The sequence below is a fragment of the Mercenaria mercenaria genome, chromosome 11 (genome assembly GCF_021730395.1).
Source record: "Mercenaria mercenaria strain notata chromosome 11, MADL_Memer_1, whole genome shotgun sequence".
NCBI classification, from domain to species: Eukaryota; Metazoa; Mollusca; class Bivalvia; order Venerida; family Veneridae; genus Mercenaria; species Mercenaria mercenaria.
In genome coordinates, this window is record NC_069371.1 from 28,612,690 (window position 1) to 28,676,121 (window position 63,432).

At 35.3% G+C, this 63,432-nt stretch overlaps 1 protein-coding gene across 1 annotated transcript; it reads right to left on the reverse strand.

Moving 5' to 3' along the window:
* Window positions 1-6,870: 6,870 nt before the first annotated feature.
* On the reverse strand, window positions 6,871-49,046 carry LOC123532376 (probable hydrolase PNKD). The gene is made up of 9 exons (XM_053517040.1): window positions 48,938-49,046; window positions 42,449-42,567; window positions 41,710-41,822; window positions 41,329-41,387; window positions 39,166-39,258; window positions 35,294-35,457; window positions 34,087-34,173; window positions 15,100-15,215; window positions 6,871-12,670 (listed from the first exon to the last, which is right to left on the reverse strand). Exons 1-9 carry the CDS (start codon window positions 48,970-48,972, stop codon window positions 12,476-12,478), a joined length of 981 nt encoding a protein of 326 aa, XP_053373015.1. The 5' UTR covers window positions 48,973-49,046; the 3' UTR covers window positions 6,871-12,475.
* Between the last annotated feature and the right edge of the window lie 14,386 nt (window positions 49,047-63,432).

A 63,432-nucleotide genomic window follows, 5' to 3' on the forward strand; every position in this document is an offset into this window, starting at 1 on the left:
TTTTTTTTGTCTGTTCGTTCCTTTCTTCGGAAAGCCAAAACAAAGATTTTTTTACCATTTCTTTTTTCCGTTTTTCTTTCTTTTTTTGTTAGGGTGGGGGTGGGGGAACTCAGCTCATCGCTAATCAAAATAGTACGCCAAAACTGTAAAGAAAATAAAAACAACAATACTTGATGCTGAAACAAAAACATCAAAATTGGCTGAAAAATGACAAAATTTATGACAGTTTTTGTGCTCCAATGCTGGTTTTCATACCTTGCTTTGAAGTAAGCATCAATGATTGTTACTAATGGTAATGATTGGTAATTGAATATTGTTATTTTAGGAGAAAATAATCCCAGTGCGATATAAAATGACGTGATTTTCTCAACTGGAAGCGACCTGGCCCCATTCCCCAAAACAGCGAGAAAAAATACTGCAAACTTCTTAAAATAGCTATTAATATTACAAAGTTCGGGTTCAGAAGATTTGTCTTACACAATAACTGAAGGAACAACATTGTTACTGATTTTTTTTGTACTTTAATACATGTTAGGTGGTCGAAATTACACATACTACTGACTACAAATAGTATTCAAGATGACTGCGCCCCTCGCGATGCCTGCGGCACCATCGAGATGCCTGCGGCACTGGACTGAAAAATCGGCAGAACGAGGGCATATGCCTTTTCCTTGATATGCATTTTATCTCAATCGATCAGATATCATGTCTTTTTATAATATACTACAGAAATACATCATTCCTTTTTTCTGCAGGATGTGAAATGACTCGGAATATTCACTGCTTTTGTAATTTTCTCGTTACTGTATCCGATGAAAAACACGCGCAAAATAACAATATTACATATTTCTTCAAAAACTGGGCATGGATTTGTCGGCAAGACATAACTACATCCCGCTGCATTCCCCGATTTCTAAAAAGTGTTTACTGTAACAAGACAATAACCAAAAACATTCAATTTTACTCACCGTGCTCGTTATTTTTGTAAACATCCTGCGCAATGCCTGCGCCGTCGGAAGCGCGATGCCTTCATTTCAGTGCGGCACATTTTGTGCCGCAGGCAACGTTTCATACCCGTGATATTTATGCAATCTCGCCAGGCATATATATGTTTTTGACAACACAGAAAATGACGTCACTCGACCTTCAGCTATTTCCGGAAGTAAAGAAAATGAAAGTAGAAATGCTAAACTTGAAAACGAAAGCCGTATTTTGATTCGTAGATAGTCAGGGGTCACGCGCAGGGGTCACCCCGTCTAAATGTATGCGCGTGGACATTTTTTTTTTTGCTATTGGGGAGTCAATTTTCAGCACTTTCTAACGAATTGAAATTACCTGGGCTTTAGTATGGCATGTCAGCTTTTCATCTACGAAAAGATATTTGAGCTAGGGATAAACACAAATCCCACAGGGGTCCGTAACGGACCAAGGGTACATTGATAATTTTGGAACTTCATCAAATCGCTCAAAAGGTCGTTTTTGATGTTGTCTGAGAGTGTCAGTATATGCCTCGGATGTAAGATAAAACCGTATTTGAGAGCTGCAGACCTAGACATTTCAGAAATATTTTCAAAATAAATTTCGTGTAATAAATGTTGATTCTATGGAAGCGTGGCGTGAAAGGGCCATCAGACGCTAAATACGTTTTATTACGTTAAGGCTGCGGAAAGGATATACCCTTGCTCCGTTACGGACCCCTGTTGGATTTTTGTTTGAGTGCAAATATAAAGTCCATGCGCGTACATTTAGACGGGGTATCCCCTGCGCGTGAACCCTGATTATAGACCAATACAAATGCGACTTTAGCCTGTGTACTTTCTTTTTATTTGCTTCCGGAAAAAGCTGAAGGTTATCTGACGTCATTTTCAGTGTTGTCAAAAACATACGTATGCCTGGCGAGATTGTATAAAAAATGTGCCGACCGTCCTAAGGATATGATGTTATGCAAATGTCACAACAATAAGATCTTTACTTACGGACGGCGATCATTCATTTCCATCTTTCAAGCTTTAATAAAGACCTTCTACTTGCTTAAGTTAAACTAAATCAACACAAAAATAAAGGAAATAAATTACAAGTTTCTTAAAGATAGGACAATTACAAATGTGAAAGATTCCCGTTTCATTTTTATGCACTTTTTTACATTTACGGTATCGTAAGTCAGACTCAACGTTCGAGGTTGATAAGGTATGCTTTGAGTTATTGAAATAGCGTTACCTTAGTGTTACCTTAACAATATCGTAAATAACCTCGTAAATTCAGCGATATCGTAAGTTTCGAGTTAGCCACCCCAGCTCTCCAAACTTCGTATAGTCGAGCTAAAAAGTAAAGGGAACTTACTGGGAATAAGGTAAGTGTATACCCGGGAATAAGGTAATGTTTGTCCGTTCTGATTGGTCAGTCATGTAAACAAACCCAAGAAGTGATTATTTTTTCAAAATTGAAATTTTTCATTGCATTTACAGTATTTTATTATATATTTTGACAAAATTTGCTGCATTTTATGTGTATTCTTGCATAAAAACTACTTTTTTCACTGGATCCGACCATGTATTAACGGGAGAAAAATCGTGTGCAAACAAGGCAATTCACGTGCTGTTAATACATGATTTTTTTCGGCGATAGCTGAATAACATGGATTTTGACCTAGATTCTGTTGTAATCGGGACACGGAACAGGTGCGCGCTGAGAAGATAAACCATTTATTAAGTCTTAAATGACATTGATTATCAGAAGGCACATATTAAATGGAACATATTTAGTAGTTTTGTTACCCTAAACTAAAATGATATATTCTAATTTAAAGTTTTTAGTAATTTATCACCGCTAGAGAAATCGAAAGTAAACTTCTTCCCCCGTTGCGTACCTCGCTTATGGATGAATGAGTGGTGGCTGGTTGTAACTGTAGAGTCAGTGTACCCGGTGTCGGACTGTACGCGGTTTCGCACACACGGCAAATTCATGCTCTTCGTGAAAATAAAGCAGAAAATTGAACAATTCTTTATTATTTCACGAAACTGAGTTATTCCCTACATAATTTGACACCAGGGGTCTTTCCCCACTGGAGCCTCGCTCTGGCAAGTGCAGACAAAAACAATAACAACACCAATGGAGGCCAGTAGGTCAGCTGAAAAATTTTAAATTTCAGGAAAATAATGACTATGCAAACAACAACAATGTGCAAATTAAATTTAAAAATCACTATTCCATCATATATTATGTAAGTATTTACCTATTACTTTACCCAAATAAAAAAAATTCAACATTTATTGAAGGTATCCCAATCTGCAAATGTGTGAAATTTGCTTCAAGTTTTTTTTAAAACTGAGAACTTAATCAAGTAATTAGAGTTATGGGGTTCACTAGTGATTTAAAAGCTAGGGTTTTATTTTCATGTCAACTGCTTTAGCCTATTCCAGTCCAACTAATTGTACGCTGGTCGACATATGTGCTGGTGGGTTACTTATGGGGGATTCTGACCCAACACGAAATTATTTCAGAATCAACCCAGTACGTCAAATCATTTTGACCTTCTATCACTGAAAGGATACCTCTTGATCATTGAAATTTGCTGCTTAGTTGGAATATTTGCAAATGAATAATGTGTTCGTATATGCATATCCAAATATTTTCTGTCTGTACATTCAGTTTAATTCTGAATTTTTCATGCGCCAAACATTATTACCTCTACGCCGTTTGTCTTTTTAAAGACATTTCTTGTTATTTTTGATGCTTTCCCAGGGACGTACATGTATTTCTCCGCAGATTGACATCTGGTATCTGCGTCTAGTTTCTTCCATAATAACCTCTTCGGTCTCGGTCACAAACAATCCCGCGGGCTTCTGCAGACGTTAATACACAAAAAAAAACGTGTATTATCCCTACATTGAAAAAATGTTTTATCAGACGAATTTCTCTTGCCAATCCAACGATGTAAACAGGTGGTCATCTCATTCACACAAAAATTACTTAATATTATAAATAAAGTATCACTATTCATATGTTTTTCGTCTAATATTTTGGTGGAACTAAGATAGTTCTTGAAAAAAATGCAATTAGATATACATGTTTCGATTTATGGAAGGTCGTACACATCATAATGTTATAATGGAAGTCTATGGAAAAACAATTGGTGTTCTCTAACCTATACATATGTAATATAAATTTTGTCAGACAGACTGATGGACAGACAGTAAATAAACAAACTTTATGGCAAATCTATGTTTCAACACCCTTCATAATTGGAAACTTATAACACTGACCTGACAATATAGTTTCTATAGAATAGGTTTATGGCAGTGTATATTTACTGTTACGCTTTAACCTTTACCCTACTATTTTTTCAAATGGATTGGTCCATCATTCACTTGTTTCACTGAAAATTTACGGACTGAATAGCAAAAAGCGCAGACCATGCGCGGATGTGCAAAGGTGATCTTGGTCTGCACTGGTCTTAAAGGCAGAATCACTTGCTGCCAGCAGGCTAAAGGTTGACAGACAGACTCTATAAAAGACATGTCAACAAGGAAGACTGGATGTTCAAATTGCATTTGAGAAATATATATTATTCATGGTTCATACAGGACTTGGCAAAAAAATTTCAAGGACTTTATATCGATTTTCAAGGACTATTTTAATCGCTTTAAATCTTAAATTACAAAACCATTTAGGCTCTTCATAAGGCATTATGATAGAAGAAAAGTTACAGAACAGTTTTATTTTCCATAAGCTACAATAGCATATCTTAACCTTTATGAGCTATATTTGCCTGTATACATACTTAGTACATGTTTCTTATAAGTCTTTCAAGCTCTCAAGACTAGTTTTCAATTTGTCCTCAAGGGACTTCACTTCTTGTTTTCGCGTGTGAAAGTAGTTCCGACATCAATGAGTTTATCACATACACTTATGCTTGTTTGACTTAAACTCCTTTAACCACGATGAATAATCATCATGTGTAAGCCATTTATTGGTGAAACTACGTTTATTTTTTGGGCCACTCATTGTTGTTGGTTACATTCTACCAATTCAATTCCTTATTTATTTCATATTAATAACAAAACATTCAGACCTCATTTTCAGCACTGTAGAGCATTTCAATGATATGAAAACCATATATGGTCATTTAGTATAACATGTCTTCTTATCAAAAATAGAAAAATATTGACATGTTATGTTGAATATAAGAAAAATAATCTGTTTTGAGAAACATCACCCTCTAAAAATGCCCCCATGAAAACAGCCGTTTAGCAGTTACGCGTAGGTAGACATTTTTCGCAAAGAATAAAACTTATTCCAAGAAATTTACAATGAAAATGGTCTAGATCTATTCTCAATACTATAAGCAATTAACATATGCCAAAAATTTAACTGTCACCTCCTCATGTCACTCATCACACCAGATTTCATCCATAGCACGGAACTACATTTTGGACTACTTCACATGTAACACTGAGTAGTCACTTCCGGTTTGGTGTAATCCGTCCTTAAAGAAACATTTTTCATACTCAAAATGTGTTATTTTCACTTACATTGTACCAGTAACCTAAATGCATGAAAAAAATACCAGTTTCAGTTTGATACAATCAATTTTCAAGGTTTTATGGCTTTTTCAGTAACGTATGCTAGCGCGCCAAATTTCCTGGAAAAAAGCTGTCGCGACATCATTTTTGACCACTTTTCCTTGCTTGAGCTTATTTTTGCCATATTTTATCAAGTTTTACCATAAACTGCACTCAAATCACACACTGTTACTGTAAAATATACCCAAACTCACCCCTGACACCTAAAACATACCAATATTTAGTCAATAAATATGCATTTTTTGAAAAAATACACCCAAAACAGTGATTTTGAAATATTTTTAGTTTTTCTTCTTTTTCTCTGCTAAATTGCACTGAAATTGTCATCGTCTATCATAATCTGGCCAAACTAGCCTGTTTACAGCCTTATCTAAACAAGTTTAAATTTTTACCCCTGCACAACTTATAGGTTACATTCTACCAATTCAATTCCTTATTTATTTCATATTAATAACAAAACATTCAGACCTCATTTTCAGCACTGTAGAGCATTTCAATGATATGAAAACCATATATGGTCATTTAGTATAACATGTCTTCTTATCAAAAATAGAAAAATATTGACATGTTATGTTGAATATAAGAAAAATAATCTGTTTTGAGAAACATCACCCTCTAAAAATGCCCCCATGAAAACAGCCGTTTAGCAGTTACGCGTAGGTAGACATTTTTCGCAAAGAATAAAACTTATTCCAAGAAATTTACAATGAAAATGGTCTAGATCTATTCTCAATACTATAAGCAATAAACATAAGCCAAAAATTTAACTGTCACCTCCTCATGTCACTCATTATACCAGATTTCATCCATAGCATGGAACTACATTTTGGACTACTTAACATGTAACACTGAGAAGTCACTTCCGGTCTGGTGTAATCCGTCCTTATGTTGTTGATAAGTCACGCTACAATGACCTTGCGCATAATATTTTAACATTGTGAAAATCGCTATTCCGTATCTAACTTCTGTACCAAAACGGTGTTCAACTAGCGTTCCCTCCGTGGGTGTGCATGTATTTTTATTTTACACCGTTTTTTCGCTCGTTTTAACTTATTTATTATTTATTTTTTGTATTTTTCCCCTACAATACGATTGCACCCCCGTTTTTAGCAAAATTTAAGGACTTTTCTACCTTTTTTTTTCAAAATTCAAGTACTTTTTCAGGGGATTTTTGGAAGAAAAAAATCAAGGACTTTTCAAGGACTTAGGATCAAATTCAAGGACTTTCAAGGACCTGTGCGAACCATGTTATTGCACTGTATCACAACAAATATAAACAGAAATCACATTTAAGACATAATATCATTATTTATTTTCTTTAAAATACGCGTACAATGTAGCTGAAAGCATCATACTTAACCATTAATTACATATGGTATAGCATTTAATACAAACCTAATTCTTAAACAGGCTCAGAATGCTTTTCATAAGACCATATTATAACATTGTTGGTATTTTCATCAAACTCAAAAAATATGATCACAAACAACACTAAAACTTACTCTGGATCCTCAAATACTGAAAGCTTGAAACTCTAAGACTTTAAGGGACTTGCTTCATACTTTTTCAAAAAAAAGAAAGAGCAAAAGGGTCGTTATCGTCCCAAGTGACTCGCCTGTCCTTGGCTGTTTGACCTTGAATATATGAATGACACAATGAATCATGAATGTTAACAATTGTGTTTAGTATAAAAAGCAAGAAAGAAGTCAAGTTTCTCCATTTGAATAATCTGACAGGTAGTAAAGACTACATTTAATGAAGAGCCCCAGAATGGTTCAAGGGAAAAAATCATTTAAAGATATTTCTGTTTTTAGCTCTAAGAGCCCCTTAAAGGAGCCAAATGCATTTGTAATGCATGATCTAACATGACCAAATCATCTGTTGATGGCCAGAAGGTGCTATCAGCCTTCCTATATATGCTGATAGCACCTTCTACCTTCTGGTCATCAACAGACGAAATTTGATTTGTAATCTTTGATACTAATCTAGAATCAAAAGTGTTAATTAAGAAATGATATATTTCGAAGAGTGATTCTGTTTTAAATGAAAGACTGGTTTGTCATTCAGATGCATATTATTATATCACTCTGGCTGTGGCCTTGTGATATAATTCCTTCACATCTAATCTCAAAACAATGACTTAATTCAAAGGTAAAGTGACTGACATTTTTACATATTTTGCAGAACACCCAACTGTTTTCATAAATAAATCCTTCTTAATGAACTTGATGAATCACCTTGTCATTACATTGTATTTCTATCATTATGAAATGAAACAAGTGTTCACTTTCGAACTATTTTGGAATGTCTCGTTACACAATTCCCTACAAGATAAATTAGCTTTATAATACAGTTTGAAACTGTTGTAATAAAACATCCATTTTAATATTTCATTAACCTTTAAAGTGCAAATATAACAACAATAACAAAGATGTGCAATACTTAAGAGACTGTGTATATTTCTTGATAAAATCAAAGAAGTATAAAATACACAGAATGGCAACTGGCTGTAATCTCGCATGATCTCGTGTCAGAGCGTGAATCGGCAGTATCTTAGTAAAAACAAACATCGGCGAGCATAGAGTTACAATTTGTACCTTTAAAACTACATTTAAAATACATGTTAGCTTCTAAAACAACATTAGTTTAATGTGAAATAGTCTTAAGACACAAAGTACACGTTTCTTACCATTTTTTTTTTTAAAAAGCGTGGTCATACGGTGATAATTATTTTACCGATGATTAATTGCTTTTGAATACAAAATGGCGCGTGGAGAACGCTTCACTTCCGGTAAACGAGATCTCATTCAGTTGTCACGGGATGCTGGCGAGATTTGCTCTGTGTGCCTTTCAAGTTGGCGATCTATTTATTTTTATAGCTCTTTGATAAAATCTAATAATTTATAAAAAATACTGTAGAGTCTACCCGCATTAAACAGCACTTTGCCGTAAGCACCTGCAATCAGCAAACTTCCCAAATTGACATTTTATTGCAATTTCAACGTTTCTTAAGCAATAACGTCTTTGGAACTGCCAGACTGTGTTATACTGTCACCCGGCTGACTGCTTAACACAGGTCTGATCTGTTGTCAGTTATATAATCACAAAGTAAAGTCAGCAATTATTTTAAGGACACAAATCTAAAGGGTTTGATATAGAATTTCTGCATTATCAATGAAATAAGTCATAATGTTACCGGTCTTCTTTCACAATGTATGACAATTACATTGTATCCTGGATATCATGTCTGTTTGTCAGAATTACTGATTATTACATAAATACATTATTGATAGTTATGACGGTTTGTTGGAGACCATATACAAGATATCTGCCACCATCCAATATGCATTTTTGATTTGGTTTGGGTTTAACACCACTTTTCAACAGTATTACAGGCCGTAAACCTAACCAGTGTTTCTTGATTCTGTACCAGTACAAACCTGTTCTTGGCAAGTAACTGCCAACTTCCCCACATGCATAAAAGGTGGAGGACAAATGATTTCAGACACAATGTCTTTTATCAAATCCTCCTGGAGAACATATAACTCGCCCAGGGATCAAACTCATGGAACTCTCAATCCCGTGATACGTAGATCTGCGCTCTCCCTATTCAGCTAAGCGGATGCTCACATTTTTGATAGAGTTTATATCCTGTATTAAGTCACCAACAAACCATCTCAAGTTTTACCTTGCCAACTATTTTTTAATTCCGTATTTCCTGAATTTGGACATATCTAATACAGCTACAAAATCCAAACTGGTAAATAAAACAGAACAACATCTAAGTACAGGCATACACATGATGTATATCATCAAAATGCATGCACTTAAAAGCTAATTTGATTAAAAAAAAACATTCAGTTGATTATAACATTCTGGAATGAGCATATAAACATATCTAAATTGTGTTGAAAATTGTTCACTATTGTAGAAATACTTGACAACATAATTTAAAAGTAGGCACATTAGTGTTCTCTATGTTAGAGATTTTAACATATACACTTTCTTACCGGCAGAAAGTCACAAGTTAAATATAACAGCAATATCTAATAAGAGCTGTTTCAGGAGACATCACGCTCCACTATTTCGATGCTGGATATTGAAACTGGGCACATCCGAGGAAGCTTGAGCTGTCACTGGAGTGTTTAATTACTCCAATGTGGATGAAGATATTGGACAACAACTGACGTCTGTGCCAAATGTATTTAGTAATAACAGAGTCAGAAAAAGGTATCAAAACATTAAATAAGTATAAAAATTTCTGCAACTGTGTCATATCATGTGGCTAATAATGTGGAGCAACTATTTGAATCAAATAAGTTAGATAGAGCAGAATTGCATCAAAAATTGAACCTGAAATTCTTGTAAAAAGCGGGCATAACTCATAGCATTTTGGTGCCAGCATCATGAACGTTGTGTCATATGATGTGGGTGACCGTGTGGAACAACTGTTTTAAGTGTGAATAAAATCCATCTGGTAACAACAGAGATATAGTGAAAAAGCATCAAAATTAAGGTATTAGGCCCCTAATAGTAATCTTTAAAAAATGGCATTTGCTTTGTATATTCTTACAGTTGACAGTGATTTACACTGTGTTGCAAATTTTTAAAAACTTTTACCGTGCCGTTTTTTATAAATTTTGTATAACTTACGGTATTTCCTCAAGCTCAAGTAGAGATGAATTTCAAAATGATGGCCTTTATCTAAAACGTTTGCAGAGAATTCATTATACCATTATTTTTTATGAAAGAAACATCAAACTATTGGTAAACAATTATAAAACTTAAAATAAAACTGTCAATATAATTTTTTCTAGGGTGCCTCCAGTTAACGGATTTAATGAGACAGAATTCTAACTCCAACCACTGAAAAACTAAGGTCGAATCCTGCGGGTCTATTTTGAAGTTTGCCTACTTCATTCAAAAATAACCTTGAGGCAGAAGTAAAACCTACCTACATTTCTTCCACAATATGAAATCTAAAGAATGAAGGCAAAATAGAGAACTTTTACCGCATGTAACTCAGTATTTTTAAAGATGTCTAACTCTACCCCTTCTGTTTGAGAGGTAAATTTACTTTGAACAGCAAGAAATTGCTTATCAAATGATTTTTTTCCCACTTTTGTACAACAAATCAATAACAAGTCTTGAAAGAAGTAAAAACTTGCTAAAAAAAAAAGGAAAATAATAAAAAAAAAAAGTTGGTCCCAGTGGGGCTTGAACCTACGCCCCCCTGAGAATTGCAATCTAAGTAGGTTTATGGCAGGAATTGAATACTCTTCAAAAAGGAGGTACTCTATTATGTGCCTAATACCTTAAACTGAAATTCTAAGTAAACAGGGGACATAAGTCACTAAATATTTGTGCCAGAGCAATGAACCTTTTGTCATATGATGAATTCAGCAATGTGGAAGAACTATTTTAAGTTTGAATCAAGTCCCTTCTGTAATAACAGAGATATAGAGAAAATGCATCAAAATTAGCCAAAGTAAAAAGGGAGCATAATTCATGAAAAATTGGTGCAAGAGTTAACGACCTTGTGTCATATGATGTGGGTGATAATGTGGAAAAACTGTTGCAAGTTTGAATCGAATCCATTTAGTTATAACTGAGATAGAGTGAAAGTGCACCAAAACTTTAACCTGAAATGCTAAGTATTGTGTGTGTGTGTGTTCGGGTTTAACGTCTTTTTCAACATTTTTTCAGTCATGCTGAGAGCTAAGCGAGGAAGCTACTAGTACCATTTTTTACGTCTTTGGTATGACGTGGCCGGGGATTGAACCCATGACCTCCCGCACTCGAAGCGGACGCTCTACCACTAGGCTACCGAGGCGGTAAAAAGGGGGGATAATTCATAAAATTTTGGTGAGAGTTATGGTCCTTGTGCCAGATGATGTAGGTGATGTAGGTGAAGTTGTAAATAATTACTAATTACAAAGACAAAAGAGAAAAATTAGAAAGTGCACCAAAACTTTTACTAAGGTGTAGATACGGAAGAACGCTGACACCAGGGCAAGCAGGATAGCTCATCATACAGTGAAGCTTAAACGACATAAATGAACATATATATGAAACAACAACAAAGATGTTTTAAGAACATGTGGATTTTCATGCATGTCAGTTTTGTCATTATAAATGTACTTTACAGTATTTTCTTGAGATTTCTTAACTCATGTTCATTACCTATGCAAGGCAGTATTTTGAATATTTGGATGAAGGTAGTTCTGCATATTCAAATAATTTTTTTTTCAACAATGTATAGAAACTGGAATTAAAATACAAACTTTCAAGTAGACACTATATATTTTAGAAATATGTGTATTTACTTGCATCAAAGTGAACAATTTGAAAAAGAGTTATTTAAAGATGTAGGATCAAATTTTTTTTACAGTTAAGATTTTTAATACTGAACTCTATGAGCTTGAAGAACGTAAGTTTCTAAAACAAATAAGAGCAGTGAAAGCACAGATCACTGCACTCCTTTTTATTTTAATGGTCATTTTCTTCACCCACTATTCAAGCATTTCTGAAATTACAGTTTGTATCAAACTATACATATCAATTTATTTTCTTCTGCTGAATCTTTATTTATGTATTCAGGTAGATATCTGCTGAATCTTTATTAATTTATTCAGGTAGATATCTGCTGAATATTTATTAATGTATTCAGGTAGATATCTGCTTAATCTTTATTAATGTATTCAGGTAGATATCAACTTACTGTCTTCTGCTGAATTTTTAGACACATCATTGTTTGGTTTGTAGATTTTGTAAATCATAACAGGATCTTAGCAAAAAAACAACATGACAAGTTTGTGCAGTTAAAAATCTAAGCAGAGCAATGAATACCACTGGATTGTTAAAAAGTGATAAAACACTGACAATGTGCAAATCTACTGAATGTATTTAAAGGCATCTTTCTGTTCACGCAGTTCTGCGAGCACCTGTGCCCGCATTTCATCATCAGGTGGAACTAACACAGTTGTATCATCTGTCCTATCAAGTGTAGTCACTTTTTTCATTATCGAGTCTTTATCAGTCCGTAAAAATGGATTATACGTTAATTCCTCAGCTATAGTGGATGGACACTGAAACAAAGCAATATAAAGGTCTAATTTTCTGGGTAAATGTAGCATCAATACATTTAGGAAATAATGTATAGAAAAACCGTGTTTTAACGTTATAAATGCACGAAAATAGGTTATACTTCTGGGGAATAATTTCACAAGGGCGTAGCCCGAGCAAATTATTCTTGGGATGTATAACTGATTTGTGTGCATTAATTTAAGTAAAACAAGATTTTGCTGTACATTATTTCGATTCTAATATGCTCTAAATATAAAACAGTAGATAAAATATAGTAGCGCTCATTCTTGGTCGCAACAAATATATTGACATCATCGCACTTTAACGTGACGTCATTTTAGCATAAGCGTGTTTTAACAGAAACAAGTATATCAGAATTTTATAGTCTCAACTTTAATATCTGTAAACTCTGTTGCATTTAAGCCAGTACTGTTTTGGCTTACTGTATTTCAAATTATCTTCATTTTGTCTATTTCTTTTGTTTAAATCTACTTTTTTCCACCAAAACAAGTTGCTAACAGAAAGCTCTCAAGTAGTGTTTGGCAAAATACAAACACTTTTTCAAATTTCAAGTCCTTTTCACGGTTTTTCAGGGTGTTTGTCATTTTTCGCCATGTTTTCAAGGATAAGCATCCAATTCAAAAACTTTTCAAGTCTGTGTGAACCCTGTAGTACTATTCGCAACATTATCAAAGTTATAGCAATCAAATATCTCAGAAAATGTCTTCCAAAATGCTTTAAACAAAATATAACATTTGCTTAAAAATGCATAGGTTTGAAAATTTTTCAAATGTGATAGCATTTACACAGCTGTTTAATGTAGTATTGACTTCTTACACAAAACAAGAGGGGCCATGATGGCCCTATAACGCTCACCAGAGTTGATCTGGCCTATTGGCCTAGTTTTTGACCCAAAATGACCCAGTTTCGAATTTAACCTAAAGATCATCAAGACAAACATTCTGACCAAGTTTCATATAGACTGAGTCACAACAGTTGTCTTTAGAGTGTTCACAAACTTTTCTTTTGATTTGACTGGGTGACCTGGTTTTTGACCCCACATGACCCAGACTCGAATCTGACCTAGAAATCATCAAGACAATCATTCTGACAAAGTTTCATAAGTATAGGATCACAACTGTGGCCTTTAGAGTGTTCACAAGCTTTTCCTTTGATCTGGTCTACTGACCTAGTTTTTGACCCCACATGACACAGTTTCGAAACTGACCTAGAGATCATCAAGACAAACATTCTGACAAAGTTTCATAAATATAGGGTCACATCTGTGGCCTCTAGAGTGTTCACAATCTTTTCCTTTGATCTGGCCTACTGACCTAGTTTTTGACCCCATATGACCCAGTTTCAAATTTGGCCTAGAAATCATCAAGATAAACATTCTGGCCAAGAGATTGGGTCACAACTGTGACCTATAGAGTTTTCACATGCTTTTCCTTTGATTTGACCGTGTGACCTAGTTTCTGACCCCACATGACCCAGATTCGAACATGACCTACAGATTATCAAGACAAACATTCTGATTAATTCTCAGGAGTTTCAACTTAAATTGTGGTACCTATAGTGTTGACAAGATTTTCCTTCGATCTAGCCTAGTGACCTAGTTTTTGACCCCACATGACCCAGTTTCAAACTTGACCCAGAAATCATCAAGACAAACATTCTGACCAAGATTCATAAAGATTGAGTCAAAATTGTGGTCTCTAAAGTGTTCACAAGCTTTTCCTTTGATTTTAACGGGTGACCTAATTTTTGACCCCAAATAACCCAGTTTCAAACTTGACCTAGAAATCATCAAGACAATCATTCTGACCAAGTTTCATAAATATTGAGTCACAACTGTGGCCTCTTAGAGTGTTCACAAGTCTTTCCTTTGATCTGGCCTACTGACCTTGTTTTTGACCCAACATGACCCAGTTTCAAACCTGACCAAGAGATCATCGAGACAAACATTCTGACTGTCAATCCAGAGGTTCGGGGTTCGAATCCCGGTCCAGGTACTGGAAATTTCTGAGATGCTCTTGAGTGTCTCCCACCTAACTAGAGGTCTGTACTGGTTCTTCCCAGGAAAGACGGCTTCGCGTGTATTGGTGCTATACACCGGGCTATACACTGGGCACGTTAAAGAACCAGACTGTCTATTCGAAAAGAGCTAGGCTAAGTTAGCCGGACACGTCTGTATCTGAAAAGTTCTCTCTGTCTGTTCTGGGGGCTTTATCTCACTCTGTTCCTCTGGTCTGATCGCTCTGTGTCTGTACTAGTAGATGATGATTTCGCGCCCTATGTGGCTGCAGTTGCTGTAAAGCCCCTTTGAACGTGTTTATCATGAAAAGGGCGCTATATAAATCTGGTATAATAATAATAAATAATAGCTCACTTTGAGCACTTTGTGCTCTGGTGAGCTAAATATACTTACAGTTGTTAATCTCCTTTCTCTCTTTGCCTTCGCCCATTCATATCTAGCCTGGGCATCTGCATTTTCTGGCTCTATATGGCATGCAAATTCTAAATTGTTCACTGCATATTCATGACCTGTTTTAAGGAAAGGATAAAATCATATATGGATGATATTTGTTTGTTTCAGTGTAACATTGAAATATCTTTCACGAGTGAACACCAGATGCAATATTTTTGCAAAAGGAATATCCAGAAGTGAAACTGGTAAGAGAAAGGTATTTTGTTCTTACATGTAAAACAAACAAATTTTCTTTTTATTCCATGTTTGAAAATACCAGATATATTTCACTGAAAAACATGTAATAAAAATATGTGTCTGAATATAAACTGAAACCTCAAATTAAATACGTTTTGAATATCAGCTGGTCAAATAGCACAATCTGTAATGTTATAATACAATCAACTCTTCAGTACATGAGATTTCCTGCAGGATTAAAAAAAGTTCAGTATTTCTTCACATGAAAATTATTTTACATCAGTTTCTATAAAAATTTATATATCAACACTGAAAATATGCCCCTTGAAATACTTGATATTTTAATGAAGTCCAAAAAAGGGTCAAACTAATAAAAACAAGTGACCAAGTATTGCAGTCCCCTATCAGTGGAAAACTTTGTTAGTGTTTGTCCATTGTGGTTGTTGGCAACAGTGTTAGGACTAAAAATTCTTCAAGGCATTTAGGAGCTAAGAAACAAAAGCTATTTTACTTAAATTTCAATAGTGACCTTGACCTACAATCATAGATCATGTATGCGACACAATGTCTCATCATTGGAAACATTTATCCACCAATAAATGATATGGAGCGTAAACAATTTTACTTGACCTTCAATGGTGACCTTGACCTGTGACCAACAACTATGGGTCATGTACACGACACATAGTCTAATCATGGGGAACATTTCTGTGTAGTAATAAAAAATCCTTCTATAAGCAGTTAAAAGTTATGGAGTGGAAAAATATTCTTACTTGACCTTTAATCAACAAGGCAGTCTGAAAGACAGCTAAATCCCCCACCACTGTTATGGATAGTGAATGGGTAAACCTTTGACCTTGAGCTGTGATCTTGACCTTTAACTGACATGTTTGACTGATGAATTCTGCACATCGTCTTGATGAGGTGATAATTTGACCCAAGTTTCATGAACATCCTTCAAGGAGTTAAGGAGATACAGAGCTCAAACCTTTGATCTTGAGTTGTGACTTTGACCTTGAGTTCACATGGCTGACTCATGAGTTCCTGATAAGGTGATCATTTGACCCAAGTTTGATGAAAATCCTTCAAGGGGTTTAGGAGATACAGAGTGGACACAAAATGGAAGGCTCAAACCTTTGACCCTAAGTTGTGACCTTGACCTTGAGCCGGCATGGCTGACTCATGGGTTCTGCACATCGTCTTGGATAGGTGATCATTTGACCCATGTTTCATATGAATCCTTCAAGGGGATTAGGAGATACAGAGTGGACACAAAATGGAAGGCTTAAACCTTTGAACCCGAGTTGTAACCTTGACCTTAAGTCAACATAGAAGACTCATGAGTTCTGCACATCGCCTAGATGAGGTGATCATTTGACCCAAGTTTGATGAAAATCCTTCAAGAGGTTTAGGAGATACAGAGCGGACTCAAAATGGAAGGCTAAAACCTTTGACCTTGAATTGTGACCTTGACCTTGAGTTGACATGGCTGACTCATGAGGTCTGCACATCGTCTTGATGTGGTGATCATTTGATCCAAGTTTCATGAAAATCCTTCAAGGGGTTTAGGAGATATGGAGCAGACACGAAAGTGTTACGGACGGACGGACGGAAGGAGACCATTCCTATATAACCCCCCACCTGCATAGATAATGTGTTAATACACTGTTTTATAACGGAGAACATTTGTGTGTAGCACTAAGATAGTCCACCAATGCCTGTAAATGGTATGGAGCGGAATCAATTTTTACTTGACCTTCAATAGTGGCCTTGGCCTATGACCTACAAGATAAGACATGTACGTGCATAATCTACATATTACCCTCTATTCACATATCAAGTTTTATGAACCTAGCTTAAATCATTTTTTAGTAATTGCATGATCCGGATTTGCGGGCAGACGGATGGATGGAGGGCACTCCTATAGTCCCCTTTGGTGTTCCACTGGTAGGGGACTAATAAACAGATATAGTAATGGGGCCAATAAGGTCTACCATGCATCCCCCACTAGACTTTTTTTTCATAGGTACCAAATTGTTCGGCAGGACCAACTTTTTCAAAATAAACAAGAGATCACAGAGTGATCTTGGCGCCCACCAATGTGCCATTTTTGAGTGTTCCAAATTTCAAGTCTTAATGAATAGCTCAAGGTCAAATTTCATTTCCGTACACATCACTGTGCATGTGGTCCAAATTCGAAAGCTGTAGCTGGAGAAATGTGAAAGTAGGTCACTAGATCAATTTCAAGGACAAAGTTCTTTGTACACAAAACTATGCATGTGCATCAAGTCTGCAGGCTGTAGTTTGAGAAATCTGAAAGTAGGTCACTAGGTCAATCTTAAGGTCAAAGTTTATTTCGGTACACAAAACTATGCAAGTGGTCCAAATTTGAAGGCTGTAGCTTGAGAAATGTGAAAGTTGGTCACTAGGCCAAAATCAAGGTCAAATTACACTTCAGAACACAAATCTATGCATGTGGTCCAAATTTAAAGCCTGTACCTTCAAAAATGTGAAAGTAGGTCACTAGGTCAATGTCAAGGTCAAAGTTTGTTTCGGTACACAATCCTATGCATGTGGTCTAAATTTGAAGCCTGTAGCTACAGAAATGTGAAAGTAGGTCACTAGGTCAATCTTAAGGGCAAAGTTCATTTCGGTACACAAAACTAAGCAAGTTGTCCAAATTTGAAGGCTGTAGCTCGAGAAATGTGAAAGTAGGTCACTAGGTCAAATTCAAGGTCAAATTTTATTTCGGAACATAGAACTATGCATGTGGTCCAAATTTGAAGCCTGTACCTTCAAAAATGTGAAAGTAGGTCACTAGGTCAATGTAAAGGTCAAGGTTTGTTTCGGTACACAAAACTATGCCTAAGGTCCAAATTTGAAGGCTGTAGCTTGAGAAATGTGAAAGTAGGTCACTAGGTCAAAATCAAGGTCAAATTTCATTTCAGAACAGGAATCTATGAATGCGGTCCGAATTTGAAGCCTGTACCTTCAAAAATGTGAAAGTAGGTCACTAGGTCAATGTCAAGGTCAAAGGTTTTTTCAGTGCACAAAACTATGCATGTGGTCCAAATTTGAAGGCTGTAGCTACAGAAATGTGAAAGTAGGTCACTAGGTCAAAATCAAGGTCAACTCATGTCAAGGTTCATCTTGCCACTCAAAACCATACATGTGGTCCAAATCTGAATGTTGTAGGTTATTGACAAGAAGATTTTAAAAGCTTTTCCCTTTACAAGTCTATATGAACCATGTAACCCCCAGGGCGGGGCCATATTTGACCCTAGGGGGATAATTTCAACACACTTGGTAGAGAACCACTAGATGATGCTACATTACAAATGCCAAAGCCCTAGTCTTTGTGGTTTGGACAAGAAGATTTTCAAAGTTTTCCCTATATAAGTCTATGTAAACCATGTGACCCCCGGGGCGGGGCCATATTTGACCCTAGGGTGATAATTTGAAAAATCTTAGTAGAAAACCACTAAATGATGTCACATACAAAATATCAAAGCCCTAGGTCCTGTGGTTTTGAACAAGAGGTTTTTCAAAGTTTTTCCCTATAAACGTCCATATAAACCATGTGACCCCCGGGGCGGGACCATATTAGACCCAAGGGAAATACTTTGAATCATCTTGGTAGAGGACCACTAGATGATGCTTCATACCAAATATCAAAGCCCTAGGCTCTGTGGTTTTGGACAAGAAGATTTTCAAAGTTTTTCCTTATATAAATCTATGTAAATTATAGAAATAAACAAAGGGCTATAACTCATTCAAAAATTGTTGAACCAGTCTGATTTTCAGCGGGACACAACTAGGGTACCAATACATCATTCTGACAAAGTTTGGTCAAAATCTCCCTGGTAGTTTCTGAGGAGATGCGATAACGAGAAATTGTTAACGGAAGGACGGACGGACGGAATGACGGACGGACGGACGGAAGGACGACGGACCACGGACGCAGAGTGATTTGAATAGCCCACCATCTGATGATGGTGGGCTAAAAATGTTCCCATGAAAAAACTCTTTTGAACTATATATGATTTCACTGTTTCCATGGCAACAGTTCATTTTTGAAAAGGTCAACCATATAGATGATAAACAGTCATATCTTGGTCAGTTTAGGTGATAAAATAATAAAAATGGTGTCAAAATGGAGCTAAAACATGGCCTTTAAATAGCAGCATTTTTATGTTAAATAACTAATTTGCATATTCATCAATATTAATGAGAATGTTACAAAATGAGAAAATTTTGTTAAAAAATAACATTCTCGAAGTTTCAAATCAATTTAAACGTACCAAACAGCTTTGGTCTGGTCTTAAAGTCTCTTGGTGAGTTTTAATGTATTATTTTGTAACTCTTATGGTATTTTTTTTACTAAAAACTGGATGTGCTCAGCTAATTTGCATAAAATAAACCAGTGTCACAAACAAAGAATAAAATTCTGAGACCACTAAAACTGAATAAAATAATATAATTAGTTGTTATCAATGAAATAACAATTTTTATGTGGTCTGTAATGTTCGCAGACATAGCGTTAACATTTTATTGAAGGAAGAAAAAAATGTTACATACATTACATTATGTTACGTTACCATTTCAACAACCTTGTTGTATTGCATCAATTATTTAAAAAATATTCCAGAAACATAATTAATATTACTTATTTTGTACTATAATAATAAATCTGCTTCTTTATTTGTCAGACAGTGTGATTTTTTTTCCGTAACGCACTTTAAAATACGTTACCACTACCACTGCTTTTTAAACAAGGAGCTACGTTCAATAAACGCTTGATGCCCCCAGTGGCATCCTTGTCGACAGATTTTGCAAAGTCCAAAAGGAGGTCAAGGTCGAACTGAGGTCAGGTGATGTTTGAAGATGAGGAATGGTCACAGTTTACATCTGTATTAGTATCAATTCATTCTTGTAAGGGGTATTGATGCTAGACGAAATGGTCCCATTTGGTTAACCAACAGATGGCCCACATAAAGCAAGCTAAGTCCACAATGAGGTCAAGGTCAAACTGAGGTCAGGTGATGTCTGAAGGTGAGGAATGGTCACAGGTTATATCTGCATTAGTACCAAGTTATTGTAGAAAGGGGTACAGATGCTAGATGAAACGGTCCCATTTGGTTAACCTCGTACGGACGGACGGACGAACCGACAGGACAATCATTATATGCCTCCCGCATGCATCAGTAGATGCTGGGGGCATAAAAATATATTTAAGAAGAAACTGAAGCCCAAATTGTCACATATTGATTTATCTTAATTGTAAGTGGTAAGTTTTAAGAAGGTTTTCTTGTGTTATTTCAGAAATTTCCTAAAATATATATTGCAAAATGGATCACTATAATTTTAGATGGAATTTCAATACAAGAGGGCCATAATGGCCCTATATCGCTCACCTGTAATCATTACACTTAAGGACAAGAAGGTCAAAAAATCATAATCAAGATCAATCAAAAGAATTATGAGAAAATATAGTTGAAATTTTCTTAAAGATACTTCAAATAAAATTATTTTCAAATCAGGCCAGAATGTTGAACATGCCCGAAGGATTACATCAGAGAAGGATAGGAGCAAAATTTTGACTGATGAAGCCCAAATGACAGGAACAACAAAGGGAAGATATTAAAAATAAATCTAAGTCCTCAGAAAAAATATCTAAGTCCAACATGTCCAAAGGACAGGAACAACAAAAGGAAGAAATTTAACCAAAAAGAAAAAAAAACTTACAAGGTACAGATATGTCAAAATACACCTAAAAATTGGAGGTACCATCCATGTTATATCTTATAAATCTTTTGAAGATTACTAAAATTTCTTTACTGGCATGTCTGAATCATGAAACGATCATGAAAGGATATCAAATCATGTGAACCTGACATCCATTTCTTGTAATAGTGGTAAAACTTTTGTTGGTATTAATGTATCTACATTTAAGCAAGATGAACATTTACAGTGAAATAAAGGTCTACAGTAGAAACTAGAAAATGCTTTTGTAAAAAAGCGCATGTCTCCCCCAATGCAAAGTCCTATAGGCAAGAAGTCAATAGGAGACAAAATAAATAGGGGTCATCTACTCTGCATGTCCAATCATCCTATTAAGTTTCAACATTGTAGGTCAAGTGGTTCTCAAGTTATTTCCAAAAAATGATTTTACATGAACAGGCCACTGTGACCTTAACCTTTAATAGACTGACCCCAAAATCAATAGGGGTAATCTGCTCTGCATGTTCAATCATCCTATGAAGTTTTAACATTCTGGGTCAAGTGGTTCTCAAGTTATTGATCGGAACTGGTTATCAATGTTCAGGCCCCTGTAACCTTGACTTTTAACGGAGTGACCCCAAAAACAATAGGGGTCATTTACTCTGCATGAACAATCATCCTATTAAGTTTCAACATTCTGGGTCGAGAGGTTCTCAAGTTATTGATTGGAAATGGTTTTCCATGTTCAGGCCCCTGTGGCCTTGACCTTTAACAGAGTGACCCTTAAATCGTCAGGGGTCATCTACTTTGCATGACCAATCATCCTATGAAGTTTCATCATTCTGGGTCAAGTGGTTCTCAAGTTACTGACCGGAAATGGTTTTCAATGTTCAGGCCCCTGTGACCTTGACCTTTCACAGAGTGACCCCAAAATCGTTAGGGGTCATCTATTCTGCATGACCAATCATCCTATGAAGTTTCAACATTCTGGGTCAAGTGGTTCTCAAGTTACTGACCGGAAATGGTTTTCAATGTTCAGGCCCCTGTGACCTTGACCTTTAATGGAGTGACCCCAAAATCGATAGGGGTCATCTACTTTGCATGTGCAATCATCCTATGAAGTTTCAAGATTCTGGGTCAAGTGGTTCTCTAGTTATCGATCAGAAAAGGTTTTCCATGTTCAGGCCCCTGTGACCTTGACCTTTGACGGAGTGACCCCAAAATCAATAGGGGTCATCTACTCTTTATGACCAATCATCCTATGAAGTTTCAACATTCTGGGTCAAGTGGTTCTCTAGTTATTGATCGGAAATGGTTTTCCATGTTCAGGCCCCTGTGACCTTGACCTTTGACTGAGTGACCCCAAAATCAATAGGGGTCATCTACTCTTCATGACCAATCGTCCTATGAAGTTTCAACATTCTGTGTGAAGTGGTTCTCTAGTTATTGATCGGAAATGGTTTTCAATGTTCAGGCCCCTGTGACCTTGACCTTTGACGGAGTGACCCCAAAAACAATAGGGGTCGTCTACTCCAGCAGTCCTACAATCCTATGAAGTTTGAAGGTTCTAGGTCAAATGGTTCTCTAGTTATTGATCGGAAATGGTTTTCAATGTTCAGGCCCCTGTGACCTTGACCTTTGACAGAGTGACCCCAAAAACAATAGGGGTCTTCTACTCCAGCAGCCCTACAATCCTATGAAGTTTGAAGGTTCTAGGTCAAATGGTTCTCCAGTTATTGCTTGGAAATGAAGTGTGACGTACGGACGGACGGACAGGGCAAAAACAATATGTCTCCTGGGGGAGACATAATTATTAAATGAATTACAGTTGTGAAATATTTACTAAGCTGTAGGACTAGGAGTACCAAAATCTGCATTAAGCAAATATAAAATATTTATTTTGACCGTATCCCAGAGTTTCAGACATGTATATGCAACAGAAGTGTTTTATCACTCACTGCACTTGCTAATAAATTTCATTAAAGAGTGGAACGTCTTAACTGAACGACTGAAACGTCGAGGTCTGATAATTCTTCAAACATGTCCTCGTAAGTAGGAGACCGAAAAAGATGCAATCTAAACAAGAGCACCGCCTTGCGGGTGCTGACGCTCATCTGATTTTTTTTGTATAATAGAAATATTGTCCTACCCATGATTTTCTAAGTCTAAAAAGGGCCATCATTCTTGCAAAAAGCAGGATAGAGTTATGTTTCTTGATGTACAGTGTCCACTTATGATGGTGAAAAACTGTTGCAAGTTTTAAAGCAATAGCTTTGATAGTTTATGAGAAAAGTTGACTTGAACATAATATTCAACCAAGAAAATGATTTTTCTAAGTCCAAAAGGGGCAATAATTATTGCAAAAAGCAGGATGGAGTTATGTTGCTTGCTGTACAGGGTCAGCTTATGATGGTGAACAAGTGTTACAAGTTTCAAAGCAATAGCTTTGATAGTTTAAGAGAAAAAGTTTATCTAAACATAAAATTTAAACCCAAGAAATTGATATTTTCTAAGTCCAAAAGGGGCCATAAATTTGCAAAAAGCAGGATGGAGTTATGTTTCTTGCGGGAAACAGGGTCACCCTATGTTTGGTGACCAAGTGTTGCAAGTTTTAAAGCAATAGCTTTGATAGTTTAGGAATTAAAGCTGACCTAAACATAAAACTTAACCAAGAAAATGATTTTCTAAGTCCAAAAGGGGCAATAATTCTTGCAAAAAGCAAGATGGAGTTATGTTTCTTGATGTACGGGGTCTGCTTATGATGGTGAACAAGTATTCCAAGTTTCAAAGCAATGCTTTGATAGTTTAGGAGAAAAATTGACCTAAACATAAACTTAACCAAGAATTCTGATATTTTCTAAGTACAAAGGGGCCATAAATCTTGCAAAAAGCAAGATGGAGTTATGTTTCTTGCTATACAGGGTCAGCTTATGATGGTGAACAAGTTTCCAAGTTTCAAAGCAATAGCTTTGATAGTTTAGGAGAAAAGCTGACCTAAACATAAAACTTAACCAGGCAACGCCGACGCAGACGCCGACGCCGACGCCGACGCCGACAACCGCTCAAGTGATGACAATAACTCATCATTTTTTTTCAAAAAATCAGATGAGCTAATAACTTGCGCAAATGATTTGTAACAGTTTTTATGAAGGGGAGGAGTTGGAGGTACGTGGTGTTTAAGACCAAAAAAAATCAACCTTGCTATGGTCCTGTATTTTCTTCTGAAATACAAATCTACAACAAGAACTGCGGCAATACCACGAAACCAGGTTTTCAACACTTTTCATAAGAATAAAAAAGTATACTGCATCACAGTGCACCACTTTGAAGCACAACCCTAACCCTTACCCTAAACCCTAACCCTAACTCTTACACCAGTTTGGCGCCGCCGCCCGCCCGCCCACCCGACCAACAACATACCCCAATCTAATAACTCAGGTTTTCGTTGAAAACCTGGTTAACAAAGAGCTGTCACAGGAGACAGCGTGCTGGGACTATTTCGATGCTGGATAGTGAAATGGGCATATTGAGGAAACTAGAGCTATCACTGGAGTGTTTATGACCCCAAATTGTGGATGAGATATTGCACAATAGCCTGAGTCTATGTCAAAAATATCAACTTAAAGTAATAAGAGAGGTAAAGATAAAATGTATCAAAACACTATATAAGTATATCCTAAGCAAAAAGGGGCATAATTCATTAAATATTGGTGCCAGAGTTATGCAGCTTGTGTAATACAGTGTGGGTGATGATGTTGAACAAATGTTTTAAGTTTGAATCAAATTCATTCAGTTATAACAAAGACAGAGTGAAAGTGCATCAAAACTTTAACCTAAAATTCTAAGAAAAAAAGGGGGAATAATTAATAAAGATTGGTGCCAGAGTTATGCATGATAAGGGTAATGATGTTGAACAATTGTTTAAGTTTGAATCAGATCCATTCAGTAATAACAGAGATAGAGTGAAAGTGCACCAAAACTTTAACTGAAATTCTAAGTAAAAAGGGGAATAATTCATGAAAAATTGTGCCAGAGTTATGATCTTGTGTCATATGATGTGGGTGATGATGTTGAACAACTATTTTAAGTTTGAATCAAATCCATTCAGTAATAACAGAGGTAGAGTGAAAGTGCACCAAAACTTTAACTGAAATTCTAAGTAAAAAGGGGAATAATTCATGAAAAATTGTGCCAGAGTTATGCATCTTGTGTCATATGATGTGGGTGATGATGTTGAAAAACTATTTTAAGTTTGAATCAAATCCATTCAGTAATAACAGAGGTAGAGTGAAAGTGCACCAAAACTTTAACCTGAAATTCTAAGTAAAAAGGGGGAATAATTCATGAAAAAATGGTGCCAGAGTTATGCACCTTGTGTCATATGATGTGGGTGATGATGCCGAACAACTATTTTAAGTTTGAATCAAATCCATTCAGTAATAACAGAGGTAGAGTGAAGTGCACCAAAACTTTAACCTGAAATTTAAGTAAAAAGGGGGAATAATTAATGAAAAAATGGTGCAGAGTTATGCACCTTGTGTCATATGATGTGGGTGATGATGCTGAACAACTATTTTAAGTTTGAATCAAATCCATTCAGTAATAACAGAGGTAGAGTGAAAGTGCACCAAAACTTTAACCTGAAATTCTAGGTAAAAAGGGGGAATAATTCATGAAAAATGGTGCCAGAGTTATGCCCCTTGTGTCATATGATGTGGGTGATGATGTTGAACAACTATTTTAAGTTTGAATAAAAATCCATTCAGTAATAACAGAGATAGAGTGAAAGTGCATCAAAACTTTAACTGAAAATCTAAGTGAAAAGGGGGGATAATTCATGAAATATTGGTACCAGAGTTATTGGCCCTTATGTCAGATGATGTGGATGATGATGAGGAATAAGTATTTCAAGTTTGAATCAAATCCATCAAGTAATTACAGAGATAAGTTGAAAAAAGAGAAAGTGCACCAAAACTTTAACCAAGGTGGGGACGCGGAAAGACGCCGACGCCGACGCCGGGGCGAGTAGGATAGCTCTCCTTATACTTCGTATAGTCGAGCTAAAAATACAGTTTACTAATATATGCACAAACATTGGCACTAGCCTCATACCCTGGCCTGATCTGTTTTATTGCTTCTTTCGATATTTGATAGAATTAAGCCCAGCTGTAGCTGAGAAAAATCGAGATTGAGCTTTAATGTAATTTTAGGTCGTAAGTTATATCAGTTTTTAACTAACGATTGGCAACTTTTACAACATCTTGGTTTTAACACTGTAATTACATGTACATGTGAGAGGCAGACATAGTGTAGTATCGTACAATCTTGAACAATACATTGTATGTAATGTAGCAATGGTAAGTGTATAAGCGTGTAATTAGACTTCACACCGCTGACTGAAAGAGGTTAAAATTTTAAATCGAAAAATTGTTTCGCTACTCTTCCATTAAATCATTTCATTTACAGTATGAGGCTGCTGTCTGTTTCTATTATTCGAACGGAGTTATCCTTTTTATTCCTATTTTATTTCACAAATTCAATGACACTGCAACTTATGCCCATATTACCAAGTAATGAGATCCAAACAACTAAAAAGGCACAAAAACTTACTTTGCAGCATTCACTATGCTTCATACATTTTAAGACCATATTTTCCACAGTATTGTATATATATTGTTTCATTTAGCGTGTTTAGATTACGATGCTAGTGTAACTTAATGAGTAACTTTTTTGACTGCAAAACTTGATTTAGTATTATATTTGGTAAATCGTTTGAAGATAATTAAAATTTCTTTTCTTTACTTGCGTGTCTGAATCATGAATCATGAAATGATATCTTAATATGTCAACCTGACATAGCCTTCAGTGCTATACTTAGATTTTTAATTTTAAGTACAGTCAAACTTGCTTGAGAGACCACAACACTCAATGACTCAGATAATAATCCTTCCTTGTATTCATCCATACATCTGTATGTCACAGCTTAGTGAAAAGTTATTTCAATGTAATGTTAATTTTCATGGTAAATATTGAATAGTTTTTCTTATTTTTATATATGATATATGATATGGTTCGAATAACATTATATCTAAATTTCAGATTAAATAGTGGCTCTGAATTTATTTTATTAGACTTACAACATTTTCTGATATCATACAATAAGCATGTATCTTACAATATTCCGCCATTGAGAGAAGTTATTCCCGCAATAATTATCAATAGCTTAATAGGTAGGACTATCTGCAGGAGCGGCTACATGGAAATTAAAAAACATTAAAACAACATGCTCAAAATGACCAATTCAAGATTTTTTGGTCTTGCATATTATATATAAGCAACAAACAAGAATTTTTCAATTGCTTTTCATAATTTAAAATTTGGGTACTATCTCTATAATATGAGACCACTTGCATTAAGATATCTGAAATGCGCAAAGTTTAGTTTAGTTTAGTTTATTTACAAATAAGCATGAGTCCCACTTTATGTGGGCCGCTTCAGCATATACATTTCTATAATACATACATTCAGTAATATATCACATGACCACCAACTGAAGTATGATACTGAAATATCTCACAAATACTACATAGTTATAACATCGTATCGTGTTTAACGCTGTTGTCATATAACATACCTATTCCAAAATGAAAATTGAAGACATATTTGTCACACCCCATATAGCTCCCTTCGGATATAGTTCCCGGGGTGCTGTATTCAGCACACGTTTTCGTATATAGCTCCTTCGGACAGAGGAGCTGTATACGACAAACCCGAATATGACTCCTTATACATGGAAAAATTAAAATACTATAACAGTACTGTTCAAGTAATAAAAAACATGAATATTTGGCAGAGTGTCATTTTTATGACTGAGGCAAGTGCCTCGGTTGCCTCAATAGTCGCTACGGCCAAGCTATATAGCATAGTTTTCGCACAACCTATGCACCCGTTAGTTTATATTCCAGCTTACACTGTCGCTGTCAGTTAGTTCATGTTCTTGCGAAAGAAGTTTTGTTATGCATACCTAAACAGAACGTGGCGTTTATCTGACTGAATGTTGATATATTTTCTAAACTGATTCATTTTGACATTACAACAGAATGAAGTCTTGCAATCATGCAGTTTTGTTCTTAACACCCCTTTGAACATATCATTTCTAAAAAGTCACGATTATAGATCTATGTACAGCATTTCAAAACATCGTTATAAGATTTCTCTCAAAAATATATGGTCACTTAAAAGTTAAGAACTTATATCAGATAAACTTATTAATTGTTCGTAAGTATGGAATCTTCCCGTTTAAACTTTTTTTTTTATATAAATGTGTGACATTTTAGATTTCGAATAACTTATAAGTATAATTTTATGACGACATTTGATCTTTTAGATCTGACATGTGATACACGCTATTTATCCAAGTGCTGAATTTCAAAAATGTAATATTATTTTAAGAAGACTGACAAAATATATTATGTACTAAGTAGATTAATTTTGTATTACATTTCTGTATTGTATTTGTATATGCATAAACTGTGTTGCTTCTTTCAAATTTTCGATTCACGTTAGCCATGCTAAAAAGTTTAAACATGAACATATATACATTTACTCAACTGAAGATGTAAGAACCAAGCAAACATGACCATATGCCTTTAAATTAGCATTTTAGAGTGACAATAATCGCAAATATGTTGGCTATTTCAAAACTCTTATTTTTCTGTAGATCTATATTAACTATATTAACTAAAATGTACGCGATTCTTTTAACGTCATTTATTTTTTTCCGAAATCGGTATCTTAAAAGTAACAAAAACATGTTTGAAATGCAGAAAAACGCACAAAATGGTACCCTCGAAAAAAAAAATCCAGGGGAGCATGCCCCTACCAAATGCCTTTTTTTATTTTGAAAGAGTTGGTCCTGCCGAACAATTTGGTACCTATAAAAAAAAGTCTAGTAGGGGATGCATGGTAGACCTTATTGGCCCCCCACCTAGTAAGAATATACCACAAATAATGTGAATGCCCACTTCATACTCATGATGTATACCAAGTTTTATTTTAATAGGAGTTAAGTACACTAGGAAACAAGAGTGCAAGAATGTCACAATATACGCCCGTCACAGCAAATTTCTTTACTCTAGCACCTGTACTTGCAAATGGAATTTTAATTTTGTGGTTGTTTAGTAATAACTGTAAGTGTTTTGTTTTTCTAAGTCCACAAAAAAACTCCTTACCAGGTAGAGATACCTTAAAATACACCTAAAATTGGAAAGTAACATCTATGTTGTACCACAGAAAAGTGGTCTTGGTTTTTCCCTACGGTCAATTATAAAAAAGTTACAATATAAGTTATTTATACTAACAACTAAGGGAAGTTAATCTTAAAACAAGAGGACCATGATGGTCCTGAATCGCTCACCTCTTCCCACATGACCCAGTTTTGAGTATGACGTCGTTTTTTCTATTATTTGACATAGTGACCTAGTTTTTGAGCTCATGTGACCCAGTTTTGAACCTGACCTAGATATTATCAAGATAAAAATTCTGACCAATTTTCATGAAGATCCATTGAAAAATATGGTCTCTAGAGAGGTCACAAGGTTTTTCTATTATTTGACCTATTGACCTAGTTTTCGAAGGTACGTGACCCTGTTTTGAACTTTACCTAGATATCAAGGTGAACATTCTCACTAATTTTCATGAAGATCTCATGAAAATATGGCCTCTAGAAAGGTCACAAGGTTTTTCTATTTTTATACCTACTGGCCTAGTTTTGACCGTACGTGACCCAGTTTCGAAACTGACCTAGATATCATCAAGGTGAACATTCAGATCAATTTTCATGAAGATCCATTGAAAAATATGGCCTCTAGAGAGGTCAAAAGATTTTTCTAATTTTAGACCTACTGACCTAGTTTTTGACCGCAGTTGACCCAGTTTCAAACCTGACCTAGATATCATCAAGATGAAAATTCAGACCAACTTTCATACAGATCCCATGAAAAGTATGGCCTCTAGAGAGGTCACAAGGTTTTTTTTATTATTTGACCTACTGACCTAGTTTTTTATGGCACGTGACCCAGTTTCAAACTTGACTAGATATCATCAAGGTGAAAATTCTGACCAATTTTCATGAAGATCCATTCAAGGGTATGGCCTCTAGAGAGGTCACAAGGTTTTTCTATTTCAAGACCTACTGACCTAGTTTTTGATCGCAGTTGACCCAGTTTCAAACTTGACCTATATATCATCAAGATAAACATTCAGACCAACTTTCATACAGATCCCATGAAAAATATGGCCTCTAGAGAGGTCACAACGTTTTTCATTATTTGACCTACTGACCTACTTTTTGATGGCACGTGACCCACTTTCGAACTTGACTTAGATATCATCAAGATGAACATTCTGACCAACTTTTTATGGAGATCCATTCATAAGTATGGCCTCTAGAGAGGTCACAAGGTTTTTCTATTTTTAGACCTACTGACCTAGTTTTTGACCGCACATGACCCTGTTTCGAACTTGACCTAGATATCATCAAGATGAACATTCAGACCAACTTTCATATAGACCCCATGAAAAATATGGCCTTTAGAGAGGTCACAAGGTTTTTCTATTATTGGACCTACTGCCCTAGTTTTTGACGGCACATGACCCACTTTCGAACTTGACTAGATATCATCAAGATGAACATTCAGACCAACTTTCATACAGATCCCATGAAAAATATGGCCTCTAGAGAGGTCACAAGGTTTTTCTATTATTTGACCTACTGACCTAGTTTTTGATGGCACGTGACCCACTTTCAAACTCCACCTAGATATCATCAAGGTGAACATTCTGACCAATTTTCATGAAGATCTCATGAAATATATGGCCTCTAGAGAGGTCACAAGGTTTTTCTATTTTTAGACTACTGACCTAGTTTTTGACCGCACGTGACCAGTTTCGAACTTGACCTAGATATCATCAAGATGAACATTCAGACCAACTTTCATACAGATCCCATGAAAAATATGGCCTTTAGAGAGGTCACAAGGTTTTTCTATTATCTGACCTACTGACCTATTTTTTGACGGCACGTGACCCACTTTCGAACTTGACCTAGATATCATCAAAATGAACATTCAGACCAACTTTCATACAGATCCCATGAAAAATATGGCCTCTAGAGAGGTCACAAGGTTTTTCTATTATTTGACCTACTGACCTAGTTTTTGACGGCACGTGACCCACTTTCGAACTTCACCTAGATATCATCAAGGTGAACATTCTGACCAATTTTCATGAAGATCTCATGAAATATATGGCCTCTAGAGAGGTCACAAGGTTTTTCTATTTTTAGACCTACTGACCTAGTTTTTGACCGCACGTGACCCAGTTTCGAACTTGACCTAGATATCATCAAGATGAACATTCAGACCAACTTTCATAGAGATCCCATGAAAAATATGGCCTTTAGAGAGGTCACAAGGTTTTTCTATTATTGGACCTACTGACCTAGTTTTTGACGGCACATGACCCACTTTCGAACTTGACCTAGATATCATCAAGATGAACATTCAGACCAACTTTCATACAGATCCCATGAAAAATATGGCCTTTAGAGAGGTCACAAGGTTTTTCTATTATTTGACCTACTGACCTAGTTTTTGATGGCACGTGACCCACTTTCAAACTCCACCTAGATATCATCAAGGTGAACATTCTGACCAATTTTCATGAAGATCTCATGAAATATATGGCCTCTAGAGAGGTCACAAGGTTTTTCTATTTTTAGACCTACTGACCTAGTTTTTGACCGCACGTGACCCAGTTTCGAACTTGACCTAGATATCATCAAGATGAACATTCAGACCAACTTTCATACAGATCCCATGAAAAATATGGCCTTTAGAGAGGTCACAAGGTTTTTCTATTATCTGACCTACTGACCTATTTTTTGATGGCACGTGACCACTTTCGAACTTGACCTAGATATCATCAAAATGAACATTCAGACCAACTTTCATACAGACCCCATGAAAATATGGCCTCTAGAGAGGTCACAAGGTTTTTCTATTATTTGACCTACTGACCTAGTTTTTGACGGCACGTGACCCACTTTCGAACTTCACCTTGATATCATCAAGGTGAACATTCTGACCAATTTTCATGAAGATCTCATGAAATATATGGCCTCTAGAGAGGTCACAAGGTTTTTCTATTTTTAGACCTACTGACCTAGTTTTTGACCGCACGTGACCCAGTTTCGAACTTGACCTAGATATCATCAAGATGAACTTTCAGACCAACTTTCATAGAGATCCCATGAAAAATATGGCCTTTAGAGAGGTCACAAGGTTTTTCTATTATTTGACCTACTGACCTAGTTTTTGATGGCACGTGACCCAGTTTCGAACTTGACCTAGATATCATCAAGGTGAACGTTCTGACCAATTTTCATGAAGATCTTGTGAAATATATGGCCTCTAGAGAGGTCACAAGGTTTTTCTATTTTTAGACCTATGACCTAGTTTTTGAAGGCACGTGACCCAGTTTCGAACTTGACCTAGATATCATCAAGGTGAACATTCTGACCAACTTTCATAAAGATCCATGAAAAATGTGACCCTAGAGTGGTCACAAGCAAAAGTTTACGGACTGACGCACGCACGCACGCACGCACGCACGCACGCACGCACGGACGACGGACACCGCGCGATCACAAAAGCTCACCTTGTCACTTTGTGACAGGTGAGCTAAAAAAATAAAATTGTAAGTCCTCACAAAAATCTTTACAAGATAGAGACTGGTCAAACTACACCTCAAAATTGGATGTAGCATGCATGTTGTACTACAGAAAAGTGGTCCCGATTTTTCCCTACGAATAGTAATGAAAAAGTTACAATATAAGCTATTTACAGTAACAACAAAGGGAAGTAATTCTAAAGAAGGGAACTGCACATGACACTTCGTCTCATGATGGTGTATAATTGTTTCAAGTTACATCAAAATCCCTCCATGCATGAAGAAGAAATGCTTCGGACAGTCATTCTTGTATCTGACCTTTGGCCTCTAAGTGTGACCTTGACCTTAGACCTAGGGACCTGGTTCTTGCGCATGACACTACGTCTCGTGGTGGTGAATATTTGTGCCGAGTTATATCAAAATCCCTCTATGCATGAAGAAGAAATGCTCCGGACAAGGTTTTCATTCTTGTATCCTTTGACCTCTAAGTGTGACCTTGACCTTAGACCTAGAGACCTGGTTCTTGCGCATGACACTCCACCTCATGGTGGTGAATATTTGTGCCAAGTTATATCAAAATCCCTCTAAGCATGAAGAAGAAATGCTCCGGACAAAGTTTTCATTCTTGTATCCTTTGACCTCTAAGTGTGACCTTGACCTTAGACCTAGGGACCTGGTTCTTGCGCACGACACTCCTTCTCATGATGATGAACAATTGTGCCAACTTTCATCAAAATCCCTATATGCATGAAGAAGATATGCTCCGGACAAAGTCATTCTTGAATTTGACCTTTGACCTCTAAGTGTGACCTTGACCTTAGACCTAGGGACCTGGTTCTTGTGAACAACTGTGCCAAGTTTCATCAAAATCCCTTCATGCATGTAGAAGATATGCTCCGGACAAAGTCTGTGGACGCCTCCCGCCCGCCCGCCAGGGGCGTTCCCATAATACGTCCCGTTTTTCAAACGGGCGTATAATGATGTATTTGTAGTAATGTTAAGTCCAAATAGTAATAATCAGACATGGCATTTCCAACAAAATGTGCAATGTGCACTTCTAGTTGATGAACTGTATTAATATTCATTTTAATTGGATAATAACTGTAAGAGTTGAGTGCACAATAAAGTGTGAAGGATATCTGGGGCATAAAAACTACACAAAGCACATATAGTTACATTAGTTCATTCTGTATTAACAGTAAATGCAAACCTGCTAAAATTTATAAGCTATACGGTAATTTATTTCAATAAAGTTATTTTTGGTGGGGAATTTATACTTCACAATAAGTGTTTACCTACCTGGCCAGACTAAAGTGTCTTTCTTTAATCTACCTACAATGTCTAGTGACTTTAGCATCTTTAAAGGGGGCGTCTCAAATATTCGACCTGAAATTTTACAAATAATTATATACAACAATATTTACAATATTATAAATCTCAAACAGTATCTACTGGGTGATAAGCCAGTGCAGTTTAAAATATACTATTAATAAATCTAAATCTCTTGTCCTTTCTATTGGATTTAACACAGTCACATGATTAGTAATAAAAATGGTGGACCAATAACACAAATTAAGCAGTGGCATCATAACAATGTGGCATCATACACAATACTTCAAATTACAAGGAATAAAATCTACCAACCTCTGTTTGGGTTTGATAACTTTTGTCACAAAGAACCTGCGAGCTGTCAGATTTAACATTCTAATATGCTTGTTTCTGTTAAAACACGCTTACGCTAGAATGACGTCCATTAACATGCGATGACGTCAATGTTTTTGTTGCGACCAAGAAAGAGCGCTACTATATTTTATCTACTGTTTTAGATTACGGGCATATTAGAATCGAAATAATGTAGAGCAAAATTGTGTTACCTTAATTAACACCCTCAAAATCGGTTATACGTCACCAGAATAATTCACTCGGGCTATGCCCTCGTGGAATTATTCCACGGATGTATAACCTCTTTCTGTGTATTAATAACGTTAAAACACGGTTTTTCTATACATTATTTCTAAAATAAAACAACTGTTGCTTTTTAGGTTCAGCAAATATAATAGGAATTATAATAGTAGCTCAATCTGGGATGCTGTATTTGGCTCAAGTGGATTTTGCCAGATAAGATCAGTGTGATCCATCCTTGTAAGATCCACGAGAGCCGAATATAAAATCCCAGATCTAGCTACTGTTGTAATGACCCTTTTATTATATAACTCTGATGTTTTGTTTGTTGTTTTGTTATCGAACAAAATCTTAAATGTTTGTTAAAATAGAAATGAGTGAAGTTTTTGTGTGCGCTATTTATAGAACTGTGTTGGGTCATACATATTAAAAGAAAGAATTCTGGCAACATACAATACAAAAGGTACAATACAGAAATTTTTTCTGCCTGTTAATATTTACTTGTGAAATACAAGCTTTATTTTTGACAGAATTCTTACAGGTATATAATAAAAGGATTTATCAGTTTTAAGAAATGTCTATCTTGCAGAAAAGACATACTCACCACAGCCACCCAGAAAGAGGTGGTCGCCGGAGAAGAGGCAGTCTGGAGCTCCTAGAGCCTGCCCATCCAGAAGGTACGATACATGGCCTACTGTGTGACCAGGTGTGTGGATTGCTGTGAAATTCAAACCTCCAAACTTCACCTGTTCTATATCCATTAATGTGCTAAAAACAAAAAAATGGTATGTTTAATATGTTACAGTCAGCTTTAAAGAACAGATCTGTGTCTGAGAGAGCATATGTGTGTGTGTATGTTCCAATTAAGCATACTTCTCAACTATTTTTCAGTCATAAAAATGATGCTGCCTACTTGTAGCAGTGAACATAACGCTCAGCTTTATAGTTCTGCCTGACACAGGAATATCACACCGCAGGCAGGTGACATGATACCCCACCCAGTCACATCATACTGACCCCTGGAACTATCCTCTTAAGCCTCAAAGTGCCATGCAAGGAAGCTACAAGTTCTATTTTTCATGTCTTTGTTATGACGTGGCCAAGGAGCAAACCCACAACCTCCCACACTCAAAGCAGGCACCCTACTACTATTCTACTAAGGTGGTCATGTTTGTATGTAACTATGACAGTATTTTATACCAAACAAAAAGAGGATAACAAACCAAACAAGAGTGCCAGACTGTCACAAAATACGCATGTCAGATGAAAACTGTTCTACATAGAGAGCAGACAAGGCTTAATTCGGCCATAATCCAAGAGTGCCTGGGGCGATTTGGGTGGTTATCAAACTTGGCTGAGATATTATGCCCACAAACATTGTCAGCAAGTTTGGTGAGAAGATCGGATGAAAACTGTTCGAATTAGAGAGCGGACATGCTTTGGACGCTGACCGCCACTCGTATACATAATACACTGCGCTCTTTCAGAGATGGGAGTATAATAAAGGGGGGACTTCAAGCTATATTCTGTCTAGATTTTATAAAGACAATCATTCTAACAAAGTTTTGTGAAGATGGGATAAAAATATGGCCTCTTGAGTGTTAACAAAGTTTTTCTATTATCTGACTTAGTGAAGCTGTATTTGACCCCAGATGATAAAATATAAAACTTGTTTGGACATCTGTTGAATTAATCAAGTTCCATTCAGACCGGATTAAAATTGTGATCTCATTCAGTATGACAATAAAATATTGATATTACACTTGACAGATAATCACAGAAACAAGTATGTTGGGAGAATTTGTATGTACCTTATTAGAAAACAATTTGTTTCTTTTTCATTTTGAACGTATTAAAGTACCTTTACCAGCTATGTATGTAAATATAAAATTCTGTCATTAGACTGTGTGCATGTAACAAGAGCTGTCCATAAGACAGCACACTCAACTATTTTCAGTGCTTGACTCTGAATTAGAGCTTTGTAAGTAAAAACTTATACAAGAGGACCATGATGGTCCTGAATCGCTCACCTCTTCCACATGACCCAGTTTTGAGTATAATGTCGTTCTTACTATTATTGGACATAGTGACCTAGTTTCTGAGCTCATGTGACCCAGTTTTGAACTTGACCTAGATATTATCAAGATAAAAATTCTGACCAATTTTCATGAAAGATCCATTGAAAAATATGGTCTCTAGAGAGGTCACAAGGTTTTTCTATTATTTTACCTATTGACCTAGTTTTCGAAGGTACATGACCCTGTTTTGAACTCTATCTAGATATCATCAAGGTGAACATTCTCACTAATTTTCATGAAGATCTCATGAAAAATATGGCCTCTAGAGAGGTCACAAGGTTTTTCTATTTTTATATCTACTGGCCTAGTTTTTGACTGCACGTGACCCAGTTTTGAAACTAACCTAGATATCATCAAGGTGAACATTCAGATCAATTTTCATGAAGATCCATTGAAAAATATGGCCTCTAGAGAGGTCAAAAGATTTTAATAATTTTAGACCTACTGACCTAGTTTTTGAACGCAGTTGACCCAGTTTCAAACTTGACCTAGATATCATCAAGATGAACATTCAGACCAACTTTCATACAGATCCCATGAAAAGTATGGCCTCTAGATAGGGTTTCGAAACTAACCTAGATATCATCAAGGTGAACATTCAGATCAATTTTCATGAAGATCCATTGAAAAATATGGCCTCTAGAGAGGTCAAAAGATTTTAATAATTTTAGACCTACTGACCTAGTTTTTGAACGCAGTTGACCCAGTTTCAAACTTGACCCAGATATCATCAAGATGAACATTCAGACCAACTTTCATACAGATCCCATGAAAAGTATGGCCTCTAGATAGGTCAAAAGGTTTTTTTATTATTTGACCTACTGTCCTAGTTTTTCAAGGCACGTGACCCAGTTTCGAACTTGACCTAGATATCATCAAGGTGAACATTCTGACCAATTTTTATGGAGATCCATTCAAAAATATGGCCTCTAGAGAGGTCACAAGGTTTTTCTATTTTTAGACCTACTGACCTAGTTTTGGACCGCACATGACCCTGTTTCGAACTTGACCTAGACATCATCAGGATGAACATTCAAAATAATTTTCATACAGATCCCATGAAAAATATGGCCTTTAGAGAAGTCACAAGGTTTTTCTATTATTTGACCTACTGACCTATTTTTTGATGGCACGTGACCCACTTTCGAACTTGACCTAGATATCATCAAGATGAACATTCAGACCAACTTTCCTACAGATCCCATGAAAAATATTGCCTCTAGAGAGGTCACAAGGTTTTTCTATTATTTGACCTACTGACCTAGATTTTGACAGCACGTGACCCACTTTCGAACTTGACCTAGATATCATCAAGGTGAACATTCTGACCAATTTTCATGAAGATCTCATGAAATATATGGCCTTTAGAGAGGTCACAAGGTTTTTCTATTTTTAGACCATATGACCTAGTTTTTGACCGCACGTGACCCAGTTTCGAACTTGACCTAGATATAATCAAGATGAACATTTAGAATAATTTTCATACAGATCCCATGAAAAACATGGCCTTTAGAGAGGTCACAAGGTTTTTCTATTATTTGACCCACTGACCTAGTTTTTGAAGGCACGTGACCCAGTTTCGAACCTGACCTACATATCATCAAGGTGAACATTCTGAACAATTTTCATGAAGATCTTGTGAAATATATGGCCTCTAGAGAGGTCACAAGGTTTTTCTATTTTTAGACCTACTGACCTAGTTTTTGACGGCACGTGACCCAGTTTCGAACTTTTGACCTAGATATCACCAAGATGAACATTCTGACCAACTTTCATGAAGATCTTGTGAAACATATGGCCTCTAGAGAGGTCACAAGGTTTTTCTATTTTTAGACCTACTGACCTAGTTTTTGACTGCCGTGACCCAGTTTCGAACTTGACCTAGATATCATCAAGATGAACATTCTGACCAACTTTCATAAAGATCCCATGAAAAATGTGACCTCTAGAGTGGTCACAAGCAAAAGTTTACGGACGCACGCACGCACGGACGGACAGACGACGGACACCGCGCGATCACAAAAGCTCACCTTGTCACTTTGTGACAGGTGAGCTAAAAAAAACTTTAACCAAAAAATTCTAAGTTAAAGAGGGGCATAACTCTGTCAAAATTCAAATTTCTCCTGGTGTAGACTTTGATAGTAAATAACTATTTTAAGTTTCAAGTCGAAAGCTTTGATAGTAACAGAGATATAGGACTTTATCAAAAACTTTAACCAACGGTGACGTCGATGCCGGGGCAATAGCTTTATTTTTTCTTTGAAAAGTCGAGCTAAAAATTAAAATTTTCAAACACAAAATGTCAAAATCATGTGGTTTAGCTTAAATCCTACATTTTCAAACAAGAGAGCAGGACTAATGTTGTACATGTAATACAGAAGACTGCAAGAATACATACTGTGTAACATCTGGAACATTATCACCATATCCTCCATAGACTTTCAATCCCTGGTACCGCTTCCTCATACCTGCATTACCCGCACTATGGTCCCTGTAATATAGAAAACAGTAAGGATACATACTGGGTCACACCTGGTTCATTATCATCGTATCCTACATACACCTTTACACCCAGGTCAAGTTTTCTCTTACCTTCGATCCCAGCAATGTAGTCCCTCTTCAAGAAAGCATGTCGTTATTTTCTATACAAATAAAATGTTTTTTTAATTAAAAAAAATCAACACATTCAAGAAGTATCAGTAAAACTGATGGATGCTCCCTGAAATATAATTAGTGCATGTTAAAAGTGGAACGAAAGTGGAATTCACTGACTGGGTATATACAGTACACTAATGCTGAATAAACAAAAGGCAGTATCTCATTGAAAAATCATTCCACTGGAACATGAAGAAAATATGCGCATCTCCACTTTGGAGTGAAGTATCCCATGAACTTTCACTGCATTCCAGTCAGCGGTTGCTGAGGAATACTCCTGACTTGGATAACCCAATATTTTACTAACACATTATGCTGAGTAATCAAAGGGCAATAACTCAGTGAAAATCATCTGACCGGAACATGAAGATAATATGCACATCTCCTCTTGGGAATGAAGCTCCCTACTACGTTTTGATGAATTCCAACCAGTGGTTACCAAGAAATACTCTGGATAAGAATTCTACTTAAGTATACAAAGTTGAACAACAGCACCACAATGCGAAGCAATATATGCCCGAAGGTATGACCTTTGACGCCTAAGTGTGACCTTGACCTTGAAGCGAGACATCTGAAACATGCGCTCTGTTTTCTTAATGTGGTGAACATTTGTGACAAGTTTCTCTGAAATCCTTCAAGGAGTTCAAGAGTTACAGAGCGGACACGAAATTGCTAACAGATGGATGGAGAGACAGACGGACACCGGTGTCATTACATAATACGCCGGGCGTATAATAATCAAAGGGCAATAACTTGGTGAAAAATCATCTAACTGAAAAGCAGTGAAAACACAGACAATATGTGCATCTTCTCTTGGGTGTGAAGCTTCATATGAAGTTTTAATGACTTCTAGCTAGTGATTGCAGAGTAATTATTATAGCCTCAGCCCTGCATTTACATATTGGCAAGGTGCCTGACAACAAGAAATGACTTCAGCCACTGAAAATAACCTAAATAGAATCCCTGATATAAACACATACGAATGTTTATAAAGTTTTGTAAAATGCAAAAGAAAAATACCTGGGAATTTATAAATTCTGGTAAAGGAAAAAACTTACTTGTCTAGACTGGAAATGCCTTTGTTTACCAGAAGAAACTTGTTTAGAAGAAAAGGCTGGAATGAATGCATATTTATAGCAGATCAAGACTGAAAGCTGAAGAAATAAACACCATCATTTCCATCTCAGTTTTTGTACTTGCAAAATTTTGTGAGCTTGGGCAAAGTCACTCACACTTTTCAAAATAAAGTTACATTAGGTTAAATTGAAATCATATTCAATTTGTTACTTCTACCGATATTTCAATTGCAACAGAAATTTCATTTAATTAAATTCTAATGTTGAAAGGGCAGACTTATGTAATATATGAAGTCCCCAGCAATTTTCCTTATATTTTCTGTGATTGGATCATTCTAAAATCTAAATATACCGTTAACTCAAGTGTTTTCCTCAACTCTGAATAGAACTCGAGCATTCTGCTCAACCCTTGATATAACTCCATCATTCTGCTCAAACCTGGATAGAACTTGAGCATTTTGCTTAAAGCTAGACAGAACTTGAGCATTTTGCTTAAAGCTAGACAGAACTTGAGCATTTTGGACTGTCTTTTTCTTGGCTAATGGGAAAGCAATTTGCAGCACTTTCTAACAGTTTAAAAATACCTGGGCTTTCACATGGAAGGATTAAATTTTGCACTCCAAAAAACACAAATCCCACAGGGTTCCATAATGTAGCAGTCAGATATTTCCGTATCTGAGAACTGCAAACTTAAACATTTCAGAAATATTTTCAAAATGACTTTATTTAATAACTGTTGACTCTACAGAAGCATGAAAGGGCCATCAGATGCTTCTAGGTTTTATGTACGTTACAGGTGCGGAAAGGATATATAATGAAGATTTTGTTACCAGTGTTTATGCGTAGTAAGAACTGCTGCTGGAATAACGTTCATTTTGTCCAAAAATCTCTGAAAGTAGAATAATTTGATACAAATTAAATATGAAAATAACTGAAAGCCCAAATGACAGTAAGAAGTCCATTTTTTCAATAAAATATTGAGATAGAAAAATTGACTAATGATCAAAATTAACTCATGTTGTACAATTTTAGTACAATGTACTGGTAGGCTGCAATCAGTGATTTTAAGAATTGCTCAACAAAGCCTGAATAGATTATTTGACATTACAATTTTATTTCTTCGTAATTCCATACCAAGCAATATCTCTGAAGTATTTTTAAACAGGCAAAAGCAACATTGAGGAATTAAATAATAAAAATTGAATGCTTACCATAATAGCTTCTTCATCTCCAACATCTATAACAACACATGTGTTGGACTCTGTATCCATGACAATATAAGCATAGTTGTCCAGTGCTATTGGTATGGGTGTGATCTCAAGTTCTACAAATAAAAGAAATTATCAGAACTTGGTCAAATAAGAGCAGCTGCAGTGATTACACTGATTACAAAAACTAAGGGTCACAAACTGGAGCTCCAGTTCTTCCAACTAAAAATTACTAACATTGGGATAATGGTTCCATTTTACACCTGGCATGCTTAAGAACCATGGAAGCTCATAAATTGGAGGTTCTTCAATATCTTGCACTTTACCCCACTCAATATGTCTCCATGTAACAGTCTTCTGGAGGAGTCGCCCGTATGGATTATCAGTGGCGATTATAAATAAACTTAAAAACATGCTTGTCAAATACATGTAAAAAGATGGGCATGCATTTTTACATCCTTAAAGCCTTTATAATTCAAATTTTATAACATTCCAAGTCCAAATTTTAATATACAAGTAAAGACACTCAAAAATTTTAGTGTGATTATGTGTCCATGCTTGAAAATTAGGCTTTCTTAAGATTTTAAAGTACTAAACTCAACAGGTACGTGGCTTTGCATAAACACTGTAGAATGTTGAAATCACATGCCGTGCATATGTTATTTGCTGATTGTCTTTACAAGTACACCACCATAATCTTAAGAGACTACTATAAAAATGAACATGTATTAAGTGTCCATACTATCAAACATGGTTGGTTCAATGATGGTATGACCATCTTCATTGTATTTCTCCTTCCCTTTTGCAATGTCTTTCCCATGGTAGTATCGGCCAAACCTTGTTCTGGTATACAGGAAATATCTGAAATAACAAAATATGTTTTGATGATTGTACCACCTACATGTAACCTCTACCATGCTACTGTTACTGAACATATATCATAAATTCATATATCTAGTTTATTAATGGGTCAGTCTCTTCTAGAAAATTGTTTATAAAGTAACAAATTAATATGGACTATGCAGTATGCAGTGTTAATCAAGTTTTTGTATGATTTAATTTAATGACCTAGTATTTTTTATTCCAAGTGGCCCAGTTTTGACATACACCTAGATGATTAAATTTTATGTAAATCTTGTATGTAAACAATGTTTTTAATGGTTTGACATCAATGATCAAAGGGTACTTATGTTTCTTGGCAGAAACCATGCTCAGCCTTAAGTTCACAGTGACCTAGACCTTTGACCTACCAACCCTACAAACAATAGGGTCATCTACCAACCACAAGCAATTATCTTATTAAGTTTGACAATTGAAGGCCATGAAATTCTTTAGTTACTGTGCAGAAACAGTTTTAAGTTTCAAGGTAATTGCAAACTTGACATTTGACCTACTGACTCCAAAACAGGGTCAGTGGTCTAGCGGTTTATTTATGATATATGATTGAATTCTGTCAAAAAACCTTCAAAAATACCTTTAATTAAAAAAATACAGATGTACATGTATTCCGGTTATGGTAACTTAAGTGTATTCCGGTTTTTAGGTGGATTCCAGTTTAATGTGTGACCAAGCCTAAGTAATGAATTCTCAAAATATTTTATTGAACAAACATTATGACCTCATTTCATTAAGACTGGGCCAAAATTGTGATCTCTAAAGTATTAACAGTAAAGTTGATGACAATTAATGAAACAAATGGTGACAGCTTTAATTCTAACTGCTTAAAAAGGAAGAGTTTAGGGGATCGGATCTGTGCTTCCATGACATTTTGCTACACATCATCTACTGTAAACCGTCAAAAAGGCTTCTAGACAGTTAAATGTGCTAAATCGTATTGGGAAAAATCTTTGTAAGTTAGGAAAACTTAATAATTATCTATTACTCTATCATAATGTCAAATTTCAACTTCTGACCCTTAACCTGGCATTTTTGTGGTGAAGTAAATACAAATAAAATAGAGAAAATTCAAGAAAGAGCCACACGGTTTATTTACAAGGATTATACATCATGCTATCCATCTCTCCTAACTAAATCCAACCTACCAACTTTAAAAATTAGAAGATTAAGAACTATTGCCTTAGAAACATTTAAAATTTTTAACAAACGTGCTCCAGTTTATCTTCATCATCTGATTACAGTAAAAAATAATTCATATTCGTTTAGGTACAGCAACACTGCAGAGGTTCCACAAGTTAGAACCACAAGGTATGGCCTGAACTCTTTCCGCTCAGCAGCGCCCAGACTTTGGAACTCACTCCCTCAGCACTTCCGTGAGGAAACAAACCCGAGCCAGTTCCGGAGTCTGATCAATGCCTGGAGCGGACAGAAATGCAGATGCTCTTCATGTGCTGTTTTGAGTTAACCTCTGTTACATGCTTATTTTCATTTTGCTTTCTCTGATTTTATTTTGTTGTGCTTACTTTTACCTAAGCATAGTATTTCTAATTGTATTTTTGTTACAGAATTTTTCTTTGCTTCTTTGCTTGTTGTACCTGCATTACTTGTGTTATGCTTTATGTTTGTATGCACACTATATAACGTTATGTTTTGCTGCAACAATCGAGATGCAGGTGCTAATCAGGTCACCTTGAATCTAATTCAAGCTTATAGGTGTTTTAGTAAAGTAGACACACTTGTGATTTCTTTTATCTTCAATTTTCGATGTTTGTCTTAGGCATTTTTAGGTTACAGTCAAGATTAGCACCAGTACCTCGGCTTTTCTTTTTATATGTAAATGTGCTATTACATTATGATGTTTTAATAATATGTGTGCAAATGCTTTTTACTCATACTAAAATTGTGTCTCAATTGTTATATATTTTGTTAAATAAGTCGGTCAATAGCTATTTATAGCTATATAATGTTGATTTATTTTGCCATACCAACAATAAATAAAATTTGTATTGTATTGTATTGCATTGTGGAATGATACTTATTTCACTTGGGTATTGATTACATTTTACTCGGCCTTCATCATAGTCTCCCTGTGTAAAATTTTAAACGTTTTAAAACTAAAATGAAGGTAACAAATCGATATTATATTTCAATGAAACTTCAAAGTTTTGTTGTTTGTAGCATCATCTGGGGCATGTGCAGTGAAAATTTTTAATTTGATTTCCAAAATAGTGCGATATTTATTTCTAAAATCACTATATGTTTATTGTATCCCCACATCACTTATTACCGGTGGTTACCTATTACCGGTGCAATCCGAAAATCTCGAATATTTACTTCCTGAAGAGCACTTCCGGAATCCTTTGTTTACAAAATTACACAACAATTCGTCAAGTGTATCTTCCGTGAAATATGTCCTTCCTAAGGGTAAGTTACTTATTTATTCTATATGAATTGATAGAAAATATGTTTTTCCAGTGTATTTTACTGATAAACTTCAATAACACTAGTAGGGTATAACACTTGATGAATTAAGAATAATTCCCCAGAAAATAAGTGACAGAAGGAGTTTCCTCTTGTAAATGACGTCAACAAGCACTGCCTCGCACAGGCCCTTTTTGGCGCCCTTTTTGATGAACAATACTACTAGACTAAACTTCCGACTTTTCACTGTTAAGAACTGAGAAATCAAATTTCATTCAATATTGTGTGCGAATACAGGCTGACTCGGACCATGGCTGATTCGGACCAATTTCACTTGGCTTATTCGGCCCATATTGTTTAAGTTTTCCTGACACTAATGTCATGAGTAAAAATAAAATTCATAAGTATTAAGTTTAATGTCTGATGCAAAGAATAATTAAAGTCCTTATTTAGATGCATTTTAGTTTGTCAAAACTTCTTACCTGCTTGTACGGTGTATATTTTATGTCTTTACTTCAAGTTAAACCTCTATATAAGCTATAATCAACATTATTTTCTGAAATTGCTGAACCATCCAAAATTTATGGTCATTATTGACTGTTAAATAAAAGTTTGTGGTCTGAATCAGCCAAAATATATGGTCATTATCTACTTTTATTCAAAGTATGTGGTCCGAATCAGCCAAAATATTTGGTCCGAATCAGCCATGGTCCGAATCAGCCACGGTCCGAATCAGCCTGTTTCCATTGTGTGCATGTTATGCATGTGGTAAGTTTTTTTGTTTATTTCATTACAGTTACAAGCTAAAGTGTGGTAATTGGACACACCTGAAATTCTGCTGTGCTGTAAAGTTTTTAAGGAGGCATGATGAGTTCTTTTAAGTCACTACTGAATGTGATAATTCTGGTTTATCTGTGATTTTGCCAAAATTTGACAAAGTGCTGTTTGTGGTATTATTCATTTATTTTATTCATGTTATATGTTATAATATACTGTTCTTCTCCACAGCAGATTAAATAATCCAGTAGCCAGAACTTTCAGCTGTGTTTACTTGTTATTTTTGTGTTTCTGGATGGAAGTTTAATGCAGTAGCATTATTTCCCACAATTCCACCGGTAATAGGTAACTGTAAACATCCAAGATGGCGACCATGGTAGGTCAAAACATGACCTATTATTTCCAATAATTCTGTTCCCAGGTAAATAAAATTAACTTTTAATGAAAAGAAAATATTTGTTTCTTGAAAATGAGTTTAATTTTATTAAGCATATGAATCAAATGTCATGTATTGTGGAATATCAATCATTAATACACCAGTAATTGGTACATCCAGGATAAATATATTTCCTTATACCCAAGTGGAAACTGGCAGGTACTCGAAAATGCAGCTCTCTGATTGGTCAATTAGAAGGACCCCAATTAGAACCCCTAATGTACTGTGATGTCATGATAAAGTTATGAATAGTCTCTCACCTTGCATCCCCTTCCTTACAAGTAAAATACAACATTTGATCAAAAATATTTAAAACCACAAACACTTTGAAAAAGACAGCAAATGTTTAAAATCATTTCCTGTTGTTTTTTTTTTCTTGATAAATAACTAATTGATCAGGTCGGATATCCGGGCACTTCAGCGTATCGCGTTGCGTAGCAACAAGCGGAGGTGACAGCAAACGCTAAATTGTAATTGAAAAGCGTTTCATGTTTCACTTGTGCTGGTTGTTTTTCTTTGCTTAAAGTAAAATTTTGGGCAATATTAATAAGTCAGTGAATTTATAATGTAGCATGATGTTCCAGAAATCACTCCCGAGAAAGAAACCTTTCTTTTCTAGGTTTCAGACGTGATATTCATCATTGATCCGTGTAAGCTGCAAGGTCTCATATTTGTGACGGACTGGATGAAAATTATAATTTAAAAAATCGGAGGTCTTTTTAAAGTAAATAAAACAGAAAATCTATTTCATCTAATTAGGTTTCTCCATTCGTTTCACTTTTCTCGTTCTATTTAGTAGCCTGCCATTAAAATAGTTCTGAGAGCCAGATAGCTTATACTGTGGTGTCAAAATTGATTCATTCACTTCAGATTTAATCAAATCAGCACCTCTTACCTAAATTCTCATTCGTATGAAATTTAATGAGAGGAGTCATAATTTAAAGCTTAATAGCACATTATGCGTAAATACTGGAGAAGGGATTTTTTTCTCCCTCGAAGGGTATCAGGATCACAATAGCATTTATAACACAGAGCGTTTTTTTATATGTTACAATTGTTTTAAATGTGATATGACATCTAGAGCTACTGTGTTACACGCGGAGATAAAATGATATATATAATAACTGCATGTTAGTTTCTTTTTTACGAAAAGCCAGGACGTATCAATAAATTGATGACTTCCAATTACGAAAATACTAAAAAAAATACTGATCTCTGTTTTGTCAATTATTTAAAACTGAGAACGATAATTTGCACGCTTTGTCTAGAATAATGTTAGTCATATCTTGTAGTTTTCAATATCCATTTTTTTTTTTTTTGGTTAATTGTTAGACTGTCAAAATATTGACTGCTTCCACATACCACAAAATTAAAGCATTCATTCCAGTCATAAATCACTATGGAAACCAATCAGTATGTGGTATATTGATGAAAATCAGTTTTGACCAGTTCCTAATGACTATCACTTTTTAATAGATTGATTTCCTGTTTGTTTTATCCCTCTGATGTACCCCTTCGGGGCCTTATGGTAATTTCCTGTCTTATCCGTTTGATGTATGCCTTCAGGGTCTTATGATATTTGGAAGATGCACATTATTGTTATTTGCGTGTCAATTGACAAAGGGATTAATAGAGCTACTACATAAAAAAACTTTAACCAATACACATGCCCGAACATTTAGTTCATTTGAAACTTTAAAGTTAATTCACCAAACTATTTTTTGGCTGGAAGGACATTTCTTCAAAAAAAAAAAAAAAAAAAAATGTCTGCAATAAGATTACATATAGAATAAAGTATAAATTTTCAACTTTATTTAAATGACTTTCATACTTAATGTACTTCGACATTATAGCATTTTACATTAACTAAATAAAATATATCGCACAAAGTACATTTCAGAAAATGGCAACAATATAATTATTTCAGAGCATTAAAACATTTAGAAAATCAGCTTATTTAAAAAAGACATAAAAATATCAGAAAATTAATTTACTATTTATTTGATCTGTTCTTTCTTAAAAAGAAAAAAAATTCAAGACACTTGAAAGAGATGAAAGAAACAACTGCTACGATTTCAAGCAAAGAAGTTGAATAAAAAAATGTTTTGTTCTCAGATATTAAGTTTAGATTAATATATATATAGCAAACTGAGAAAATGTTGAATAAGCTTGGGAACTTGTTTTAATTATATCTGATCCGTAGCGCCGAAGAGCAGACAATACATAATCTGTCACTTTTTCCAGACCGTTTTAAAATGCCACAAAATCAGTTATCACAAAAACCCTACTTTTTTTGAAAAATATATAGATTGTACCATAGCGTAAGGACTGCAGATGATAAAAAAGATGACTCTTGATTTGTTTCATTTGAGAATTAAAACATCACAACCCACACCGCTAGTTAATTCGCTACGAATTGCGAGGTCCTGCTTTCACCTCCAAGGTAATTTGCATAATCGATTGCTCCGGATGTGACGTCACGCCGACCTGATCAATATCGTTTCCAGTATTCATACTGTTTACTGGGCACCTAGACAGCTCTAAACCGGTTGTCTAGAGATCCAGTTACTGGACCCTACCCACTGCAGTATCCGAAAGTCTGATATCCAAACCTGTAGTCAGTTATAATACATCAGTAAATTGAGCAATTGTGGCTAGATGGAAAATACTACATTGTCTTTGGTGAAAAAATGATATTACCCGATTGCAAATAAACAGCTCCCTGCCTTTGGCATGGTCAAATTTACAGGATAAAACCAATTGTTCACATAATTTTCCCGTTTCAGCAGGGGAGACAACTTCACTAGCCAACAACTATCCCAAACATTTAAACGAAGCACAAAGTGCATAATGAAGCGGAAAGGAACTAGTTCTAAACATTTTTAGTAATCTCTTCACTGGTGTCAAAGGAATAAAATATTGATAGTAAACTTCAGTCATAATGCAAATTGAGATGATTAGCCTTAATTATTTGGCCTATCGGGATGACTTATTATATGATCTGTTATTTTATAGGTGTCATCCTTCTAAAGGGACAACGACAGTCAAAACTTATCACGCGGTCCCAAACCGTCTTATTATTTGGACTGTGCAATGATATAACATTCAATGCACAAGTTACATAACTCTGTTTTACTTTTTACAAAAAGTCATGTCCCTTTTCTACTAACAAATGTTTGGTTAAACTGGTATCTCAGTCACTACTTGTTATAACGAGATGAAACTGAAGTCACGTGGAAGAAATTGAGCGAGATTACGGATTGAGTAGCGTTTGAGCTGGTTTTACTGCGGCTTCAGTGATGAGCTATGTAATCTTCCTAGCTATTATTGCTGTGGACTTTAGTCAAGTGTAGGAACGTCAGACGACAAAATATAGATCGAAAGCAGGTGCTCAGTTAACATACGCAAATATCAGTTTGACACACATAAGTGTATGACATCTTTTAACACTCTGGGTAACAACGATTATAGGAAGTACAGCTTATATATTGCAGCATCCGACAAAGTAAGTTTAGAAGTTTACCGGGAAAATTCAATAAGATCAATAGAAAAAACCAAAGTGATTATTTTCCATTCAGACGCTGGATCACATTTTGATCAGTCTTTGCTGCAATTCTGAACCTAAATTGGTATCATAGAGATGAAAGCGTCCCTATTCCGCCGTGGTTAAAATCTGTATTTTATAAGCACAGTTTGTCTTGTGTATGTTGCAGTCGCAGGAAAGTAATTCCAAAGTCAATTGAAATGAAAAGAATGATCAAGAACATTAACACGAAAACATTAAGCGTATATGACTTTGAAAATGACCCGACTGAGAAACAGATTAGTCTCTTTGTTGATAAGCGCATGGAGAAAAATGCAGTCACGTGGAAGAAACTGAGCAAGATTATAAATTGGGTAGCGTTAATTTGATTTACTGCGGCCTCAGTGCTGAACTATGTTATCTTCCTGGCTATTATTGCTGTGGGCTCTAGTCAAGTGTTGTTATAACCTAGTGATAGAGCGTCCGCTTTGAGTGCGGGAGGTCGTGGGTTCGATCCCCGGCCACGTCATACCAAAGGCGTGAAAAACGTAGCTCCCTTGCTTGGCGCTCAGCATTAAAAAGGAAACTGGCCTCTTCTCTCATACCCTCCTGGCGATGGATTCCATCAGGAATGAGGTGTCGAGAGTAATTAATATAAGTTCTATAGAACTTGCTTCACAATCGACCTAAAATAAATTAGTATAAACTAAGTGTAGAAACGTCTGATGACAAGATATAGTCAAACACAATGGTTAACGTTGATACACATAGAAAGGAGGATATTCCTGACCAAGAAAATCTGAGACTCTTGCACAGAATTATGTTCCATATATAGGCATTTTATTGTTGCAGTATTCCGTAACAATAACACGGAAATGTTATTTTAATATACTGATTTTCTTACGGAATTCTGCAACAATAAAATGCCTAAACATGGAACATAATTCAGTGCAAGAATCTCAGGTTTTCTTGACAGAAAATTAGGACAATTATGTGGTAGACAAACGAATAAAGTCACATATAAATATAAAAGGGATACAACTGAACTGTATCTCGTAATACGACATATCTACTATCCCGATACGTTCAGGGCTGTTAATGAGTAGTGTTAACTTTTAAAACAGAGATATCTCTTTAAACAAATTTGGCCGTCGCTTATTATGTTATAGAAATAAAGGTGGACTTTTTTTTTCATAATTTTAATAAGAGTTAGGACACTAATTAAACATGAAAAAGAAAGCGTGCACAAACAGTATTACATGTACCAATAAATGATTAAACTTAATTATTTTATTGTATGCAGAAGCTAGAACGTGATAAATCTTCATTTTTTTCACGCAGACTGTTATATGCTTTTATCAATTAAAACCAGAAAACATAGAATTATTCAAGTTAATTTCAATAGAAAAAATGCGTTGTTTTTACAAATAAGAAAAAAGAGGGAGGTAGATAACGTGTTTTAAACAAGCATTATGAAGAAGAAATGTTAATATCTAGTTATTTTAGTTATAGCAAAAAAATTAACGTGGCTTCGGTAAGTCGACCCAATAATTAAATGTTTCTAGAGTTAACATATAAAAACAATGAATTAATATGCTTTGGCATTGAATTAATTAAACACAAAAATGCTTATCGCAAATTGATATTGAACAAATGTTACATAATTATATATCTTTTGGCCTAGATATTTACTGACGTTTTCCTACCACCATTAGCATTTCAGAGGAAAAACAAGATTGTTCATTGAGCCATTAATTAGATATAGCTTAAGGCAACTTAAATATCGATTTTATTGAAAATATGGTTATGGCCCCCGCTAAATATCGGAGATGGACGTAAATTTACGGAAGATAACGATCAAAGCTTTTTTTACTATTCATATTAATCTCAGTGCAATTATCATTACGCTGAAACACAGTAAATGGGAGGCGATAACATATTGCCTTCTTTTAACCTTTACACTGCTAAATTTCTAAAATGTGCTGATTCATCATTCAATTTGGGCAATACCATTTATTATTTGAAGAGGGGTTCACTGAAAATTTTCTGACTTAATAGCGAACAGTGCAGACCATGATCAAGGGCGTACAGGCTGATGTTGGTCTGTACTGTTCGCAAAGGCAGAATCACTTGCAACCTGCAGGTTAAAGGTTAAAATTCCCAGTATCGCCATATTGTTTGCCTGCGGGCCTACTGGAATTACATTGGTAATAAATGGTTGCTTAGTTGTGTTAATAAAAGGGAGGGCATATGCAATTTTTTAAATAAAGAGGACGACGATTTTAAAACCATATCTTTGTGTATTTATTCTATTTTCTTCTTTATTTGTTTTCAAACTTTATTGTAGCCAGTCTCTGATTTTAAAACAAAATATCCATAACTTTATATTGCATATACTATGATATACAAACTGTTCATTGAAGAAGACATAAACATCTTTATTCATGTTCGAGAAGAGAACAAAAGACAAAACTTTGCATTTAAAAGGCACTTATTGAAAAAAGTATAGAAAACGCATAATTTTGCATGAATTTCATAATCTTTTCAACTTTTTTCATAACTTTGTTAAAATACACTACCTCACCGCACTTTCTATACCATGAAATATGTAATATATATAAGAAGCATCTCGAAAAGAATGAAACGGTCACCGCGACTTTTTATGACATATAAAAAATCTTTAGGTTTGAAGCCAAAACTTGCCTTTTTATATATGTGGAAACGAAAATTGTGCTTGCGATTCGCAAATTATTGCATTATTTCGTTGAGCATGAATGTTTTGTACAGTATAATAAAATGCAATATAAATATACTCTTATTTCTGTAAAAACTTTTATCTGTGCTTAATCGAAATTTTTGCATAATCGCAGTAGCTGACGTTAAATCTACATGGTCTACCGATAAATACATGGTTAATGAATAATTTGATGAGTTGATAATCTACTGATATGATAACTGATTGATATACATGTAGTAATAGACGAATAATCAACGAATTACTTAATATTGCAGTTAAAATGAACTGAACTGGACGGTTAATTGTCGCTTGATGTAACGATTTAAATGCACGCACGTATCGCACACGCTCGAGTTCTTTTTTATAATAACTTTTTGTTTGCTGAGTATTTATTATTTCTTTTGATTTTAAGCAGTTGTTTTATGCAAACCATTACTCGTAATTTCTCAAACATCATAAAATGAAAATAACGACCCTATCAACAGGATTTACGACCCAAGGTTGTTAACAACACACATTGTATTAAAAGTCTAAACAGTTTGGGGGCAATAAAACCTGGAGAATAGGAATCTGTCCCTATTTCGTAATGGGGTCTATCTAGAACTTTATTAAATTGCTTTTACATACATTTTTATGCCGACAATTTTGAAACAAAGCATTAACAAATGGCAAAAGTAATGAAACGGTTCATTGTAACATGTATTCGAGAATTTTAATAAAGTTGAAAAAATATAGCACATTCATATTTGTCGTTAGTGTTATAATATGTATTGAACCAGTGATTAAATATTTATAGTAACTATAGTACATGTAATTGTTGTTGTTTGTGTTTGCTATAATCAGGAAGGTCTAATACGTATCAGTTGTTCCAGTTGTAATTGGTAATTTCAATAGAAGATTATTTTCATCAAAACTTTCATAAATAAAAGTACACACCAAAAAAAATATAAATAAATAAATAAAACAGTTAGTTTAGGAAATCATCCTAAAATCTTGCCAAATTAAGATGATAATTGAGCCGTACCATGAAAAAACCAACATAGTGCATTTGCGACCAGTATGGATACAGACCAGCCTGCGCATCCGCGCAGTCTGGTCAGGATCCATCATGTTTGCTTTCAAAGCCTATTGTAATTAGAGAAACCGTTAGCGAAAATCATGGATCCTGACCAGACTGCGCGGATGTGCAGGCTGGTCTGGATCCATGCTGGTCGCAAACGCACTATGTTGGTTTTCTCATGGTGCGACTCAATTATTATATTAATCACCTTTTAAAAATTGAAATATTTCAAGATACGTTCACTACTTATATAAAACTATTTAACTGTCAGATAAACAAAGTCTTGTTTCAAGTGTTTAAAATCAGACGGTATCTCTTTCCATATAAGGTCTTGATCAATATCTTTGGGCAATTGTAAAGATAATAGAAGCAGCAAATTCCTGATATGATTTTGTAAAAGGTGATAAGAAAAACGAAATCCCTAATATAATTTGGTACAAAAATGAAAAGACATATATCTGGTCCCTTATGGCACAATAAATGTAAACACTGTTGCTTAATTGTCGTTAAGGACAAATGCGAGTCCGTCCTCAATTGATACTGATTTCAGAATTACTTTATTTCATAACAACATAAAAGCAGATTAACATAATGTATGTTAATGAATAGATTAATGATTCGTTCAGTCACAAGCACGAAAATAGCGCATTATCATTGTATTTCATATAACAAGTTTCAAGTTTATTGGCAAAGTCAAGCTAAACAATTTGCCTTTGACCATTTACAAAGTATGCACTTGACTTATGGCAAAGACATGCAGTACAAATAGACAATGGCATTGCAAATGTATGCAGTTTAACATTTCATGATACAGTTAGAATTTCAAGGGTTTTATAAGATTTTCAAAAGCTTCTTTAATAAATTTTGATACTAATATAATATTTCATATAGCTATAGCTTCTGCAGGGCACGCCATGGCTGAGATATTTAACTATTATGTAACACGCCAAAGGTAATGAAATTTCATCTATACGTGCTCATTAGGTAACTGCTCAATATCTGTGTGAAAATAAGGGATTTCTGTTGTCTGTTGCAACACTTTGACTGACCCTAATTAGTTTCAGGTGATTGAAAGAATAGGAGTTCTTAAATGACTTGGACAGAGAAAACACCAGTAAGTTAACTGCCATTTCTTGTATTGTTTTAATTTGCGAGTTGTAAGCTAAAATACAGAATTTTTTTTTTTTTTTTTTTTTTTTTAAAGAAAATAGAACTGGATGGTAGAAATAACAGCAAAGCTTTAAATAGGTTGAGAATTTTACACCTGTCAAACTTTGTCATTAGCTTCACGATATGTCAAAATTTCTATATCTCTACTCTGCGTATGTATTGTCTTTGCAAGCATCTTGGTAGGACATTGTAGAGTATAACCTTTCTCTACATTTCATATCAATAGTTGTGCTTGAAACTCTTTTGTTGAATTCATCGAAGGCATGTAAGAATTTCTTTTTTTTAGTTTATTGTAGGTAATAGCGGAACTATAATAACTGGATACTAAGACATTAGAATGGTGCATGATGCACTTTTAGCTCATCTGATTTTTTGAAAAAAAAAGAGTTATTGTCATCACTTGATCGGTGTCGGCGTCGGCGTTGCCTGGTTAAGTTTTATGTTTAGGTCAGCTTTTCTCCTAAATTATCAAAGCTATTGCTTTGAAACTTGCAACACTTGTTCACCATCATAAGCTGACCCTGTTCAGGAAGAAACATAACTCCGTCCTGCTTTTTGCAAGATTTATGGCCCCTTTTGTACTTAGAAAATATCAGATTTCTTTGTTAAGTTTGATGTTTAGGTCAACTTTTCGCCTAAACTATCAAATGTATTGCTTTGAAACTTGCAGCACTTGTTTAACATCATAAGCCGACCCTGTACATCAAGAAACATAATTCCATCCTGCTTTTTGCAAGAATTATTGCCCTTTTTGGACTTAGAAAATCAGTTTTCTTGGTTAAGTTTTATGTTTAAGTCAGCTTTTCTCCTAAACTATCAAAACTATTGCTTTGAAACTTGCAACACTTGTTCACCATCATAAGCTGACCCTGTTCAGGAAGAAACATAACTCCGTCCTGCTTTTTTCAAGATTTATGGCCCCTTTTGGACTTAGAAAATATCAGATTTCTTTGTTAAGTTTTATGTTTAGGTCAACTTTTCGCCTAAACTATCAAAGGTATTGCTTTGAAACTTGCAGCACTTGTTTACCATCATAAGCCGACCCTGTACATCAAGAAACATAATTCCATCCTGCTTTTTGCAAGAATTATTGCCCTTTTTGGACTTAGAAAATCAGTTTTCTTGGTTAAGTTTTATGTTTAAGTCAGCTTTTCTCCTAAACTATTAAAGCTATTGCTTTAAAACTTGCAACACTTGTTCACCATCATAAGCTGACCCTGTACAGCAAGAAACATAACTCCGTCCTGCTTTTTGCAAGATTTATGGCCCCTTTTGGACTTAGAAAATATCAGATTTCTTGGATAAGTTTTTTGTTTAGGTCAACTTTTTCTCTTAAACTATCAAAGCTATTGCTTTGAAACTTGCAACACTTATTCACCATCATGAGCTGACCCTGTTCATCAAGAAACATAACTCCATCCTGCTTTTTGCAATAATTATTACCCCTTTTGGACTTAGAAAGTCAGTTGTCTTGGTTGAGTATTATGTTTAAGTCAGCTTTTCTGATAAACTATCAAGGCTATTGCTTTAAAACTTGCAACAGTTTTTCACCATCATAAGTGGACGCTGTACGTCAAGAAACATAACTCTGTCCTGCTTTTTGCAAGAATGATGGCCCTTTTTAGACTTAGAAAATCATGGGTAGGACAATATTTCTATTATACAAAAAAAATCAGATGAGCGTCAGCACCCGCAAGGCGGTGCTCTTGTTACATATAAACATCGTCTGGTTGACAATATATCTAACAGCACGACTTCTTAAGGTGGCAGGGGAGCGGTTTCGTAGTTTTGGCCCGGTCGATTTTCTGTATAAACAGGACAGGGTAGATATAAAGGCATATCTATCTTATTGGTTATTTATCATTATTAATTTTTTAATATATCGGGGGAATGAGGAACGGTTAATGGTTCTACATGGCGGGTGTTTTAAAATTCCTAGCTCCGTACTTCCGGTTGAGGCTAAACATAACATAAATATCAAAACAAAAAGTCGACCAGACGCGCGGCTGTCATCCATCCACTTTTTTTTCAAGTAAAAATTAGGGAAATAAAGTGGTGGTTGGCAGACACATTCCACACCACCTGGGTATGCATCTATGTTCGCACTATACATATATGCTACGAAATTGGATTTAAAAATATAAAATGGATGAATGGCAGAGTTCAAAGTGAGGCCCGGTTAGGCTAATTCTGGTCTATAAAATTTGGGTGATTTGGCCAATTTTCACTACATCTGGCGTGGAAAGCGACAGGTGCATAGGACCGGAGAGTCGTCTTTATGTAGTCTATAGTATCTGCAATGTTTCACAGAAGTTTCAAAGAAAAATAAGCAAAAACGAGATTTCTATTGATATTTCAACACTGGTACCCACATGTGGAATTCGCAAATCTGCACTCCCCTGCCACCTTAATAATGGTTATGTTGTAAAGTAGCACAGCAGCTTATTAACGCGCCTTTACCTGTTACATAATCGATATCCTTCCGGCTCTGTTAACGTAAAGAGTTAAATAGTACTAAAATTTGTTTAAAAAGACCATGTTCACGACTGATTCAACAATTAAAATACATGTATATACAGTTGGAAATATAGATATTTATGCATTTGAAAATTAATTGAAAAAAAATGTCACGATATATAAATATATAAAAATACGTAAACTGCTTTTCAAATAGACACTTCGTCTCATAATGGCCAAGTGTACATATCGGGAAAATCTTTGATTTTATGGAGCGGAGCGCCGTAAGAACTGAACTAAGTTCCAATAGACCTAAAATATGTGTATAACTGTATTAAATTAAAATTTTAAAACGTGTTTGCAAAAATGTAATTAGGCAAACAAAACTTATTAATTCAAGTAAAACTCGCCTTATATTCATTACACGATACACGATATAGTGTGTGAGCTACTTTTTGCGTAAAGTATTGCTTTCCTGATACATAACTGATAAAAATATTGCGCCACAAGTAGGGAAAGAAAGTAACACCTTCAACTTTCTATTCTATATTCCACTCGACCACAAAGTATTTCAACAAATGACAATCATACTACTTTATTTTCAAAACTATTTTTTTTCGGGGAGGCTACAGTTTGAAAATGTATTATACCCGAACATGGTTAAAATGATAACATATGGACTTGTGACGAGATCTATCTGCAACTAAGTGTATCTTACGATACGACATACAGTGTGATTCCCACACCGTTAACATACAGAGCCATATTATGGTTGAGCACAAACAGTAGGTGGGCCGGTGTGCTAGTGGTAACAAGCTCGACTGCCAATCCAGAGGTCCAGGGTTCGAATCCCGGTCCAGGCACTGGAAATTTCTGGTTGTCTCCCACCTAACTAACAGGCCTGTACTGGTTCTTCCCAGGAAAGACGGCTTCGCCTGTATCGGTGCTATACACCGGGCACGTTAAAGAACCAAACTGTCTATTCGCAAAGAGCTAGGCTAAGTTAGCCGGACAGGCCTGTATCTGCAAATCTGTATCTCTATCTGTTCTTGGGGCTTTATCTCACTCTGTCCCTCTGATCCGATCGCTCTGTGTCTGTACTAGTAGAGGATGAATTTCGCGTTGAATGCACAAATTGAATGACTCACGAAAGTGTTTTCAATATTAGATGCGATAATTCTCAAAGGTACATTCCATTTCAGTTGTGAAGAGAATTTAAACTACAAAAATAGTACCCGTTGGTATTAAATCATTATATATTTATAAAGAAGGTAATATCTCTCAAGACCCTGCTATTGATATATGATTTATAAACGTATACCTAGGTCTCAAGGAATTAGATGTAACGGTAACATCAAGCGCAAATCTAAAGACAATATCTCTGTTGCAGACCTAAATTTAATTATTAGCGCGTGCATGAGTACGTGTGCTAGTCGTAAACACCGAATGTGCTGTGAGGTGCGATTTGGGGAAACTGCGTTTCTGGAACGCGGCTTTCCCTTTTGACCATTCATTGTTGATTTTTTTAGATTAGAATCAAACACAGAATTGACTGTTCGAGTCTATTTTCTCTAGGGATATACTTTCAGTGTAAATAAGTCCCACTGGTTGTCAAGTAATTATGAGCGAACTGCGATGAAAAGAAAATAATTCATTATTGATAGAACCGTGACAAAATCTAAACTAGTACATGATATGAAAAGAACGTTTGCAAATTAGTAAATGATGACAAGATAAGGCGGCAAAATTAATCAATAAATTTAAAAGCAATTTGAGGCAGTATATTGATTAGGAATATAGCAAGTAGTAGTAAATAACGTATTTAAAAAGTGTATATGATCCGTACAGCGTGAAACAAAAGAGTTAATTTCCGGGACTCAAGTGTGTAAATTGTCATGATTGAAGCTATATTACTATAAAAGATAATAGGTAAGGGTAGATTTCTCGGAAGCACGGAGCACCAAAAACACAACCTTAGAGCCGCGCATTTGCAAAGTAGGCCCACAACAAAAAGAAGCTGAAATGGAAAAATATTGCAGACGGGTTGCTTCAAACATCTAACAAGTACATATTGATTCATGACAAATATAGATAGAGGGGTGGAAGTGGTAAAATGGTGGGGGTGGGGGCGTGGGGAGGAATTTGAAGGGGAAAGATGAATATACAAAGGCAATGCTACGTTCCTTAATAACAGTCACACTACAACGTAAACCATAAAAGCGCAGACCCTCATGCACCAAAATCAAACACACAACCACACCCAACTAAATAACACAGAAAAACGGACCAATAAGACACAAGAAAAAAGCAGGGCACAGTTGTAGACCTACAGTCACACAAACGCACCCATATAAGACTGAAACAGCTATGAACGGCATATTAATATTATTTTAGATGTGTTTGAAATTATCTATAACCATGCAAAAGTAAAGCGGAATAAGTTGCATAGATTCTTTATATCCATGCATGTACTTCTTCTCATAGTTTATTGCAAAATGCTTTTATTGATTACCTGCCAATCATAAAAGCTAATACTAACTCGTGACAAATGAAAAATATATTTTTGTACTCACTGGGTGATAACTTGAGCTTTTTATGTTTTTTTTTCATATGACTTTTCAACAATGACAACAATTATTGCATCTCTGAATCATTTCATACTTCTCTTGTATTCTTTCAGTAACACTATCAAATAAATAAAAGCATTGCTGAAAAAATACTTTGTTCCAATTGTATTGTCTTATGGTCTTATGTCTAAATTAGTGTAGATGAAATTGAAAAAATTCTTCCGTCTAATGATATTATAAACAATAAAAGACACTCTTTCAGTTCAAACTAAAAGTTAAAACTGAAACTAAAGAAAAACGGATTTTAACAGACATTCTTGTTTATACGATATTTTTCTCATACAGTATGTATAAAAGAATAGTAACATATGTTTTGTTGAACACATTTCAGTTGGCTCGAATAATTTGTCGTCCACATGCATGTTTGTAGAGGCCAAGTCCATTATTTAGGCCGGTCTTCACACAAAGAAGAAACCATGGGAATATTTGTTAAAATAGACAAAGAACATCACTCTCATACTGAAGCGTTATCAAAATATCAAAATATGCGGTTTTCAGTTATGTGTCAAGTTTATTCTATTCCATCCAGAAGGTTTGAGACCTATGTGGCAATACAAGAATACATATAAATATGGTGACATGTAAAAGAAGAATATATCCTAATGGTATAATATATGTAAATTTCTCATACTTATATTATTATTTCACAAATATATGTGCCAACATCATTCTATCTAGTAAGATATTTTGAATATACATGCAAATACCAAATGCATACGCAATTTGAATTTTAACACTCTGTATATCATATGATTGTACAAAACGAATTATTTCTGTCATCTCTTAAAGCTTAAAAAATTCCAGAGCGACACACGGCTTGCCTCTTACATGGTGTGACGTCTAGTTGTAAAAAAAATATCTAAGCATGTGTTTCTGTGTAAGGTTTTCATCAATGCCGTGTAAGCATCACAATAGCGTCATATATTGATAAACTATTATAAAGTATTATATTTGATAAGATTTAGTTTTGTTATTTTGTTTTTTCGTACAAGGCTACTGTTAATGAGACTGATAAACATTTTGCTCTGCAACTAAATATAGAAAGATACATATTTAAACTAGAGAGGCTATAGATACTTTAACATGCGTTAAGTACCAAAATAAGTTTGCAGTCAGCATTAGACCACCCAAGTGAAAACGTAGTTCAATTGCTTTCGTAAATTACTGTTGTTACTTCTCATAGACAGAAGCGACAGGTAGCTACATGCAACAGAGGTAAAGAGGTAGAGAAGATTCAAAACTCTTTTTAGAGATTTTATTAGTATACGTCAGTTAGGAAAGGCCCGTTTTGGTAATAAATTAGCTCCCAGAGAAACTAGGAGACAAGGACGCAGACACAAGAAGAACTGTTATCTCCGTGCCAGAGATGGAGCAAGTGTTGGACATTCGGGAACCTGATCAGCCAGCATCTAACTCTGCATATGAGACATTACCTTTATCTCAACATGTTTTATTTTCAGAATGCTAGTGATAGCTACAAGGACCCTGTTTCAAACAATAATAAACATGTCATATCTTCTCTTAGGTCTTTGAATCTTACAGCCATTTCAGCCAAGGTCAGCAAGAATAGGCATAAGCCAACATAGATCAGACGATTTATATTTTAAAGTTTGTGTTCAAAAAGAAGACTTCGTTTCTTTTGTCAGAGTATTTTACAGGAATGTTTTATTGTTGAGATTTTGGATTTGTGATTTCACGTGCAACTGATAAGCCTCACATTATTTTTGTGTCCAAACATACGGACAAGAACCAAAAACGCTAGAGTGAAGTGTTTCAGGTTTTCTTTGCAGAATGTTGGAACATTTTCATGGTAGACATTCAAGTTAATTTTCATGGATTGTCTTGTTTGACATTAATCTAACTAAAGAACCAGAATTTTTATTACCTGTATTTGTTGCAATTTTGTTTATATGCGCACTATAAATGGAAAATTACTTAATGACAGAGGTGTAAAACAAACATTATTTATTTACGAGTATGCCTATCTATTCGTACAAGAAATAAAAGTAAATTGTTTCACTCGTATCAGAAACAAATAGCTAAGTAAATAATTGTCGCGTGTAATTATATTTACTGATATATCCAATGGACAGAACTTTAATGGCATATCCAAGTGTCCTTTGAAATAACTTTGTAATTTTCACGAATGTATTAACAAGGAATACATGTGAAGCAGCAAAAGTCTTTCTCTGAACTGTTCCTGCTTATTTGCAAACTGCCAAAGCCAAAGAGTCCTAAAATTGCAACCAGGGCGGAGTCAATTTTCTCTTTTCTTATAATATTTTCATAATGAAGATTTAGACAGAGAGCCATGCGGTCGCTCATAGAAAAATGTTCAGCATAAGAGCAGTTGCAATTTATATGAAAACGTATTACTGTAGATCTGGGCAGTGTAGCAAGACATACTCCCGTTAATGTATTTATTATGAATCATAGACCTAATGTGCTAAATAAAATAACTAAGTATTGTTTTTAATGAATGTTTATTAAAGCCATCATAAACAGGATAGCCAACCTACGTGACATTTCGGTATCGTACACACGTGGAAAATCGCTCGATTCTTAATAACATTTTTGCTTATAATTTCCTCATCACTTGACTGGTTTTGATAACATAAAAAGCGTTAAAGACATGAAAGAGAGTGCTTGCCTCGACACAAAGCGTCTGCAAGAGATTCTCAATATTTTTCTCAAACACTTCACCCAAAATATTTTTTCACGGACCAAATATGTAGGTAACGTGCACATTAGAAATGGTTTGAAGTATCGAAAATGTGTGGCAGACGCTTTGTGCCGAAGAAAACACTCGCTTGCCTGTCTTCAACGAGTTTTATCTAATTAGAATCCTTCAAGTAAAAACCTGTAAGCAAAATTGTTAACTGAATGAGTTATTTTTCGCCGTATCAAAGATACCAAAATATCACGCTGTATTATGTGAAATTATCATTATTAATTGTACATAGTAAGTTGTATAAATTTTCTGTTAATGACATGCGTTCTTTTAAAGTTTTCAAACCACGTGGGAATTACATTAAAATAATACTATTTTCTTAAAGTATTCATATTTTTCTTGCATACTATCTCGCTCCGTTTAAAGCACGAACAATTTACTCTGCAAGCAAGGACAAACCGTCCCCGTCTGACTACCCAAGTGGCGTATTTAGAGAGCGTAACAAACAAACAAATTAATCAGACCTGATTAAAAATGGAACAGAATATGTTACTTGTTTCATGGTGAAGCTGTTTGGATTCCGGTAGATCTGATTGTGATATTCTGTGAACATAAGCAATTATCGGTTTGACAGACATAAGTGTGTGACATCATTTCATTGCCTTGGTTACAACGATTATGAAGTACAGCTAATTGCAGCATCCGACAAAATCAGTTTAGAACTTTACGAGGAAAATTCAATATAGTCAATAGACATAGTGACTGTTTTCCATTCAGGCACTGGATCACAGATTGATTTAATAATGTATTTGAAACGGAAACCGTCTTTTATGTTCATCAGCGTCGTTACCCCTATCTTATTTCTGAGTCTGTTGAATGTTTTGGTGTTTTTCCTGATTCCAGACTCCGGAGAGTGTGTTTCATACTGTATTACGGTACTCCTTGCAATT

Excerpts from the sequence above, each read along its gene's own strand:
- LOC123532376 (XM_053517040.1), bottom strand. The coding sequence starts at position 48,972 with ATGCCAAAGGCAGGGAGCTGTTTATTTGCAATCGG. Across the intron at positions 15,216-34,086 it reads AGACACTTTAGTCTGGCCAG|GTCATGAATATGCAGTGAAC; the intron begins GTAGGTAAACAC and ends TCCTTAAAACAG. Across the intron at positions 12,671-15,099 it reads GAGAAAGGAGATTAACAACT|TGTCCATCCACTATAGCTGA; the intron begins GTAAGTATATTT and ends GCTTTGTTTCAG.